Below are 72,089 nucleotides of genomic sequence, written 5' to 3'. Positions count from 1 at the left end.
GCTCGAGCTGCTGAAACTTGAAGGCAGAGCGACGTGTTTTTTTGGTGTTATGTTTTTCTTTTTTATAAGGAATAATTGTGTTTTTTTATTGTTTGTTTGTGTCTTTTTTTTGTATTGAGATAATCTTTCGATTAATTATGACAAGATAATTTAGCCTTCCGCATTTAAAGTGAAAAGTCTTGTTTTTTCCCCAAGAGAATAAGGAGAATTACCGAACTAACAGACAAACCACAACTAGGTTTTTGAGTTACATGACAGGACAGCCAGTCCATTATTACTCGTATAATTATTTGGAAACAAAAGAAAGTTGAAAATAAACATACAAACATGTAATGTCCTCACACCAAATGAAACACACAAGTTACACACTTACACTTGGTGATTGTATGTGATTGTTTCAAACACGTTCTTTGTAGCAATGACAGTGTTTGTCTGGTCCCTCAACAACTCCTTTACAGACTGCCTTCCTCCCGTATTTGGCTACGCAACAGTGACAGCAATCGTTATTTGAACCTCTGAACGGCTCCGGCCCGCACTCTTCGGAGAATGTAGCATTTTTGCATCCCTTTGGAAGGCATCTAGCATTGATGTTCATAGCCTCAATTTTGAGGATTTCTACATGTTGACATATTCATCAAGATCATCACTCATCAGCACAAGATATTTAAAAGACAACTGCATAGCATAATAGAGAACTTCATTAAATTAATACCCGTTGAAGCCATCAATAGGACAAGCAAGAGAACGGTGAACGTAACGGAGCTGAGGTTCTTCGCCATTTCTTTTGGTTTTGCTTCGCTTTTTCTTAAACTTGTTTTTGTTTTTCTCGTTAAACTTAGCTTTTGTGAGGCATATCCATATGTGTGGTGATCTATTTATAGTCAACATCTCGTAGCTTTGTTATAATTGTTTAATCTCTCTGTTTTTATGTCCGGTTCACCCAAGTTCATAATGTCGACACAATTGTGCATTGCCGTATGTTCTATTTAGTTTTTATTTTCGAAGTCGATTGTTTTTTTTTTTATCATAGTCGTACTTTAGATAAATAACTAAAATTGTGGCTGAATAAAAAAAATGTTAACCAAAGGAAAGTCGTCGTTGTATTTGTTGTCTAAATTTATTTTTTATAACGAGAATTGGTGAAATAACCAAAAACTAAAATTAAATTTTTATAGAGAAGGCAAAAAGAAATATGAAGAGAAAGGAAGAGAGAGAAAGAATTTTGGTTTCTTTCTTAATTTAGGTTTTTTAAAGGGAAATTCTCATAAATAGACAATTTTCAAGTTTTGTTCACAAAAATAGACCACAATGAGGAAAATGACCAAAATATTTCATTTAAAAGGTAAAATGATACTAATATTCTAGCTATATAAAAAAATAAAAAAAATAATATACAAATTTTTTTATAGTTTTAGATTATATTTTTTTCAAATTCGAACTTTTTTATATAAAAAAAAAAATTTGAAATTTTTTTAATTTTTTTATTTTTTTTCAAATTTTCTTTTTGTAATTCGAAAATACTTTTTGAAACTATTTTTAAAATTTTTATTTTCAAATTTTTAATATTTATTTTTTATTTTATAAAATTTTAAATCTCAATCTCAAATCTCCACCACTTAACTCTAAAACCTAAAGTTTGGATTAGTTAGCCCTATGGGTATAAGTGTATATTTATCTTTTTAATGAAACATTTATGTCATTTTGATCCTTAGAGTCTATATTTGTGACATAAACTGTTTTAGTGTTATCCTAGGACATTTCTCTTAAAATTTTATAAAATAAAAAATAAATATTAAAAATTTGAAAATAAAAATTTTAAAAATAGTTTCAAAAATTATTTTCGAATTACAAAAAGAAAATTTGAAAAAAAATAAAAAAAAATTTCGGAACAAAAAATTTCAAAAAAAAATATTTTTGTAAAAAAGTTCGAATTTGAAAACATATAATCTAAAACTATAAAAAATTATTATTATTTTAATGTTTTTATTTAATTTTTTTATATATTTAGGGTATTAGGGTCTTTTTACCTATTAAATGAAACATTTTGATCATTTTCCTCTTTGTGGTCTATTTTTGTGACCAAAACTTGAAAATGGTTTATTTAAAAGAATTGCCCAAATTTTAAACCTCAATCACAAATCCTCACCCATTAACTCTAAACCCTAAAGTTTGGATTAGTTAACCCTAAAGATATAAATGTATATTTACCTTTTTAATGAAACATTTTGGTCATTTTGATCTTCAGAGTCTACATTTGGGACAAAAAAAATTAGTGATATCCTAGAGTATTTCTCTTTTTTTAAATCCATAATTTCTTAAGTTTAAAATAGCCATTGGTGTCCAAAAAAAATAGCCATGGGTTAATCTATCGAAATGATGTAATATTGCGTAATCAACAATCCCTTAATTATCTGGATCATGGGCTCAACATCTATTATCGTGGAATGTCTCCATCCGAATGTAATTAGACGCAGTACATGATGCTTCATGTTTATCTTCCCGGTGGCCGCGAGTTAACTATTTTTTTTTATCATCTTTCCCCTAGTTGCTGGACAATCTGGTCCAAAGAGTCCACGAAATATGTATCCAAACTTGTCCACTTGTCTTGGCCCTATCGACCAAAAATTTAACGCTCTCCCATGTGTCCATGGGGCTTTCTTTAGGTATGTGGATGGATCCATCGTGCCCTTTCCTTCCGCTTATCAAGGTATGAGTAGTTCGGACATTTAATTTACATTTTAATTTAACTTATAAAACAAAATCAATTAAATTAATTCAGAACCCCTTTTTGAGGAACTAACTGATAAGATTGGCCTAAGATCACCTTTATCGGGTGAGTATTTTTTTTTTTTTTTTGGCAACAAACGTTTATTCTATTACTCAAACTTGAGGTGGTCTGGGTAAGAAGATCGGAATATAACAACCAATAAACCAAAGAGATCTATGAAAAGAATCGGGTGAATATCTTAAAAAGGGGTTTTACCCAAATAATATTAGTATTTAAATATAACTGAATTATTATTATTTTTTAATAATTGTTAAAAAGTTGAACCAGTTACAATCGTACACATGGCATAATTTTTTTTGTGGGATTCTAAAAGCATGTTGTTTAAGATTCTATTGTGTCTATTTCCTAATTTCTGTAATTTTTTTTTTTTTATAGTTAAAAGAATATACTCACTTAGTCTTTTAACTATATAAGCATGTTGTTTAAGATATGACAGATTTCACAATTGCAAGAGTAATCTGAGACGACTTTCACCGACAATGAGAAGACTTCTAAGAAAGTCAAACTGACACAATTCGGTCAATTGCACAACTAACCTGTTTATCCGAGAAGACTTACTTCTCTAGTATTTTCGAGACTTTTTTGTTAACAAAAAAAAGCTAGAAGATTTCCAGAAAAGTCGTCTCTAAAAAACACACATAAAGTCAATTACAAAACTAACCTCTGCATTGGCCATAACACTTCCGTATAAGTCTTCTACGACCAGAAGTCTTATACAGAAGTCTTCTTGGCGAACATATCTGGAAAAAAAATTGATTTCATGCTTTCAACCAGTGAGATAACTTGCTTAGTTTCTCCAAGCTCACAAAAGTTCATCACGAAAGCGACTCACTTGTTAATGACCAAGAATCATGAAATTGAATGGTTCTATGAACCTTAAAAAGTTTAGAATCAGAATCTTGAGTTTATTGGATGAATTTAAGAGAAATTGAAAGAGACGTTGTTTTAGTGCATAAGAAATGAGATAGGAGGAAGTGAAAATCAAATTTTAGGTGTATTAAGAACTTCAAATTGGTTGTTCATGGTGGTTGGTGTATTTATGGCAATGACAATATTGTAAATACTTGATGAAGATGAAGTTGAAAAAAAATTGCTTGATGAAGATGAAGTTGAAAAAAAATTGCATTTTCGTGAATAATCCGAATTTTTTGGGGTGAATAAAACAAATGAAAGTTCCAAAAAAATTATGGATTAGTTTTGTGTTTGACTTTGAATATTGAGTCATTTTTGTAAAAAACCTTTTTATTTTATAATTTTTATAAATATAAAGATATCTATCAAAAAAAATTGTTCTTTTTCATTTTGTTCTCAGTCTTATATTTTTTTGTAAAACTACATGTTCACTTTGACATATATACTTTTGTTGTATTATATTCTGTTTAAGAAACATAGATTATAAATATAAATTTACAATCTCTCTCCACTCCCCCCCCCCCCCCCCCCCCCCCCCCTCCTTCTCCCTCTCTCTCTCCTCCTCTTCTTACTTTTCTTTCTCCATTTTGTGGTGGGACACTTGTCTAAAACCTACAATGAATAATACTAAGAATACAAATTTTTTCCTAGTTACTTTTTTATGTTCTATATAAACATTCGAAATATGATAGTATCTGGGCGTGTTGTTTGTTATACACAAGCTCACGTATAGAAGGGGGAACATTTCTATTTTGATAAGAAATTGACACAATTTTTAAGATATGCCTCTCTTTTTTTAGCAATTTTAAGATATGCCTATAATGTTAATTTTGTCTTAATTGACCCAAGACTTTCATGTTATAAGTGAAAACACTTTCCGATCATTTAATTGTATAGGGAATCATCATCTAAGCAAAACAAGAATTAATTATTGTACAAAAGGACTTGACCAATTTTTCAATTGTAAAATAACCTTGTTGTGGCGAGCCAAAAATAACTGGCAGGGGTGGAGCCATTCACAGCTTATTAATGTCAGCTGACCCTACCAAATTTGCAAAATCGCCTTGTATTTATTCATATATCATGACTTGACCCTTCTAAATCTTACTTTCTGACCTCTTTTGTTTTCAATTTAAATCCTCAACCTTTTGTCTTCTTTCCTTTTCAGCTTCATTTCAGTTTTCTGACTGAAATCTTCTTTTTACAAATATTATGTTTTAAATCCATTGTAAATTGATTTATGACTCTGATAAGATAAGTTTCTAGCTCTGCCACTGATAACCGGTGTCCAGTGTCGACTCTCTTGTTAGGCATGCTCTAATCAGATGGTTTTAGTGTTAGAAATTTAAAAATTATGACTAGTCTTTGCTTCTGTTTTAGTTTATTGATTAATCAGGTTCACATTCTTGAAAAACTGCCAAAGTTATGTTGCTCACAATGTTTTTCAAGGGTTAGGAAGAAAGTCCCTAAATGCACTATTATCGTATACAAATACAATATGATATGATAAATTATTGAAACATGGCTGAGAAGTTAAGAAGTATGCGCGTGCCCTTGACGTTACTTAAAGATCTTCCACCACAATCGTTGGGTTTGCAGAACGTAGGAATCCAGAAGAAAAGAAACATAATTGAGACAAAAGAGTAGAGGAAGAGAGGAAAAGGTATATTGATTCTATAAAAGCTATAACAGGATGGAAGCATGTTCAAGACTAAGGTTTCATGACATTCTCCCACAGGCTTTGGGATTTGATTTAGTGATTCCCGTTAATCAAGCTTATGCTTAAGTACATGTGTCCCATAAAATTTATCAATTTGCGATAATATTTTAACAATTAATTCAAAAAGGTCAACTGGTATGAGAACAGGTTGGTCCATGTCATCCAATAGAGATGGAGTCTTAATCAGTTTGATCATCGGGACGCCATCTCCATGAATTTGAATCATGAACTCCTACCTCCCACCAATTGACAATCTTTTATAAGATGCAACTGTTTATAAACCCTTGATCAACACGATAACCAACCGATGTGGGAATGTAGTGTCGGATATTCTACGGTTCAAATAATCCTTTTTCATTAGATTATACGTGTCAAATTATCCTTTTTAATTAAGTTTTGCCATCCCAAGTCACGTCACGTGCAAACATTCTAAAATCGGAAACCCTAATGTTCGTCACTACTCTTTCCTCCAAAACCCAGTGTCGAGTACTTCTACATTTTTTTTGTTTTTGGTAACTTATCGACTTCTACATTTTACGTAGCATCTCTCTCTGATCTCACGTTCAGGGTGTTTACTTCTTGCGCACCGAACTATCTCTAAGGTTAGGGTTTTGACATGGGAAAATTCGAAAATCCTTAAAGTAGTAGACCACATTCGTGGTAAATATTCGATCCTCGATCGTCCAAAACTATTTTTCTTTAAAGATTAACATTTCACAAATTCGAAATATAACTAAATATGAATCATTATTGTCAAAAATACCACGTACCACTTTTCTTGTTTACACTAACCACTTTTACCCTCATTTTAAAAAAAAATAAATAAATGGAAAATTGCCACAAATACCACATTACCATTTTTCATGTTTACACTAACCACTTTTACTCTCACTTTTAATGAAGGGTAAAATACACTTATAGGTTAACTAATCTGGACTTAGGGTTTAGAGTTGAGGGGTGGGGTAGGGTTTTTGGAATGTGAAATTTAGGATTCTAATAAATATAAATAAATAATTAAAAATATAAAAAATTTTAAAAAATAGTTTCAAACATAATTTTTGATTTTCAAAAAGAAATTTTGGAAAAAAAAAATTTAAAAATCGAAAAAAAAATTCAAAAGTTTATTTTTATAAAAAAATTCGAATTTGAAAAAGTATAATTCAAAAACATAAAAAAAATTTATTTTTATTTTTTATTTATTTAAATAATGATCTATTATATATATAGATAATAATGTTATAAGAGACTTTTGCCACTTAATGAAGAAGATATTTTTGAAAATATCTCTTTAGTGGTGGTAAAGATGAAAAGTGGTATCATGAAAGTGCTAAACATAAAATTTTTCCCTCCTAAAACCCTACCCCATCCATCAACTCTAAACTGTAAGTATATATTAGTTAATCCTAGGGATATAAGTGTTTTTACCCTTCATTAAAAGTGAGGATAAAGTGGTTAGTGCAAATATGAAAAGTTGGATTGAAACGTGGTATTCATGAGAATTTCCCTATTGTATAGCGCAATCTTGCGCGTCTTAATTCAAAAACCTCAACCGGTAAGAGAATAGGTTGGTCCATATCATCCAATAGAAATGGTGTGCCTTTATCTTTCAAGCTTCGGGGTACCATCTCCACGAATCTGAATCATGAACTCCCACCTCCCACCAATTGAAAATATTTTATTGTGTGCAACTGTTTATAAACCCTTGATAGACATGATAACCAACCGATGTGGGAATATAGCGAATTCCACGGTTCAAATCATCCTTTTCCATAAGACTATACGTGTCAACTTATCCTTTTTAATTATATTACCCATGCCCAAGTCACGTGCATACATTCTATAATTGCAAGTTTAGAACTTCAATGGCTAAAACCCCCGTTGGAACTCACTGGAGGTGCTCTAATATTTTATCAGATCTTCTCATCCTCTTCACGATCACAACCGTTGACATCACTCTTCTTTCCTCCAAAAGCCAGTTCGACTTCTACTTCCTGTGAAGCATCTCTTTCTGCTATCACGTTGTAGCTGCAGCACTCAACAGAAGCATAAGAGACGATATAGGGTGTTTACTTCTCGCGCACGGAACCATTCTTAGGTTAGGGTTTTGACATATGGAAAAATTCGGACTTCCTCTTAGTAGTACATTCCATTCATGGTAAACTAGGAGTTTTCCTGAGCCATGCGCAGATATAAAATATTTAAAAATGTTATATATAAATAAAATTTTCTATTTTTATATTTTAGTTTTATTAGTTTAAAAAATAAAACCATAATGTAATTTTTTTTAGTTTGATTTATTCAAGTTTACTTTGACCTTTTAATTTTGCATTATCTAATTTTTGATAAAAATAATTGAAATTTATAAAGTTACTTTATTATATTATTATTTATTTAATTACCATTTTTAAATATGTCTATTTGTAAATATATAAATTATTTCTAATAATATATACATTAAATAAAAATAACTTATATATGTTGATAAAATATATTTTAAACTACACTTATTTTAATAATAAAAATATGATTCATATATTGATGTAAAATTTTAATATTCGTAATTATTATTTATATATAAAAACATATTATTTTAATTGATATAGAAAAGTTATTAGGTATCATAAAATCTTATTAAAATGAATATTTACTGAAAAAAAATATTTTTGATATAAAATTTATTAGTTATTACTATATTATGAAAATTTTCCAAAAATATAAATCCGTATATAGAAAATCATCATTATTATATTTAAGAAATCTTACCAAAAACATAAATCTAAATATAGTAAATTTTACACGTCACAATTAGATTTATACCATGTCATATTTCTTTTAATCCATGACCTTTTAATTTTGCATTATCTAATTTTTGATAAAAATAATTGAAATTTATAAAGTTACTTTATTATATTATTATTTATTAAATTACCATTTTTAAATATGTCTATTTGTAAATATATAAATTATTTCTAATAATATATAAATTAAATAAAAATAACTTATATACGTTGATAAAATATATTTTAAACTACACTTATTTTAATAATAAAAATATGATTCATATATTGATGTAAAATTTTAATATTCGTAATTATTATTTATATATAAAAACATATTATTTTAATTGATATAGAAAAGTTATTAGGTATCATAAAATCTTACCAAAATGAATATTTACTGAGAAAAAATATTTTTGATATAAAATTTATTAGTTATTACTATATTATGAAAATTTTCCAAAAATATAAATCCGTATATAGAAAATCATCATTATTATATTTAAGAAATCTTACCAAAAACATAAATCTAAATATAGTAAATTTTACATATCACAATTAGATTTATGCCATGTCATATTTCTTTTAAGCCATGTCATTATTTTTTTGTGAAAGTTAATGTAGTGATAACACATATACAAATCAATTCTCAAATATAGTCTAGGAGATATTCAAACTTGTGTAGTTTTACTTTTTTACGGAATGTCCAAGAAAGGAATAATCAGTCCATTTAAAAGGAAGACTTTTGCGTATTTACATAAGTAGTAAAAATGGTAATTCAGAAGATAACCCATTATGGAAAACTTCTAAATAAAGAATCGAATCAATACTAATAGACTAGTATAAGGAGAGGAAGATGCATGCAAACAATCTATCTCTGTCTGCATAATTCGTTTTCTTTGTCACAACATCAAATATGGGAGGCACAAAACGTAAAATAAAGATTGAGGAGATCGAAAAGAAGACAGTGAAATCGGTGGCTTTCACGAAACGACGTAACGGTCTCTTCCGCAAAGCTGCTGAGCTCTGTCTTCTCTCTTCCTCTGCTCAAATCGCAATCTTAGCGACTCCTCCTTCTACCAATTCTCACGCTGCTTTCTATTCCTTTGGACATTCCTCTGTCGACCACGTTGTTTCCTCTCTGCTCAACGATACGTGTCCTCTTCCGACAGAACAAGAGAACAAGTCAGGATTAGGGTTTTGGTGGGAAGACGAAGGCTTTGAAAGATCGGAGAACATAGATGAACTGAAAGAAGCTACTGATGCGGTTTCTAGGATGTTGAACAATTTGAGGCTACGATTAGATGCTTTGAAGAGTAATCAAAGTGGTGGTGCTTTAGTGATCCATCAAGAGGAGGTTCTTCAGATTTGTGACACCGAGACAAACAACAACGAAGAGATGACGAATCAAATTACTAGACTTGAAGGAGCTTCTGGAAGTTTGGTAGAGAATGTGGAGGATAGTCTGCCTAATGATGGGTTTTTTGGTGATGTCAAGATTGATACACTTTAATTAGATATTGCTATTTTATTCAACATGTCTCGTTTAGGTTTATACACTGCAAGAAATATCGGCACTAGTAGCGTCGAAAATACGCCGTGACAGCCGCAGCTATAATAGACCCCCTCCCTATCATAGCGTTTTTTCGTGTGCTATCTTAAATAGAGATGTTATAGCGTTAATCATGAGTTATACGATAGTCATTTATAGCATTTGATTTGTGATATTATGTAGTTTTCTATGGCTTTTTATTAGTGTTGTAAAATATTTTATAATAACATAAATATAATGCTATAATTTAAAATAAAATACTTAAATTTAATTAATTAATACTGATTAATTAATTAAATTTTATTACTTTTAAAAAATAATTTAAAATTAAATGCAAAAATTAATTCTTAATTAAAAAAAAAATATTTATTAATTAAAATTAAATTACAAAAAAAATGTAACACTAAACCAGAATTAAAAAATTAAATACACCAGAACACATTAAACCAAAACTAATTAAAACACATTAAACCAAACCTAATTAACCAAAACCTAACTAACAAAACCTAAACCTAAGCCCCACATATCAGCTGCGCCTTAGTCTCCGTCGCCACAGCGCTTCAACGTCACCATCATTCAGTCACATACCACTTCTTCTAAACCGACGCCTCAACCGGCTCTGGATGCTATGGCTGAAGAAAGGATTCAATATGGTGTTGGAGCCACCGTTCGATCTGCTTGTCGCGCCTCCTTTTCCTCTGCCAAATCTTCTGTCTCCTCCATAAAATCTCATGTCCTCCGCATTCTAAAAAAACAAAGCAGTATGTAAACACATACAAAATGAATTTCATCAACAGATCTAAGGATAGAATCAACAGATGGAGGTGGTGGCGCCTCCTTCTCCTCTGCCAAATCTTCTGTCTCCACCGTAAAATCTCATGTCTCCTCCACATTCCAAATCAGTATGTAGACAAATAGAAAATGAATCTTATCAACAAATATAAGGAGAGTCCAAACGGAAACAACTTACACAAATTCGGAAATAAAGGAGAGATTTCGTTTGAGCTGCCAACGAGGTGAGAAATGGAGTCCTTCGTAAAAGATGGAGAATTTTTCTGGGTTTTCTTAGGGTTTATTCCAGAGAAGAAGAAAAGATGGAGCTTTCATTTTTTTTCAGGTTTACGACGGTAGAAGAGGAGAGGAGCAGAGATTGTTGATCAAAAAAAAAAGCAGAGATCGAGAAGGAGAGAAAATCATTAAAAAAAGAAGCAAATATTTATGTCCCTTAGATTAAATTCATCAACGGTTAAGGTTAAAAAGGAAGTTATCCCCACTTTCTTGTATTAGCCAATAGAAAAGAATCACTAGGATTGCTATTAAAAAAAGAAGAATAACGTAAAAGGAGGTGAGATAGAGATTATACCACACAATTCTTTCTTTTTTATTTTATTTTATTTAATCTTATTAAGTTTGACATATCATTTTATATGTTTACAAAAACTAATGTTTGAAGATTAAGTGATGTTTAATTTCAGTAATTACAAGTAGTAATTGCAGAAATATCAATTATGATATATAATTATGATTTTCTTTAAAAAGAATTAAGAATTATTATAAAATGATTAAGAGTTTGAGTATAAGTTTGAAGAATAGGGTTTGATGTAGGGTTTGGTGTTTGGCATTTATAGTGTATGTGTTTGATTAAATTTAAAATTTAGATTTTGTATTTAGAGTTCACAGTTATAGTGTATATGTTAGAAATTAGAGTACAATTTAAATTTTTGAAAATTTTAAATTAGGATTTATGATGTAGGTTAATATGAAGTATGTGGTTTAGGGTTTAGGGTTAAGATTTATAATTAAGTGTATGATTTGAGTTTTAGAATATATTTGGAATATAAGTTTAAAGTTTATATTATAAATTAAAAAATAGATTTACGACTTTGTATGTAAGATTTAATTTTGGGATTTAGGGTATTATATTTAGGGTATAGATTTAAGATTTAATGTTTGAGGTTTAGAATTTAAATTTGGGATTCTATTTTTAAAATTATTAAATTTTAAATTTAAGATTGAAATTATATTATGAAAATATTGAAATTTTAATGTTTATGTTTAGGGTAAGGGTTTAAACCCCAAATTAATCATACCCAAAGCTAACTAAAAATCTTAAAACTCTATTGTTCGTTATTTAATTTCAAATATTAAATTTAATCTAAAAGTTTAATTATCATTTATACATTGCAATTTAATCATATACCCCAAATTAGATATTTTTTCTTTTTCTTTTTGTCACCATTTGAGATACATTGCAATTGAGTACCAGAGACATCAAAGGTACCACCACCAAGATCAAAGACAAGAATTATTTAATTGCTTTTCCTTTCAAAAGCATAAACCACAGAAGTAGCAGTAGGCTCATTGATAGATAATACGAATAACATCAAGCCTAGCAATGCGATCAGCATCTTTAGTAGCTGTCATCCGTGAGTCAATGTGAAATCTCCCAGCTGCAAACTGTTGTTTACTAATGGCGGGACACTCAAGTTTGACGTTTCCGTTCTCATCTTCTCGTGTGATGACCTGCAAAAAGGGTAAACGATACTTGTAACAAGGCGTCTTTGAATAAGACTGTTTCACTAAACAATAGTTCTCAGAACCTCACAGAGAGAAACAGAGCAATGTCTAATTCATCATAATCTGAGACAAAATAGAATATGTACACGAGTTATGTAATAGAATTTTTACAGCTAAGCCTCAACTCTCAGCTGATAATGTCACATAAACTAGAATATGTACACGAGTTATGAGTTTGGAGACTACTTAGAGGGATTAATAAGCAACCAAGACTCAAACTTTAAACTTATATATTCATAACAAACAAACTTCAACCTACTTTCAAACCTTCAAGGAAGAACAATGCATAGATCCCGCCAAGAGGACAGATTAGCCTGACTCGTTTTGCTGCAAGTTTCTGTAGTTGTTGTGATCAGTTCCGGTACCTGAAGGAGAAACTGAGCCGAGCCGACCCTTATGACACAACTTACGGTGTAGGGGTCCATCCCTGAACTGGTACAACTCCTTGAGGCATCATTAAAATAGTAAAACTTTTCACAGAAAATTCATATAAGAACTCAGTTCCTAGTTGCATAAATCAATAAAAGAGAAACAATCAGAATCACACACCAAAAAGACAAACCTTTTTCTGCTAATCCAACATAAACAATCCAGTTCTGGTCATACCGTAAACAAATACAAAAGTAAGTGAACAAAATCAAGGTGGAGTTTTGTCAAGAGGAAACAACAGAAAGGAGAGATTTTTAATAGAAATGAACATAAACAGTAATGCCGAAATCGATTGAACAAAAGCAAGGGGGTTTTGTCAGCGAAATCGAACAAAAGAAACTCGTGAAAACTGAACAAGTGTGACTAAACAACAAAAAAGGGAGATTTTTATAGACCCAATTGAAACTAGAGCTTTGGAGTAGAAGAAAACCTGGAATCTAGTGGCTATCTAGGTCATAAACGTCTTCACGCTGAGCCATACCTTGTCCAAGGATATAGGTCGATGACCTCTAGAGTTTTGACTTCTGTGCAATTGAGATTGATAAAACAAAGAGAATATGAAGAAGAAGCGGCAAATGTGATGGTGGTGAAAAGCAGCGGAGGAAGGTGAAGGAGCCAATTCGCCGTGTATGGAGGAGTTTGGGTATGACGAAGAAGAAGAGTCCAGCGGCTTGAGAGATTAGGGTTCCTGAGTTCGACTTTGAACAAGACCAATCCATATGTTTTTCTTCGATCGGAATGGACAGATTGATTCAAATAAACAATGAAGACGATGATAGAGAAAATGAATTTGGTTTTTTTTTTCTTTGTAAAATGAAAATGACTTGGGCAAAAAAATAACAATTTCTACGAAAACATAAATTTTTGGTGGGAATGTGAAATTTCGTTAAATGTTTTTCCCTCCAAAATAACATTTCAGCTACAAAACTGATTTTTTTTTTTTAACTTAATAAAAATTTTCATGGCGCGAATTTAAGGCTACGGTTGAGTTGTGATCCGATTTTGGTATTTTTTGTAGCAGTTCGTGAATTCGTTCTACCACGAACTGCTACCAATACCCATATTTTTTGTAGTGATATCTAATTAACTAGGTATTTTTCGTGCACATGCGGGCATAATCTTTTGAACAAAACTTAGGTTCACCTCCTAGGGTGAACCTTTAAATTCACCACACCCTTTAGGACCAATCAAATTGACACATAGATTATTAATTAAAAATATTAAATTAAATAAAAAATAGCTACAAAAAATAAAAACGCTAATTTTAACGACGTTAACGCTTCCAGGGAAACCCTAAACCTTAAATCTTAAATTCTAAACCCTATACCCTAAATACTAAACCCAAATTCAAACCCCTAAACCCAAACCCTATACCCTATACCCTAAACCCTACTCCTAGACTCTAAACCCAAATTATATGCCTTAAACCCAAAAAATAGACTATAAACCTAAATCCTATACCCTAAACCCAAGTCTTAGACCATAAACCCAAACCGTAAACCTTAACCCAAACCCTATAGCATCTAAGTTTGGGGTTTGGGTTTAGGATTTACCGTTTAGGTTTTAGATCTAGGATTTGGGTTTATGGTATAGGTTTTGGGTTTAGGATTTACGGTTTGGGTTTAGGATTTACCGTTTGGACTTATGGTTAAGGTTTTGGGTTTAGGGTATATAATTTGGGTTTAAGATTTACGGTTTGGGTTTAGGGTCTACGACTTGGGTTTAGGTTTATAGTCTAGTTTTTTTGGTTTAGGGTATATAATTTGGGTTTAGGGTATAGGATTTGGGTTTAGGGGTTTGGATTTGGATTTAGAATTTAGGGTATAGGATTTAGAATTTAAGATTTAGGGTTTAGCTGGAAGCGTTGGCGTCGTTAAAATTAGCGTTTTTATTTTTTGTAGCTATTTTTTATTTTATTTAATGTTTTTTAATTAATAATCTATGTGTCATTTTGATTGGTCCTAAAGGGTGGGGTGAATTTAAAGGTTCACCCTAGGGGGTGAACCTAAGTTCTGCCCTAATCCTTTTATGATTACTTATTAGTTTATGTCTTATTAATCTAAAATCAGCATAATAAATTATTATTTATGTTTTCAAATTTTTAAATCAAACATCAAAGTATTTATATATGTCAAATATTTTTCATCAAAATATATACTTATTATTGTGCTAATTTTCTTAAAAAAACTCATCTCTTAGAGATAGTTTAGAAAAAATATTTATATAAATGTATTTGCTTGACTAATACTTAATTATGAATTGTTTTGTATCTTAATTTTTTTAACTTTTATAATAAAATATTGTTTTCAGATAGCAACACAAGATATATAAAAATTATCTTATTTTTTAAATATGTTTTTGATAATTTTATTATATTATTTTATAATCAATTATTAAATATTTAATTTAACATATAAATTTAAAATTATTAAAATAAAATTCGTTTTTAATTATATATAAGATTTATTAAGGATATTGTTTAAATTAATAAATTAGTGAATCAGTTAGAAACTAATAATAAATCAATAACCTAGCTAAAAGTCTAAAACGTAATAAAAATATGACAAATAAGAAAAAATAACTAAATATTTAATATAATATATAAATTTAATATTATTAAAATAAAATTTGTTTTTAATTATATATAAGATTCATTAAAGGTATGTTTTAAATTAATAAATTAGTGACTCAACTGAAAACTAATAATAAATCAATGATTTAACTAAAACCTAATAAAAAATGACGAATAAAAAAATTACCTAAAATTATGGAAAATATGACAAATCAGAAAATTCACTTCTCAAAAATAGTATAGATCTAGCATTGTATTTTTTTTATTACTAATTTATTTTGGGTTCGGACGGAATTCTGACCAAACATAGATTTTGGTCAGAATTAATAATGTTGTGTGTCCTGATCTTTGTCCCCAAAAAAAGGTCTCCTGATCTATGTTGATCAGCTTTGGGTTTGGAATTCTGACCAAGATCTATTAACTATTAATGGACCGGTATATAAAGATTTCTATAAATTAATAATGTTGGAATTATAGTATTTTATTAAATTGTATAGTTATTAATTCATCAAAATTTTATTTTTTAGATTTCAATAATTTAGAAACTAATTTATGTAAAATACAAACATAGCAGATTTCACTGTTTATATATTCATTAAATTTTGTAATTTGATTTTTATATCGTTTTTATTATATTATTTGATTTATGTATGATACACTAAAAATGAATCCTTGCTACTATTAAGTTTAACAGTTGTAATTGTAATATTTGAGATTCAATCCAGAGAACTAGTTTACACTTTACTCTTATGACTTTGATATTAAGCTAAGAAACAAGTGGGGTTTTGATTTGCAATAGTGATGCAAGGAACAAGTAGACGCCGGCCTAGGGTATTTCATCGGGTGTCAATGTTGAGCGAAACATTTATTCAAGTGCGTTGAAATGCAGTCTAGAACTCGGATCACTCAGCTGGAACAACCCACTGTCGTGGTATTGCTCCCTTTGCAGATCGATCATGTTTCCTAAGCTCTCGCTTGGAACAAGACACGATAACAAGCCTTGCGAGATCAGGTTCGATCTGTTCACTTAAAACCCTAATATCTACTCTCGCTGATTAGGGATATGAAGCTCATTCAATATATATCAAGCTATCTCCTACGCGGTTAGCTAGGTGATTAATCTTAAAATCTAACATTAAGTGATCAGTTTAATGCAAGCAGTAAGAACAATATCAATGAAGAATAAATGAGATCGCTTATTTATGTTTAGCTCACACGAATGACACCCTAAAACCCTAAGCAAGCTTAGCCGACTACTCGATCATTATGCAAGGTAACACATACATGATTTATGAATAATACTGCATAGAAAATAGAGTAGAAAGACAGGGGTTCAGGATGGTCTTCTCGTGATGAGAGATGATGCCTTCTCCCTTACAAGTTGCTAAATCGCCAAAATAGAGTTCTAGTTCTCTTCTAAAACGTAGCGTAAGAAAAATAGAAATGATAGCATAGGCTTTTTATATGGAGGCGCCGGTGGTAAAGAGAGAGGAGAGAAAATCTAGGGCAAACTCCTGAAATCTTGGAGGTTTCCTTAATAGTCGGGAACAGTCAGTCGCTTGCTCTCTTTGGGAACAACCTTCGGATTGATCCGACTGGCTGTTCTGCGTTAGATATTCCAAAATGGCATCTTCCTTCATGGCACTCTCTTCTTTACTCTTTCACCTGCTCCAGACCTGGAATGATACCAAATAAGTACAAATTAGGACTGAGAATTAACTTAAAGCACGCATAATATGGTGTTAGAAACACCATATATCAATGTAAGATATGTATTATACAATTTAAATGTGCTTTTAGATATCCTTTGACTAAATATCATAAAAATATTCTAAAATCTTCTTTTTAAAAATTTATTGTGAATACAAAACAAACAATGCAATGGTATTATTCGTACTTAAATAAACTGTATATATAAAATTATTATTGTATGATTTTAATGGATATGTATAGTTACACAAGATCTTTTTAAAATTTATTATTTTATTATCTTATCGATTTGTATCATATCTTGAATCAATCCAATTCGAAACTAACGAATTTATTAATGTACCGTGTTTATTAATTTATCATGAATTAATTTGTATAATTTCTACTGTATAAAAGATTATGGTCAATTACTTGTTGCCATTTAGATTTACATTGAGGAAAAATTGCCAAATATGACTCACAACTTGATTTCAAACACAAAGGTAAACCCAAACTTGAATCAAATGCAAAAGTAACCTAAAAGGCTATTGAAATTACAACCAGCCCTTTGTGAACAAACAAAAAAAATGAATTTTTTTTACGTTTCTAACCCCCGGAAGTCGTCTGGTCTAGTTCTACTTAGAAATAATTTAAAATTTTTGTAAAAAATATTTTGATAAGTGAAAAATTAAAATCATGTAATTAACATATGTTTTAAGAGATATAAATTAAGATCTAACAAACTTTAGTTGTTTTCAACATAGATGAGTGAAAGTAGTGAGTCATGATATTCTTTGGTTTAGGTTTTGCCAACATATGCTGTAGTATTGTATGTGTTCTTAGGGTTAGATTTTGGAATGCATAATTTTTTTTTGAAAACTTTAAAATTTACCTAACTGTGTTTATTTCTGTGTATAGTAAACACTATTTAAGTATAACTACGGCTTTATAACGTGGTTAGTTAGTTAATTTAGTCAATTTAGTTTAGGGGTTAAATTTTGGATCTGGGACGACTTACTAGTAAGTCGTCTGATGTACAGTATGACCGAACCTTTAATTTTACAATGTACTTTTAAACCTAACTGGATTATTTATCGGCCATATATAAGGTGTTTTTTTTATTCACTGTTTCGCGAAAATCAGAAAACCCTAACGCCGTTTCTCTCAAAGGCGATTTCGAAGGCGATTTCCGTCGATTCTCTCTAATTTATCGTTCTCACCGCCGGTTATCTCTCCGCCGTTATCACTGTCGTTCTCACCACCGTTCTCACAGCCGCTTTCTCTATTTAAGATCCGAGAGGAAACCCTAGCGCACATTCTCTCAGAGGCGTCTCGTTGAACTCCGCCGCCGGTAAGTTATATCTCTTACTGTCGAGTGATTGATTGAGGAAAATATGAACATAAAACTGGAAGTCTTGGAAGACTTATAATTAAGTCGTCTGGAAGGTCTTTCATCTTAATTATAAGTCTTTCAGCTGGAAAACTTGCCCGACGACTTAATTATAAGTCTTTGATTGTTTGAGATGGTTGTCTTTGATTGTTTTGCAGGCAAAAAAATGGAGATGCCAGAACTCCCCCGTAGGATATATACATTAGGGGAAGAGCCCCCCGCAGTGCATAGAATTTCGTATCATACTTGTTGGATGTATCATACAGTGTCTCCGCTGAGCGAGTCGGTCTCCCACTGAGCATGTATGTTTTTCCACATACTTTGTTACCCAAAACGTGTTTGTCCCATGTTTCACACTCGCTCTGACCTTCCATTGACAACCATTAACCGGACATATTGTCACAAGGAGAGTTTTCGTTGACTTGTATATTCTGAAGGAGAACCTAAACCTCACTGCTGTCAACCGCAGCTCTGAAAGCAGTGCATCCTTGCTAACAAAACTCTGGTTGACATAGATATTGTTACCATTCGATCTTCCTCCTTCATTCTTTTTGATATCTTCAAAACACATATCATCGTCTTCCTCATCCTCATCTTCAACCATTCCATAAACACTGTAATCCTCACCATTCTCGTCCGCTTCAGCAACAATAGAGATACCAGCATCCTCCTCCCCATCGTCCTCCTCCCCATCATGATTTTCATCTTCAACCAAATCATCATCATCATCTTCGAAACATTCATCAGCTTCATCATCTTCTTCCCTGAACTCTGAAACCGTTTCCACCTTGCTACGGCTTGATACACAAAGCCGTACTCCATGCATTTTGGTTATCTCGAGCAAGTTTCGAACTTGTCTATCACTTGTAACATGAATAGGAGGGGTGCCTGGAGCCTGCATCATTTCTGCTGGTAATGAGTAGGTTATCTCCACAGATTATGTGCTCATGTACAGGTTATAATCTTCTTGAGCCATTGCAAGAAGTTCAGCATGTGTCGAACCTTTCTCCAAAAAAATGATTCTCGCTCCTTTGACATTATCAACCACAAAATCCCAACGGCAATCTTTCAACAACCATTCTCTATACACTGCATGTAACTGACGCATCATCTACAAAAATTCAAAATAAAACACATTAGTAAACATAGAGAAAATGAAAGTTTACTTAACATTGACGCAGACGACATACCAGTAAGTCGTCTGGAAGACTTACCAGTAAGTCGTCCAAACAAGTCATTTTTGCAATTGAATTTTAAATAGGACGACTTACAAGTAAGTCGCCCAACTTTGTTTGTTAAAAAAAAACCCTAGACGACTTACCAGTAAGTCGTCTAGGATAAACGGGTTAGTTTTGCATTTGACCGAATTGTGTCAGATATTTGACTTTTTCTGGACGACTTACCAGTAAGTCGTCTCCGGAAAAACAAAAATTTCAATATTTTATTAAAGCTGGACGACTTATTTGTAAGTCGTCTCAGGTTACTTTTGCAATTCGAAAATAAAACTTAAATATTTAACTTTACCCAGACGACTTACGCGGAAGTCGTCAAGTAAGACGACGTACGAGAAAGTCGTCCGAGATAAGCAAAGTCGTACAGATTTATTTCTCTAGATTTTTTTTTAACAAATAAAGATGACGACTTAAAAGTAAGCCGTCCGTTTGACCAGAAGACTTACCCGTAAGTCTTCTACAGCCAGACTACTTACGGGTAAGTCTTCTACACGAACAGATCTGGAAAAAATTTCAATTGCATACCTTAAACTAGTGAGATGACTTCCTTAGCACACAGAGTCTTCTCCAACCATCCAGAATCTCAAACGAAAGTAACCCACCAAGAATAGTATGCTTGAATGGCTCTATCAACCATTAAAAAAAATTGAATCAAAAGCTTGAGTTTTTTGGATGAATATGGAGGCAAAGTGAAAAATATGTTGTTTTTAGTTCATAACAAGTGAGAAAGAGAGAGTGTAAATTGATTTTAGCTGCATTAAGAGCTTCAAATTGGTTGTTCATGGTGGTTGGGGTATTGATGACAATAGCAATCTTGTAATTACTTGAAGATGATGAGAGAGAGAGTAAAAATGTCATTTTCGGAAAGAAAAAAAAATTTGATGGCATTTTCGTGAATTATATGAACTTGTGGGGTGAATAGAATAAAAGAAAAATCCAAAAAAAGCATGGATTAGTTTTGGGTTTGACTTTGAGTTTTGAGTGAATCTTGCAAAAAGTCAAGTCTAATATAAACCCCAATTTAATATGTTACCAGAACCACCCGTAGTTGGATCATTTCTGTGAAATTTTGTTCTCATACACCGATTGAGTCCACATGCACTTAAATTTGGAGTGTTTCACGCCGTGCATTTAATTTTACATTATTTTATTTTACTTATAAAAGGCTAGTATAATATATCAATTTATTTAGTATCTATTGTATTTTTCTATAATTATCTTTAAAACTGTTTATAGATCTCTTTAACATTTTTTTTAAATAATAAATTTTAAAATTGATGTGTTAGTTAATATTAAAACTATAAATATTAAAATATTGCCAAAAATAATGATAATTTTAAATCATCCTAATTAGACATATATTTAATTTTAAAACTCAAAAATAATTGTATATATATATATATATGTTTAGATTAATTTTTATTATATTTTGAATAATTTTAATTATATTTATAAATTATTTGTTAAAAGAACTACTTTTAATTTTGAAAGATAAATAGTAATATAAATTTATATAAATTATTTTAAATGTATACAGTATTTTGGTCTGTTTTTTATCCACTTTCACCGTTTAAATATATGTTTTGGACTGTTAGATTCATTTGATCCACACTTGTACTGTTAGATCCACTCTTAATCTGCTCGATCCCCTACGCTTGATCCGCTTTTCCATTCAAATTTTTAGACACAGCCTTCACTTGTGTGTGAGAAGAAGTACTAACAAAATAAAGTCTCATATCAGTAGTTTGAAGTTTGAAGAATGAATAAATAGAATCAACGTTAGTTCACTTATTATTAATTGGTTTTAACTTAGTAACTCATGATAAATCTGAATTTAACATTTTACCAAAAAAAATCCGAATTTAACAGGTTTTTACTTTTCTAGAAATAATTTAAACATTACATTGTGCGCTTTCTTCTTGCATTGCTGGTTAAGTTTGAGTTAAGCCGCTGGTGGTTTCCAAACGACTTCCAAGAGCAAACTGATGAATCTCCGATTCAGCTAATGTTTGCGGACTACATCACTCTCTTGGTAACATAGTTTTACCTAAATCCACGACCTCTTTGGTGTTATCAATCTTATTGATCACCCATATGTATTAAATTTGGACTTATTATAGGTTTCCAATTTAAACCTTTAAGAAAAGCTTTTAGGAGTCCAGAAGAACATGAAGAACCAAGCCTAGTACCTGATTCAGTGAAAAGATCCATCTCGTTTATTAAAGGGGTCAAACCCGTTCGACTTGCTTAAGTTAGAAGCTGGCAGATTTAATTGTCTACAAACGCGTCCATGAGTGTTTTTCATACATTTTTTTTTAACGTCCGATTAATTATGCTATTACAACGATGAGAAATATTACATATACGATTCTACCGCCGACAATTCTACCATCATATGAGAATGCACATCTGATTGCATCACTCCAAGCCGTCCTATGAGATTCATGTTTGATGATACGCCATGCAACATGCTGAATACCTCTTGTAACATTTTTTTTCAATAATTTGCGTTTTTCGGGATTTGAACCTCAAATCTCTTGGTGTAAAAGCATTAATGAAATTTTAGTCAAACTACTGGATTAACTGGCTTCCACTTTTTCGTACATTTAAAGAATCTTTAAAAAAAATTCTCATATGCGCCGGAAAACAGAGGATCAGGCGTATCTTTGGTTAGTCATGCTTTCCTTTCTCGGAAATGTTCATCATTCGAGTTCAAATGAGTCATTCCTTTTCTTCTCTTGCTAACACACGGCTTAGAAAGATCTCAGGGGATAAGAAGACATTTATTACATGGATTTATGCAGAAAATATCAAGATAGATCAGAGGAGAATTACATTAAAGGAGCATTCACACTTGGTCAAAGATGCGCTTGTTTCAGTTTCTGGCAAAATATCATTCAATTTCTAGTATTACTAAGAATTTTTCTATACCAATGAACAAAAATAACAATTTTAAATATAATAATTTTTATTTAAAAAATATAATTTATATTTAAACATTATTATTTTTATATTTTAATTTCAACGGTTTGAAAAAAAATCATAAACGTATTTTCTTGTAATCTTATTTCTTTTGATTTGGTTTATCTATTTCAATTTGATTTAATTTGAATTTTAATAAAGTTAAATTACATTTTATAAAAATATTTTTAATTATATTATATTATATTTAATGATTATTTATTTTTAAATATACATCTTATCATCTAGTTTTAAATATATACATATAAATAAATATAAATTCTAATAATTTTGATATTTTGTTTGTCTTAATTAAAATATGTTAAACTTAGAAATTAATTTGTTAATTAACCTGATAAGCAGTGAAAATTAAATAAACTTTTAATCATTTAACTATAAAAATTTTTGATTCGTGCTACTTTAGTTTTGTATTTGTTGATGCCCATTTACAATTAATTTTGGTATATATATATATATATATATATATATTAATATTATATATAAGTTAATGTAAAAATTATATTTTTAATCTTAACTTTGTTTTCATTATATGATATATGTATATATATTACTTTAATTGTGATATATGAGTTATTAATATTTTTTAATAGTTTTATCATAAATAAATATTTATATGGAAAATTTATATGAATGATGATATATGAGTTATTAGTCACTACTATATATAAAAATTCTTGCCAAAAAAATATAAATCTTTATAAGAAAATGATACATGTCACAAATAGTCTCATGCCATGTCATTTTTTTTCTAAGAGTCATGTCATCTATTTCTAGTGTTATATATGAATGTGGTTATGACATGTGTACAATTCACTTCTCAAATAATCCCCTATATACTAATTGAGGAACATTTGAAAAGATGTAACCTCAATTTTGTATTAATTAAAATAGGCCCCAATGCATAGGTGGCACTCAAAAGTCAATTACATTCAATTGAAAAATAAGTAGGTCCACATTCGATTTTTATATGTTGTTAGATACATAAGTTGGTCAAACTATATGATATAATGATATGATATGTTATTTTCTTTCCTTAAATCAAACCTACGGAATTACCATAAATGACTAATATATATATGACAATTAATGATTTTAATGATAAAGATTTGATAACAATTTATATCTTCTCCATCATTTTTTGTTTAATTTTATATTATTAAAATAAATTAAACAATCAAATTAGCTATAAAAGTAAAATTTAGATTTTTTCGTATATGTTATATTTTGAATTTTAAAAAATGACAATAAATGACTAAAACTATTAAAATTAATATGTTAAAAATTAATGATCAATGGTTTAACATTTTTATTATAAGAAGATACACATGATTTTAAAACCATATGAGTAAAAAATATCATTTAATAATAAAATAAATATATATATATATATATAGATTAAACACTATATACCATAGGATTACATAAATATTTTAATATTAAAAGTTTCAATGAATTTTCAAGAACATTTATAAATTATAAACTTATTAAAGATTTCAGACTGAAAATTTTCTTATCGATGATTTAAATATTTTGTTATAAAATGATATGAATGATCATAGAACAATATGATTATAAATTCTTATTTAATAAATAACTATATAAAATATACTATTCTTAGAAAAATAGGTTGGTCTATCTTAACTTATATTACACTTTTTATTAAACTAACTATCGAATTGATAAATAACGTACCAAAAAATGTTTTACACTTTCCTTAAATAAAAGCTACGAAATTACCTAATATGATTAACATATATGTGAAAATTAATTATTATGAATAATAAATATTTGATAACAATTTTTGTATCTTAGTTCTTTTTAAAAAATTTATATTATTAAAAGATATTAAAAATCACATTAAATATATAATAAAAAACATTTATATTTTTTTTATGTTATATTTTGAATTTTTCAAAACGTCTATAAATTATTAGAAATTTGAAGATCACCACTCTTAAAATTTTGTGATCAATAGATTATTTTTTTTTTCATAATAAGTTACAAATGATCATAAAATTGTATTAATATGAACTTTTATTTAATATTATAAGAAGATACACATGATTTTAAAACCATATGAGTAAAAAATATCATTTAATAATAAAACATATATATATATATGGATTAAACTATATACCATAAGAATACATAAATATTTTAATATTAAAACTTTCAATGAATTTTCAAAAACATTTATAAATTATAAACTTATTAAAGATTTCACATTGAAAATTTTGTTATCGATGATTTAAATATTCAGTTATAAAACGATATGAATGATCATAGAAGTGTGTGATTATAAATTCTCATTTAATAAATGACTATATAAAATATACTATTCTTAAAAAAATAGGTTGGTCCATCTTAACTTACATTATATTTTTTATTAAACTAACTATCGAATATTCGAATTGATAAATAATCTACCAAATATTGGTTTTGCACTTTCCTTAATTAGAAGCTACGAAATTACCTAATATGATTAACGTATATATGAAAATTAATTATTATGAATAATAAATATTTGATAACAATTTTGGTATCTTAGTTCTTTTTTTAATTTTATATTATTAAAAGATATTAAAAAAATCACATTAAATATATAATAAAAACATTTATATTTTTTCTTATATGTTATATTTTGAATTTTTCAAAACGTCTATATATTATTAGAAATTTGAAGATTCTCACTCTGAAAATTTTGTGATCAATAGATTATTTTTTTGTTATAATAAGTTACAAATGATCATAAAATATAACGCATATGAATTTTTATTTAATAAATATTCAAACTAAATAATATATATATATTTATATATATATATATATACTAATGATTTAAAGCAACAAGATTGGCTGATCAATTTAGTTGTCCAATTGAAATCTTTCAAAAGTATGTGAAAGACTAAAGTTAAAGTAAATATGGATTTAGAATAGTAGTTATATTTTACTAACCAAAATACCGAAAAAAACCTAACCGAATCGAAACCAACACGATATCTGGATTGAACACCCCTAATCCAAATGAAGCCAAACTATTGTTTTATTCTCCAAAATATAATAAAAATAATAACTTAATTCCGCGCAAGGCGCGGGTATTATCCTAGTGTTTAAGGGATTCTGAATAATCTAGCTTCCTTATTTGTTCATGACCGTTGTTAGGTCTCTTCTACACGAGCCTATAAAGCTCATCTCATTTCTACATTGTAAAGGCACCCTTTTTATCAATCAAAAACATAACTTTCACTTTTACTTCATTTCTTTTGTTTCTTTACTTAGATGGATTCCTAGGCTTGAAAGCAAGTTGTAACTCTATCTCCTGTGCAGATTCAATGAGGCTTTGGTTCGTAATCTTATTTTAAAGGTTTTCCGCACATCAGTGACGATCTTTTTATACCACCTAAGCTTGTAAACTCTTGACAGCCTTATGATCCAAACATTCGTGGATTTCTTGTCTGCATCAAAAAGGTGGTAAGTTTCTTGGTGGAGAAAGGTGGTAAGCTTCATGGTGGACTAAACAAATAAAGTGGCAGAGAGAATTGCCACTTTATTATTTTCGTCCAAGACGAAGCTGACCACACTCATCTTCCATTGTTTGCTTGTTAATTTGGATGCTTAAATACAGTAACATAGAGCATTCCCATTTAAAGAAACTAAAAGTTAGAAAGGATTTTTTACTCAATACTAGAAAATTTGTTTTAAGGTATAAGATCCTAAATGTTGGTGTACATAAAAGACGAAATAACATTATACGAGCCAAATCCCGGCTCATCAACAGAAAGAAAGAATATCGACCGGGTCAAATCATGAAACCATTTGATCTCTCTCTATGCTGTTTCTGGGAAAACCTTGAGGAGAAAATCAGTGAACCGTTTAGCGTAAAGTGTAGGCTCGATGGCTGAAATTGACATTGGATCATACTGAATTGATTTGCAAGTATGTTCCATTCTCTTTTTCATGTTGTACTCTTGCAGGATGTCGATCATGCCCATGTAAACAACCACATCATATACTTCAAAGAGCTCTACCGTTCCTGATTCCTCCTGGTCCTGATGGAGTTTATGGTGTGCTTGAGCTGGCATGTTTACTCCTAACTGTACCCGGAGCCTGAAATTCAATTCCAAATGGTTCGGTTGTTACATTTAGTGAACAAAAGATTAACTTGCAGTCCGAGTTAGAGGGAAGTGACTAACCTTGCAGTTCCAGGTAGAATGAGATCAACTTCTTTCTCCCCAGCAGCGAATGCTCGTAGTGTACTTCCTCTGATGTGAGGTCCCGGGGCAGTATTAACGGAATTAGGTTCGTGAGTAACCAATAACAGCCCTTTTGGAGGAATGGATGGTTCACGAGGCAAACCGACTGAAGAAACACAACAGTGAGATTGTTTATCTACTCTGGACAGAAGATAAACCTTTTTTTTAAAAAAAAACCATTGAGGCCAAACTACCTTCAACAGAAGCAACACTGTCACTTTCTTGATCTGACATTTCATTGGGAGGCTCTAGGATATCATTGAGTTGATCTGGAGCTCTAAAATGTAATCCCAACAGAAGACTGTAATCAATGATTTGCAGAGATTCCAAGAACGAGCAGTCTAACAAAATTTGCCTGCCATTTTGGAAACAAAGAGGTTCCACAAAAGATTAGACAACACACAAATGCAAAACTAGAGCGATCTCATTGTGCTTAGCCTTACAATCAAGATAATCAAGTCTGCATGAGAATGTAAGACAATGAAAGTTCAAGGAACATTACCACTAATGGAAGTATGGAAACCAGGAAAAGCATCAAAACAAAAAAAAAAACATTACCAGAACTTAAAACTAGGCAGAGAATAACAAACATCTTATTTCTAAAGTATAGGTGGAGACAGCACTGAAGGAAGGGCATTTAGTATACCTCTTCTCTGCAACTAAGTTTGCGTTATTTAAAACATTTACAAAATCGTTGGAAATAACTGCTTTACCCCATTTCGAGGTACAGGAAAACTATTCAGTGCTTAGTTCTCTAAATATCAGCCAGGTCCTGCAGAAATGGACTCAACAAGTTTGAGCAACAGTGAGACTTACTCTCCTGCAAAACATCTACTATTCTTATATAGATATTAGATAAGACTTCCATAGGGAGTAAAATATAAATTTCAACACTGCAACCCTCACAAATCCAACAGAAAAACAGGACAAGTGCTAGAAAATAGCTACAGGTCAGATGTGATCATAAGATGTTCTCAGAAACAGTAAGCAGTTGCAGCAAGAAGACTTATATGAAAAATTCACTTAGCACATAAATCTAAAGGTTTTGTAGCAAAATGACTATTATATTATCATTCAGGTAATCAGGTGATATGTAAAGGCTACCTTTCATGCAGATGAAGCTATTATTAAAAGAATTGAGAAGAGAACTCACTTGAAGAGAGCCTCTCGCAGCAGCTTGTCCATATGAAACTCATAAGCAAGATCAAGATCTTTCATGGTAGTCTTTTCTCTGATTTTATTCTTTTCTGTAAATCTCCCTTGAGTAGAGCCCTTAAGGTCATAGCGGCGATGAATCTTCAACTCTGTGCAAAACATATTTCCCATGACCACAAAGCGTACCTATCAGAGCAGCACAACGATTCATGCTTAAAAGAAATGGAATATAATGTCTCTTAAGATATAAAAGAGAACAAACAAGTTCGTACCTTTTTACCCCACTTGAGTTTTAATCTATGAACTCCAAAAAATTTCGTTATGAGCGTGTTTTCATGCTCCCCTACGTGTTCATAGTACCTAGGCAACATCCTGAGTAGAACCTACAAGAAAAAAAAAACAAGATGCTTTCAGTCATAAATTAAATAAGATCCTAAAGAAAAACATATACAAGTAAAGACAAAGACTAGACTCCATCGTCTAAAAGACTAAAAGGGAACAAGAATTAAAAAAAAAAACAAAAGGACCAAGAATCAGCTCCCACAACCAAAAAGAAAGATAAATTGGTTTTAAGCTAATATCAAACCTTCAACTCCGATCTTTTTAATGTCTTGATCACAAATCTGTCGTCGTGAGAAAGGTAGAAGATACTGCCACTTTTCCCAGGGGAGGAAATTTCCCTCAGACCATCATCACCACAGATAGACATCATGTAGTCTGCAGCATCTAGTTTGAACATCTCCCTCAAATTCCTATTGACAAGCCATTTTAAAAACATGGACAGTAAGATAATCTGAGGAACAAGTAAATCTTGAATACAGTAGACGTATTGATAGAAACTATTAAAGCAACAGTTTCTGTTGATTCTAAAGATTTTTTTGGTATATGGAGGAAGAAAACATGTTTAACCTGAAAACCATAGGGCAATAGTCTTTCCAATCGAAATCAATGGACTTATGTGAAGGCGTATACTGGGAACCATTTCTAGGGAAGAACATGGTGATCCTGGCTCTTTCTCCAAAGTCAGAAGCACGAACTTCCCGCCGAGGCACCGGCGTTATTTTTCCAACAGTGTACCTGTGAACTTTCAAAAGTTATGTTGTGTAAGAGGAACAAACTAGTACAAGCATTGATAATACCTGATACCGAGTTGGAGATTAAGCATGAGATAATAGTTCCATTTCCCCCCAAGGAAGGACACACAAGCGCTAATGCTGACCTCTTTAGGCCCATCCAGAGGTCTAGCCTTGCGTGACATGTCAATAGAACTCATAATCCTTTCTTTAATCAAAACTCCTTGCATGTATTCCCTTTCAAAGACAATAGGGTTCTTGCCGCGTCCCTCGTTTTCACCAGAGCCAGCAGACCGCCCAGACTTGGATAAAGGCCCATGACCCATATAATCTCTTGGAGGATCAGTGGTACTCCAGTTTTCATCAAGAAACCTCTCAGACATTCTCCCCGAGTTTCTCGCCAGCCCACTCGTCGTTGTTATCTCCGAAAGAGTTCTTGACACCGCTTTTGAGTTCCGCAGCTCCTCCAAGTTTATCGACGAATCATGAGAGAGGATGAAGTTTCCAGTGTCGTTGTATCCAAAATGACGATGCCACTTCTTGAGAGACGGGTGTTTACTCCCAACGGGATAGTACACTCCAGTCCCATCTTTCAAACCACGCGACCATGTTCCGAAATAAAAACCGCCATCAGCGTACTTATAAACCCCAGAGCCATGTCTAAGACCGTTCAACCAAAACCCGTTAAAAAGATCACCGTTCCCCCAGCTCATAACCCCTCTCCCAGACATTTTACCCTTCTTCCAGTTCCCAATGAACCTGTTTCCGTTAGTCCAAGTGTAACTACCACTCCCGTCTTGTAACCCTTCCCTCCAAGACCCATCGTACGAATCCGAGTTGCAATACTCTTTCCTTCCTAGACCGTGGCGCACATTCATCCTCCAGGATCCGCTGTATACGGATCCGTCAGGGGAAGTCATGGTGCCAAAGCCATGAAGGTATCCTCCAGAGAAGTCACCTTCGTACTTGGCTCCGGATAGCCACGTGATCTTTCCTTTCCCTGAGATTTTCCCTTCTTCCCAGTCGCCTTCGTAGATGATCCCGTCGGACCACGCGTACTTCCCCTTCCCGTGAGGAAGAGTTCCTCTGAGTTGACCGGAATAAACATCACCGTTTGAGAACTCTCTCTCTTCCAGCCTGAGGGAAAAGACGAAAATCATAGTTCAGATCTGACCAAGAATAAAAGTTAAAAGGCAGGAAAAAAAAAAAAGCACTAACCTGATTTCCATGTTGACAAGAACTCAGGTGATGTTTTACAGAGCACATGATATAACCCTCAATAATTGTGGATCATTCATAACTTATAATCAAAGATGCAAATCACAAACCGATCATTAAATTTTTCCACCGTTAGTGACAGATACTCCCTGGAGCTGGCATTCACCAATCACCCCTGTCAAATTCACAGATTTAACCAAAAAAACACAAGGTTTAAACAATGAAGCTAGTCAGATGGTTTCAAAATATATAAAAAAAATCTAATCTTTTATGAGCGGATTGCAACAAACCCATCACTCAAAAAACAAAGATTAATCAAATAGCTCATGCATAGTCTCAATCCGATTTAAGTAATTATTATAGAAGTAAATAAGTGAAATTAAGTAAGAATCGCGGGTTCGAATCGCGGCAAATGACTTCACGAGCTGGTAACACGATGGATTTAGAGAAACAAAAAGAGACAGATTCGAAAGGAAAGCAATCCGATTCGGGGAATACGCACGCACCAGTCCCTGGAAGCTGAGGAAGAAGGCGAAGAAAGGATGATTAGTCTTCGTTGTTGTTGCTTCAATCGGAGAATCTCTTCTCTTCTTCTATAAATGCTTTGTTGCCCATGCACGAAGCTCCTCCTCTTCTCTCTCTCTCAGTCTCGGAGTCTTCTTCTTCTTCTTTTTTTTTAGTTGAACTTTTCGATCTGTTTTATTTATTTTATTTCATTTTACAATGTTTTGTTAAAAGTTTTATTTTTTTACTGTTTTGGGGCCTACAAGCTCTGTTTTTCGTTTTGTTGCGATTGTATGATTCAAACTGAAAACCTAAAAAATATAAAAAACTATAGGCTGGTAACATCTGATCTGATAAAGCCTGGTACAGTGGAGTATGTTTTTTTTTTTAACTTTTGGTACTTCCCTCCGACTTCGATGAGTGGAGTTAAATTTTCAGAAAACGTGATTTCTGCACAGAATAATTTTAAAAAGTCAATATAATGTAGTAGATAAATTTTGATTATCTTGAGTTCATATGAACCGGATAAATTTGTGCTTTAAAATTATTTAAAAGTTATTCTTAAAATTAATTTTAAAGTTGTTCTTAAAAATGCTAATACATTATAATATTTCAGACAACAAAATAAAAACTAGTATATCTCTAAGTAAATAGTCACATAGTTTATTCATATTATTCTATACGATTTTTTTTTTTGATAAAAGGGTTTTTTTGTGTATGGTTTCTTTTAACAATATACTAGATCTCGATTCCCGCAACCGCGCAAGTTTTTTTTTTCATTTAATTTTATATAAATATTTTGTTTTCAATTCTAAATTGGTATATATTATAATATATATGTGTCTATCAATTTTTAAAACATAATAAGTTTACTGTATGTCTTTTCATTAAATAGATTGTTTCAAACTTTCACATATATCTGTATCTTCTTCTATATATATATTTTCGGATTATTATTTCATTATTAAAATCGTAAATATATATATAAAGATTAGTAAAATATTGTTTTATTGTCATATTCAAAGATATTGTAACATTTCACAAATTTAGAAAGTTTTTAAAAAATTAAAATTTTCGCTTCATAGATTTATATTATCGAGTAAATAATTAAACATTTAGTTTTTGTTTAATTTTTAAAATAAACTATATAGTTTAAATTTTTTTTTCATTGGTTTACAATAGTAAAGATTAATCATTGTTAGATAATATGATTTTTTTTATTTAAAAAAAAAATCTTTATAATTTGAAAAGTTAGCATCGACAAATATTTAAATATTTACCTTATAGAGGTATAGTATTACAACATTAAATTATATTTATTTAATTTATATTATCTATAATTCAATGGATTATCTATTGTTTAAATCCAATTATTAATAGCCCAATAAAAATTTATGGTAGGTCCAAAATTTAAATGATAAGATTAGATATTAAATGTAACATGACTTTTTAGGAATATATCTATTTTAAAAAAAAATCACACATGAATCAAGATTATAACTTCTGTTTTAATATACAAGATGTCTTGTTCAAATCTAGATGATTCTAGATGGTAATGAATGATATCAATGCACAGACAACATGGCCCTATTACGGTTTAAATCCTCGTTTTATAAACAAAATGTTTTTAGCTAATAAGTAATAACTCACTTAAATCTTGTGTTACCCTATGTGAAAAAGTTTGTGTTTAACTTCTGAAGCCTTTTTTTTTATCAAAAAAAAAAACCTTCTGGAGCCTTTAAATGGTTATTTATATTTCTCTGTGCATTCGTCTTCATATATTAGAAGGGATGTAAATTTTAAACATGATTCTATTATCTCAAAAGAAAATCATTGATTATAAAGCTAGGTGAAAAGTGTATTGTAAATCCCCATCATAAATTTAGTTACGATGAAATTATCAACTATTTTATTCTTCGTAATACTATTTGTGAAAACACCAATCTTATATATTAAAGCTCACCAAATTTTGAATATAAAATGTACATTTTTAGATTATATATATATGGGATGTATATATAGTTCGATAAGATTGTTTATCTTCTATATTTTTATTTACAAATATATTTTATAAATTTATAAGGGGTGATCGGTAGTTGCTGTATTAGCTGTGCACAACCCTATTTATTTCTACAGCATCAAATTCAGAGCAATCAAACTTTAAATTTTTTTTTGAAATCACAGCTATTGAAAGAACCTACAGCTGTGCAAGTGCTCTGCAGAGTCAAATATTCAAAGCAATTGTTTAGTGCTTTCCATAAATTTTTACAGCAATAAAATTTAAAGCCACAGCAAAAGTCTATAGATTTTTTTCTACAGCAAAAAATTTAAAGCTACAGTCATTACCAATCGGACCCTAATACCATAAGTAGTATGAATTCGTGTATCTGCACGAATTTATCTTTTTAATTTTATTATCATTTTAAAAAGTAATAATTAATATATTTTAAATGATTGATGCCATAAATAATTAGTATATTCGTAACTAAGATTGTTAGAAAATAAATATATTCATAATGAAGATTAACAGACCATTAATACTATATTTCTCATTCTATCATCCGACTGTTAGTAAAATAGATATACTAGTAATGAATATTTCAATTGAAAATATGAAGATTGCAATTAAAAATTTGAGATAGAAGTTCGAATATTATTAAAGTGATGTTAATCCAATGTGGTGATATATTGTTTTACTATATTATATATTAAGTAAAAACTGACCAAATTCTGATTAATGAAGACACCACATGTATTTGTTTTTCCGTGATAAGACAAGAAACATGTATAAAATATAAGTTAGTGATTTACAAATAAAATTGGTTATTATATTCTGGTGGGTTATATTCTTTTTAGATTTTTTTTGTATTTGATAATTATTGTCTTTGGCTGGTTAGAAAAATAACCGAGTTTTTAGCAAAACCAGGTTCGAAAATATTTTAGTGGAGATTTTAAGACATAATTATATATCAAAAAGGAAAAAAATAGTTGTTTTAAATAGTTTCAATTCATAATGTAGCCTTCCAACCATATTTATAATACATATTTACTATTGGTTTACTATATTTAAAAGTTTAGATTAATGGACTGTATATGAACTTCGTCTAGTAGTTTTAATAAACTTGTCATATTATATATATATATATATATCTCGTAAATAGAAAACACCAGTGAAAATAAAATGGTTTCATAGCTACACCAATGTTGAATATGAACTATATTATTCATGATTGAATAGAGTTTATAACGGTGTCATAATCATAAAGAGGTTGCATTTGATATAATACAGTTTCATATATAATAAAATAACTGAAAGTTATAGGATTTTAAATATATAAAACCGGAAAGTTGCATATGGAATGGAGAACGTTATAAAGATTATAGTAATAGGTTATATTTTGGTCGAATATAGTAGATAGTTTATTCATGAGGCTTTTTAAGTTTTATTGTAGAATAAATGTAGATCTATTTAAAATCATGATCTTTCAAGGGATGATCCCATTAAAAGATTACAAAATGAAATAAGTCACGGTTTTTATTTTCATAAGATAGATGAAAATTTGTGTTTCAAGTTAGAAAACCATGCATGATTCTAATTTTTCCACTGATATTTCAGTTATGTTTGGCCATTATAAATGCTTAATTAACTTTAAAGATTAACAAAATATTTTGTTTAATACATTCCAGAATTTTATTGAATTTCGAATAAGAATATCTTGTTATAAAATAAAAGAAAACTTTTTCATTCAAACAAGGTCCGAAAGATGATGAACTTTTTATGCTTTTTTATAACCAAGAGAAATGATGGACTTTTTTGTGCACCAAAGATGATGAACAATAGTCAATCACTGTTTTGTTTGTCCCAATATATCACTTATTTAGCTCAAAAAATCAATAATTAGATGCAAAGATTTTTACGACTTTTCTACTATTTTGGTCAATTAGCGCAAATATTTATGTTGATTTACTACGTAGCTTAATTCCACACTCAGGTTCATCACATATAAGCAGAATACCATTCCACTCATACCCGATTGTTATAAGCACGTAAAGTATGAGGTTGGGCCGGTAGCTTTATTAAATATGTTGGGAGTTGGGACCAATTGATCTGATTCATGGTAGCTCAATTATTTTAAACCATTTCTAATGTTTTTTTTTGTTTTTTTTTAAACAAAGGTGAATGTTACTCTAATATAAAATTTCATTTTTCTTATATTTTACCATTTGAAAAAATAAAAGATAATTTTTAATTTAATATAAAGATAAATTTTACTCTTATTCAAAATTTTAAAATAGAGAAATACTATTTATTTTTGTAATATAGAGAAATAATTTTTTCTTTTAAATATAGAAGATAAATAACAATCTATATTTAAAGAAGTGATTTGGAGTAGAATATATAAATGGTTTAGAGATGTTATTAATTAGTTTGTTGAGATAGACTACATATATATAGTGTCTTAAGTTCAAACATCTATGGCATAGAATTTTTCTTATTTTAATGGGTTCCATTGAAATACTCACTCCGTTTCGTTTTATTTCTCGTTTTAGGTTTGTGCACACAGATTAAAAAAATATTTAATTTTGTATATTTTCAATAGAAAAACATCATTACCTATATACCTAACCAATTACAACCAATAGAAAAATTAATAGGGGATTAAGGTTAATAAATTCGACCCTGAAACTTTAAATTGACATTTATTTTGTAATATTTTTTTTCTAGAACGACAAACAATTTGAAACGGAAAGAATATTTTTTTAAATGCAGCTATATGCATATATCTTTGTAACTATGATGATTTTTCCTTTTCTTTTAGTCAACAACTATATTGAAAAAAAATAATTAAATATGTACGAAAGCTAATTTCTCGCGCATATATATATGCAAGGAGGCTATTTCGTGTTTCTAGGAGTCTGAATGGTAACATGCAGGACAACTGTAGAATAACTGCAGTGCGGTTTAAATAGTAACAAAAACGTATAGATATATAGATATATGTAAAGATTTTTGTTACTATTACGGTGCGGTGCGGCTACTATTCGATTCCTATATTCATAAAGCTCAAGCAATTGGATGTTGTAATAATTTTTTGTCGTCTAGTAGAATCGGCCTAATATTATTATATTACCAGAAAACAATTATTGCAGGATACAAATTGATCGTATGTATTTTGTCCACCACCTAGTATGTTGCATGCATATGTAGACATTAGGTACATTTTCCTCTTTTTTTCTGTCAACAGATGTTACCTATTATCTTTTTTTTTGTAACTGATGTTACCTATTATCAGACTTAGTTCTTTTTCACTAATCTAAAGGTATTAGACCAATGGTTGAACAAAAAAGGAAAGGTACTAGACCTAGGAAGAGTACATACTAATTTTTAATGAGAAATATAATTCATGGATAAACCATATTTTTAGGTATACAAATAGACTAAAAGTAAGAATTCATATTTGTGTAGGTGTTTTTAAACTATGGTGGTGATTGGTTAATTAATGTTGTAGAAACTACTGCACGCAGCATTATTAATATACCTACATCACTAATTTGACAGCATTCAGACCTTATTAACTTTTTTGTTTCTATAGCATTGGTTAAAACTTACGGCCGTACAACAGCTCAAGAGAACAATATATCTACAGGTTAGTTTCCAATATTAATTTGTAAACACTAAAACCCTAGTTTTTGGTATCATCCATCTGTTTTTTTTTTTTGCTTTTAAGTTTGATTTGACAATTCATATTTTATTGTTATTCTTATGGTTATGTATCTGTGTACTATTTCAAATTAATTTTTTTATTAAAATTTTAAATTAGTCTATTTTATGGAAAAAATTAAAATTAATATTTTATTAATTATTAGAATTAGGAATTATATAAATCTTATGATGTATTTATTAATAAAATTTTTATGCTTGTATATAATACAATCTACAACTAAGTTATACCAATCGTACTTTAAAAAAGACTATAGCTAAAATGTTACATTAAAAATTCTGCCGCCAAGAAATCTATAGCTAAAAATTGACAACAATGATTCTAAGGTAAACAAAAAAATAAAGCTATAGCTTCTACCAATAAACCCTTATGCAACTAAGTTTTACACAACAGATGGATCAAATATAAAACATGTTGACATCTCAAATCCGTCTTTTCCCACTCAACCATAAGATCTCAGACAATAGATGTGAAAACGTATTAAAATTATTTGCTAAAGCTATTGTTTTTCTCAAAGAAAAAGAAGACTTTGGCATTTTATTAAATCTATATGTTATAGTGAATTATCATCGAATATAAACAACAAATAAGTTAAAAAAATTGGGGAGCATTAATTGATGTGGAACTTTTGTGATCCACTAATGTTCAAATCAACATTTTACCACGAGGATTGATCGTATCGGAAGGTAGAGAAAAACACTCAAAGAGCGTGATTGGTAAACTTCAGAATAAAAGAGAGCAAATTAAATGGTGGAAGTGAGAGGAAAATAAAAAAAAATGGAAAGAGGAAAAAGAAAAAAAACTCAGAATAAAATCATGTTACTCTTATAGAATTTTAAAATTTATTGTACATTTTTCTGTTTATAGACAGTAAGTAGAATAAATAATAAAAGTCTATATATTCGACCAATCACAACTGTTTGACTCAACTAAGAGTAAGTATATATCTAGAATAAAAGTTTTCTCCGTAAATACTAAACTGTCACACCTAGAGTTTTATATATTTTACATCAAATATATGTACATATCAGCTTAACACAATGTATTGATGAGAAACATCCCACCTCATAAATATAAGAATTAATCTACTACTATATAAAGGGTTAGAGCTAATCCACTCATTACCAATTGGTTTTAAGTTGGAAGCCATAATAAACCCACATCTAACACAATGTTTCAAAACTTTTTTACGATAACAACATGGTTTTTCTATTTAGCAAAAACAAAACATGATTTTTCTTAAGGTTCTCTAATGAAGGATTATTTTCTTAAGAAACTATGTAGATATTCATGGTTGACGAATTCCCCAAACTTATGAACGTATCATTATTATTCTAAACAGAAAACACATTGTATTAAACCCCATATCGAGCATAAAGTTTTGATTCCTAACATTTTAAGAGTTAATATGCATAAGTTATGTTTCCAAATTATCAAAAACAAAATTATATTTTAGATTTTATTAATTTTATAGCTATTAAATCTAAAAATTGATCCTGCGCATATCTATATATACCTCGTACGTATTACATCGTATCTCTTCTCTTGCATAGTAATCAGACCCGTGCTTATGGTGTTATCAAAAGGCAATTGCCTTATTACTTTTAGGGCTCCTAAACACAACAAGCAATTCATTGTGTAGTGGTTACAGTGTTTTTCTAGATAGGTTTATAAATGCGATAGTTCGAACCTCATAATTGCTATCACAAAGAATTTGCTATTTTGACATATAATTTACAGCTTCTTTCAGTTTTTGTTTTCCTGCCACAATTTTTTCCTTCTTTCTATGATTTAGATTTTTTTTTTTAAATTTGTAAGCAAATTGGTGTTATGTATAAATTAGCATTTATATAAGAGATTTTGTCTTTATTTTTATAAAGTATGTATTATAAAACTTTATATTATGATTGTATTAAAAATTATAATTTAAAAAGAAATTATAGGTGTTTAAATTGGAAGTAAGATAAAGGTGTTTAATGAATTCGGATTTTTGATTATTGCTTTTTTCGTTTAACATGAGTAAGATCCAAAATGTTCGAGCATTACTAAAATAGTACATGAACGTGTTATTTACGTGTTTGTGACATTTTCAGCTTGAAATTAGTGCGATCGTTTTAATATGAACGTGGAGTCAATATCTGTCGCCGCAGATATTTTGAAGCGAATGTATTAAAATATAGACGTGGATAGTACGCATATGTATATTAAATATCTGAACGCAACCGAACATGGCCAAACACAAGAAGACAACATCGGTCGACGTTTACGAATATATATTTAGTTTCTTTATTATTATTCGTTTTAGTTCAACGTTCGAAGCATGAAGAGTTGATTATGGTACCCTTTTTTGAATTTCTATTACATCTAGATACATTTCTTACATGTGACACACTTTGTTGTGGGCCAGCAACAGAATGTAGACAATTTTGCCTTTAATGGAAAGGACAGTTGTGGATGAGTGATTTGTGGACGAGTGATGTGTGGTTGGGTGATTTGTGGAGGGTGATGTGTGGATGAGTGATGAATAATGTGTGGATATGTGATGTTAATGTGTTTATACCAGGGGCGGACCTAGGTAAGCACTAGAAAGTGCCACATACAACTTTTTTAATTTCCATTAGTTTTACTGAAAATGAAGAACTCAAATGGCTTAATTGTACAATGACCCATGCTCTTGGTTTCAAAATTTTGTTATTTATAATGGTGTGCCCCATATTGTAATGCTTGCTAGATCCGCCCCTGGTTTATACACTACAAGAAAACATCGGTATTCTGACGGACATTCCGACGGAAAATGAAATCCTCGGAATTTCCCGAGGAATTTCCGAGGATATTCCGAAGAAACCCAAAATTTGGTTTCCTCGGAATTTCCTCGGAATATACCGACGGAATTCCGAGGAAATATCAATCCGTTGGAATATTCTTATGAAATACCGAGGAAAAATGTATTCCTCGGAAAAAACCGATGAATTACGAGGATATATTATAGCCGTTGGAGAGCCGTTGGGGGATTTTAAAAATTCCGAGGAAATTCCGACGAACTAGCCGTTGGCGTCGGAATTCCGTCGGAATTCCGTCGGAATTTCCTCGGTCTGTCGGCAGGATTTCAACTATAAATACAAGCACCCCTCTTCCTCTTCATTCTTTCCATATCTTCATCATCCCTCTTACTCTCTTTACACACGAATTTCATTCATAAAAAACATGTCTTCTTCAAATTATTTTCGTTCTTGGATCGATCGACCTCATTTGGATCCGAACACGAGATTGCTTACGAAAGAATACCAACGAGGTATAACCGAATTCATGGGGTTAGTTCACCGACAACCGGAAGCAAAAACAGATATGTTAAGATGTCCTTGCTCTAATTGTAAAAATAGAAAGGTTATTAAAGAGTGGGATGTTTGGACTCATCTATATTTGAGTGGGTTTACACAAAGTTACAAAATTTGGTATCATCATGGGGAAAATGATTATGAACATGGTAGTACTAGCGAACCTCAGCCAGCGGTTAGATTAGAAGAACCAATTAGAACAGATGTAGATTATGGTGTAGGTACTGAGGAGATGGTAAATGATCATTTTAGAGGGGAAGATTTACCCAATGCACAAGCTAGGAGATTTTATGATATGTTGGATGCTGGAAAGCAACCATTGTACGAAGGTTGCAGAGATGGTCATTCAGCTTTATCATCTGCTACAAGATTGATGGGCATTAAAACATATTATAATTTGGCTGAAGACTGTGTGGATGCGATTGCTGATTTTGTAAAAGGTATTCTACCCGAGGATAATGTAGCTCCTGGTTCATACTACGAGGTTCATAAACTCGTAGCTGGTCTTGGTTTATCGTATCAGGTAATAGATGTATGCAGCGACAACTGCATGATTTATTGAAGGGCGGATGAACAGCGGGTTACATGCAAATTTTGTGGAAAGCCTCGTTATAAAGATACGAGTGGAAGAGTTCCAGTGCCATATAAAAGGATGTGGTATTTGCCTTTGACGGAAAGGTTGCAGAGGTTGTATCTGTCTGAACGCACAGCGCAACCAATGAGATGGCATGCGGAGCACTCAACAGATGGTGAGATCAGACATCCTTCAGATGCAAAAGCTTGGAAGCATTTCCAATCAAAGTATCCCGGGTTTGCGTATGAGAGAATAAATGTCTACCTTGGATTATGTACTGATGGTTTCAGCCCGTTTGGCAAGAGTGGATGACAGTATTCTCTATGGCCAGTCATTCTTACACCATACAACCTACCCCCAAACTTGTGCTTGCGACGAGAGTTTTTGTTTCTCTCGATTCTCGTTCCCGGACCAGAGCATCCTAAGAGATCACTTGATGTGTTTCTTCAGCCACTAATATATGAGTTGCAACAACTATGGGCTCAAGGTGCTGAAACATACGATGTTTCGTGTAAAGAAAACTTTCAAATGTGGGCAGTACTAATGTGGACAATAAGTGATTTTCCAGCATATGGTATGTTATCTGGATGGACAACGCATGGAGGCTATCATGTCCATATTGTCAAGATAACACTGATGCTTTCCAACTAAAACACGGAAGGAAAACGTGTTGGTTTGACTGTCACATGAGATTCCTACCACCTGATCATCCATATCGTAGGAGTAGGAATTTGTTTACGAAGAACAAGAGGGTGTTTGACAGTCCACCTCCGGAAATTTGTGGGAAAGATTTGAAGACACAACTAAGAGCTTTTGGTGCAGAAAGGACGCCAGACGTCGGTGGACATGAGCGTTTTCCGGTAGATGCTGTTGGAGACCTACATAACTGACACAAAAAAGTATTTTCTGGGATCTGCCATACTAGGAGGATCATCTGCTAAGGCATAATTTAGATGTCATGCATATTGAGAAGAACTTTTTTGACAATCTCATGAACACGATCCTTAATGTTCAAGGTAAAACAAAGGATAATTTGAAGTCAAGACTAGATTTAGTCGATATATGTGCTCGTTCAGAACTTCATGTTGATGAGAATGGTATGGCTCCTTTTCCCATATACCGACTTGATGCAGAGGGAAAAGATGCGTTTTTTGATTGGATTTCAAACGATGTGGAATTTCCAGACGGTTACGCATCTAATTTGCGTAACTGTATCGACAGAAAGGAAGGAAAGTTTACTGGCTTGAAAAGCCATGATTGTCATGTAATGATGCAGCGCCTCCTTCCGTTTGCCTTCAAGGAACTATTACCACGAAATGTTCATGAAGCAATTGCAGGGATAAGTGGTTTCTTCCGCGATTTATGCACGAGATCAGTGACTCTTGAAGGTATTGAAAATTTGAAGACTAACATAGCCGTGATTCAGTGCAACCTTGAGAAGATATTGCCTCCCTCATTTTTTGATGTTATGGAGCATCTTGTTATTCACCTGGCAAGAGAATTGGAACTTGGTGGTCCTGTACAGTATAGATGGATGTATCTGTATGAGCGGTATATGTTCCATTTGAAGAAGATGGTGAAAAATTTAAGTAGGGTGGAAGGTTCTATAGTCGCACAGATGATCAATGAAGAAACTTCAAACTTTGCCGAGTACTACTTTCCAGCAGAAGTTCAGAACAAAAACAGAAGACCTGCTCGGCATGATGATAGACGCGAACGGGCAACATATCATGTTACGGTTCCAGACATTTTCACAGACGTTGGAAATCAACTATTTGGGCATGGTTGGATTGCGCTGTACTGTTTTCTATTGTGATTGGCACGACAACACTCTAGATCGAGGTGTGAGAACAGATGCATTTGGTGTTATATCAGTAAATTCGAGGCGAAAGCTGTAATATTATGATCCTTTCATTCTTGCTTCTCATGCCGATCAGGTAATTAAATGTTAATTATTTAGAATGATTTATCATCATGTGTATTAATTTATAATTTTACTAATAATTTTTTAAATGTTACAGGTTTGTTATATCAAGTACCCCCGGGTAAGGAACAGAGATGATCCATGGGTTACTGTTACAAGACTCAACCCGAGAGGCCGAGTTCAGGGAAGTTCTGAGCTGGAAGACCCACTACAACCAAGCACATCCGGAAACTTAAGTGCAACAGAAGATTTAGCTGGAGTTGGCCTTGTAGTCGATTTAACCGACTTCGGAGAGGAAGCCGTCGTTCACGTAGAGGATGAACCAGTGATTGGAGAGTTTCACCAAGATCCAGATTCAGATTCATCTGGTGATGATGACTCGGAAACAGACTACCATCGACTTTTTTTTTTTGGAATATTCCGACGGAATTCCGAGGAAGATAAGGGTTTCCTCGGAATTTCCTCGGAATTCCGAGGAAATTCCGAGGAAATTCCGAGGAAATAGGGTTTTTAAACCGAAAACAACGTTTTGCGGTTTGAATAACACTTATTTAACCCTTATTAAGTGTCTTAGACTGATTATGAAGTGAAACATTTGTTCCTTACCCTATAATAAACACTTTTCCGATTGTATGAACGAAATCCCCACAACGTAAGAGAAACACTTATACACTTTAATGAACGGTAAAAGGAATACTTTCAATTCGTTTTGAAATTTGTTATTTCATGGTTTATGATCATCTATACAAAGAATCCTCAATGGTATGCATTACAATTGTATAAGAAATGAAATACGGCAAAAAAAATTGATGTTTTGAAACCCCAAACACTAGTTCCTCGGAATTCCCTCGAAATATTCCGACGGAATTCCGAGGGATATTTAAGTATCCGTCGGAATTTACTCGGAATATTTTTATTTAACCGGGCAAATATTTCGCGAAAATTGAGATTGGAATTCCGACGGAATTCCGACGGATACTATCCGTCGGACCCTAGGTTTTATAACCACGAGCCGCTTCTTCTTCCCCATTTCTCTCTCTTCTTCCTCTGCGCCTCCTCTCCCTCCTCTCCGGCGATTTACCCCTTCTCTCCGACGATATATTCGGCGATCTCCCCTTTCTCTTACACAAATCATGTAAGGACCCTAACCCACTCTCTTACGTTCTATTTGTTAGGTTTTTGTGTAGATTTGATAGATTTTTATTAGAGTGATTGGTTAGGATTGTGATTTGGTTGTATAATAGGTTTAGAATTGTGATTTGGTTGAATAATTTGTTTTGTTGAATTGATTTAGAATTTTTTTTATAAATTTTGATTTTTTTTGTATTTATAAAATCGATTTTTGTATATAAATTCGATTTTTGTGTATAAATTCGATTTTTGTATTTTACAAAACGATTTTTGTATATAAATTTGTTTTTTTGGATTTTACAAAACGTTTTTTGTATATAAATTCGATTTTTTAGATTTTACAAAACATTTTTAATATCTATAAAACTTTTTTGTGATTAAAAACTATTATTTGGGATTTTGAAAAAAAAATATTTTTTTATATTTATATTATATAAATTTCTATATTTATTAAACATTTTTAATACTATTAAAACTATTTTTTGTAATTATTAAACTATTTTTTATTTATTAAAACTATTTTTTGTTTATTAGAACTATTTTTATATATTTATTAAACATTTTTAATGTCTATAAAACTTTTTTGTGATTAAAAAATATTATTTGGGATTTTGAAAAAAAAATAATTTTTTATATTTATATTATATAAATTTCTATATTTATTAAATATTTTTAATATTATTAAAACTATTTTTTGTAATTATTAAATTATTTTTTTATTTAGTAAAACTATTTTTGTTTATTAGAACTATTTTTATATATTTATTAAACATTTTTAATGTCTATAAAACTTTTTTGTGATTAAAAACTATTATTTGGGATTTATAAAAAAATAATTTTTTATATTTATATTATATAAATTTCTATATTTATTAAATATTTTAAATATTATTAAAACTATTTTTTGTAATTATTAAACTATTTTTTATTTATTAAAACTATTTTTTGTTTATTAGAACTATTTTTATATATTTATTAAACATTTCTAATGTCTATAAAACCTTTTTTGTGATTAAAAACTATTATTTGAGATTTTTTTTAAAAAAAAAAATAATTTCTATATTTCTATATTTATTTATTATTTTTTTTTTATTTTACAGGTCGCATGATGATCAGATTCGGCCTCGACAGCGTCGTGGTCGTGGTAGTACGGGGAGTCAGTCTTGGAATTCCAGCCATTTCCAGGATTCTCCTTCGCCCCACAGCTCCTACCATACATCTCCCTCTGCTGTACCCGCTCCTGCTCCTCTCGCTCCCGCTGCTGCACCCGCTCCTGCTCCTCCGGGTCCTCCGGGCGTAAGAGTGTTGCGGAGTTGGTTCGACAGCCCGGTCGTGACCATCTTCTCTATCTCACTTCGTATCCACATGGACGGGGTCAAACATGGTAATTAAACATATTTTTTTTCATTAAAATTTGATTCATTATTAAGCGTTTGTTCTTTTTATTAGGTTCAACCGATCCGGGAACGAGATCAGCGCATGGATCAACAGTATGATGTACTCGGCCCTCGACAAGGGACATCCGACTTTCACTGACTTTCACTGACTTCCCTACCGACAAGCAGCATCTGTGGTTTCGTCAGTTTGCAGTAAGTATTCTAATTTTTTACTTATATTTTTAATCTTTAATATAAATTTTCTACTAATTGTGTTATTTTTTCCAGCAAGAATTCACCTGAAATTCCGATGAGACGCTCTTTATCTATCATCACTTCATCCATAAAGTTGTGGACAACTACGGGAAGCAGATCCACGAGTGGAAGAAGAAGTGGAAAATCAATAAGGTTCGATTTAATTTATTAAACTATTTTTTAATTTATTAAACTATTTTCTTTTCTTTTTATTAAAAGGTCTCAAAGTCGATAAACAACACGGTCTGGACGGAGTTGTGTGCGCATTGGGATAAGGAAGAGATGAAAGAAACTTCTTCCACCAACTCCACCAACCGCATGAGCGACCGTAAAGGGAAGGGCGTCTTCAAGCATAACTTGGGTGCTCAATCTATTGCCTTTCTGGGAGATCGCATGGTAAGTTCAGCCGCTTTTCTTCAATTATTTAAGTTTTGAAATTTTATTTTTTGTCAATTTCTTCTAATTTCTAATGTTTCTTTAATTTATTTTTTTTCTCAAGGCGGAAGAAAATGATGGCGAGCCGGTTGATGATCTCGCCCTAATGAAGAGGGCGTATACCAACAAGAAGACCGGCCAGATTGATGACGGTCTTGTGAGGGAAGTGGTCAGTCTGGTCCAAACTCAGGTGCAAGACGAAGTGTCTCAGCTTCAAACCGAGGATGATGCTTCGACGGCTTCGACCAACTTATCCCGGTTTCGAATCAACGAAATCGTTGAATCCGTAAGTTCTTTTTTTTTTAAAGTTCAATTCATTTATTTCTTGATTTAAATTTGTAAATTTGGCTATTTTCTATTTCAGCCGGTTCCAAAGAAGAAGGGACGTTGGTCGGTTTGGGTCGTCGCACCCGGTCGGTTCCTCCTTCTTCTGCACCACCGCCCTTTGTTGATCCAGAAGTACTTACGACTCAGTTGAAGGACAAGGATGATCGCATATCTTTGTTGGAGACCCAGATGGCGGCTCAACAGGCGGGCTATGAGGCACAAAGGAGGCTGAACCAGCAAATGATGGAGATGATGCAGAGGATGTACCCGAACGAGGTGTTCCCGGACGTGCCAGACCCGTAGTTTTTTTTTTCCAAAAACTCGGAATGTTTTATTTTTATTTGTGAAACTTTGAATATTAATTAATCTGATTTCAATTTTAATTTTAATTTTATATTTTCGAATTTAAATTTCAAAAATTTTATTTTAAAAAAAAAAATTAATATTTTTTACATTCCGAGGAAATGAACCCTCAAAATATACCGAGGGACATCTTCCTCGGAATATACCGAGGGACATCTTCCTCGGAATATACCGAGGGACCCCGTTCCTCAGAATATACCGAGGGACATGTTCCTCGGAATATTCCGAGGGATCCCGTTCCTCGGAATTTTCCGAGGGACCCGTTCCTTGGAATTTTCCGAGGAATATTTCGTCGGAACTTCCGAGGCTTGGACCATTGGAAAGTCCATCGAAATATCCCGACGAAGTTCTCCCTCGGTATATTCCGAAGAGCTTTCCGACGAACTGGTGGTCCTCGGAATTTCCGAAGAGTTATTTCCGAGGACTTGTTTCGTCGGTATGTCGTCGGAATAACGTTATTCCGACGACATACCGACGATTTTTTCCCTCAGTATGTCGCTGTTTTTTTGTAGTGATAGTAGATAAGTGGACAAACTCTTTGTCTTGATTCCATAAAACTATACAACAATATGTGGACATGGACTCATGTTACTAAAATTATACCATAAAACGTGGACACGGACTCTGTTATCTCCAATTCAAACACTTGGCTTCTTCAGCTCAATTGATAAATTATCTGCAGTTAAACTTTCAATCAAGATGAGAAAGAAATGATATTGTGAGTATGAGCGGAGAGAAAAATCGAAGAAGCGTTTACCTTTTGCGCTTTGTCATGATGTGGATGGATGTAATTTTGATTAGAATTGAATTTAGATCCCGAGATGATGAATGAAATCGAATGAATATTGTCCATGTCCACAACTAGTTTATAATTTTGTTAAGATGTTCATGTCCACAACTAATTTATAATTCTGTTATCCACGCTTTCGTGTCCACGTCCACATTTTGTTTACACATTAATATATATAATATATATAAACATGGATCTTAAAAGATAGAGAATTTTATATATAGTTTATTATGACAATTATTTTTGTTTAATATATTTTAGAACTTGAGATAAAAGTAAATAAATACATAAAGTTGAATAAGAAAAATAATAAAATGAAATAAGAAGAGGAGAGTGATTCTCTTTAGTTTAGGGTCATAAGAGTCTTTTTGACAAAAGATAGTGTGATTCAAGTGATAAGTGTCTTGTGGTGTAATTTGAATGTGAGAAAGTGCCGATCTAAAAAATTCTCCAATGAAAACGTTATTTCAAACTATAACCGTAATTTGTATAAATCACAAAACGTGAGTCATCTTCGCGTATGGGAAACTATACTACAGTAGTAAAGTAACCGAAATTCAGCGTTGTTGTCGATCATCATCATCGTGTATATATAGCTAAAAGCACACCAAGTTTGACATAAAAATCCAAATATACATTTCAAAATTACAAGATGTAGCTGTCAAAAGAATACATGAAATATGACATTTCGAATTAATATTAGACTTCTACTTGTACAAGATTTAAATATTTATATTTTTTAATATACAAATAATTATTTATATAGCACGTTACTGTATTGATTTTGTAATGTCACTGAGAACATTTTATAAGTCTGCAACCTCAATAAAATACTCTTCATTATTTAACTTTTTCTTTATTATTTAATTTAAATAAAACCTATCTAGTTTTTTTTTTAATTTGGTTTAAAACCTATCTATATTTGGTTACGAAAACGTACAAAAAGTTTAAATCACTTCAATATGAATTCACTAGATTCGATCGTTGTTTCTGAATGAATTGCTAATGAGGACATTTCGGTTCGGTTTTGAAATGTTTGCGTTTGTTGACTCAGACCCTAAAGAAGAAAACAAATTAAGATTCATAAAAAAATTAAGAAAACAAAATCCAAAAAAAAAAATCATATTGCTATTCAATATCTTGACCAAAATTAAAGTGTTTACCAAATTTGTCTTTTAAAAAATAACTTTTAAAAATATCTTTGAAGAGACGTAAGAAGTAATATCATAATTAAAAAAAGTGTTTTAGCAAAAAAAAAAATGATTAAAAAAGTGTTTTCAAAATTAATATATTTACTACCTTTTACGTCATTCATAAAATCTATGAGCATTTTTTTCAAAGTTTTCAGTGGGTACGAAAGTAACGAAACTATTTACATTATGTTTTTTTATTCGCAATTTCGCATCAATGAACAAGACGAAAACTCCAAAAGTAAACGGTAAACAGTAAATGCATATCGATATTTCTGTCTTTTCTTCTAAAACAAACAATCCTTTAACAACTTCAGTTGCTTTAAAAAAAGTCTAATAATGGTAAAAAAAAAAAAGAACAGGAAGAGTTGTTAGAAATAAAAGGACGATACAATGAAATGAAATAGAAGAGTTGCGTAGTTTAAAAAATATATATAGAAGAGCTGCATGTGATTGCGAAGAAAGTATATAAAAGTAAAATAAAATAAAAAAGATGATGTTGTTGTCACGTAACGCATCGAGACAAAAGAAAAGAGTGGCCCTCTTCTGTCTCTGTCTTTAATTTGTCCCTCTCCTTGCCGTACTCCTTGATGCTAAGTATCAAGATATTACCTTCTTTAAGTATCTTATTATAATATGATTAGCACTAATTTAATTTTCATAGATTATATAGGTAACTCTCTAATGCGAATCTGATTCGTTCCCCACCCACCAGACGGAACGATCCTATCTACGATGACCGTTTTCTTATATAAACCATTATATATATAGTTAGCACCTTACATCTAACCATTATCTTTCTAGGGATTGTATACGCAGTTTGATATATTAATATGACTATGATTAGCACGTCTAACAAATAAACTAGAGTTTTTACAATGCTAATGATAAGTATGCTATGTCAGCTTCAGTTCTTCAATGAAGATTATAGTTTGCAAGTTCTTCTAATTATGATGGTGACAATTGATACACCTTAAAAAATATCTGAGGCATCACATGTGTAATTAACATATAATAAAGGGGGAATTAGAATATTGGACAACTTTTAAGTTTGAATTAGAAATTTGTTCAAGTCCAAGTTTTAATTAGGTTGTTGGGCAACCTAGTAGGAGAAAGAAGAAAAAGTGGACAATTTTAACCTTTTTGCCCAACAATCTTGAGCTGAAAATCGTGGGACCAGGCTGTCTTTTGCCCACGAAAACTTGCCTCAGGAAGACCGACACACGCGCGCCGGATGTGCGTGTAATAAACGAATTGAATATTATATTATTTTAATTTCAGAACGAAACATGCTTTTGGGCTTCGTTTTTGGGCTATTTGACCCCAAAACTTGAAGGCCTTATTGGTTCTGATTCTTGCGGGAAACAACGGCTCCAAGGTGGACGAATGGCCATTAATGACTGGTGACTTTGGAAAAATGTGTTTTACTTTAATTTATTAATTAAAAACAGGGCAAAAATTAATTATTTAATACAAAAACGTACGAACCCTATCTCTTTGCCTGTCTCCTTGTTGAGGAGTAAAATAGGCTACCGAACAAGGGAACTTGAGGCAGCGATTTTTACACACAGAGGCATGAGCTACATCCGATATGATGAGGGAGGAAAGGGTATGGCGCATGGTGGGTATTCTGTATCTAGCATCGAAGGTAAATCATATATAAGCCGTACACCATTCCATTTATGACATTATAGTTATGGCTGAAATCATTTATTACAGATTTGTGGGTGTTCGGAATTCAGGTGTTTGTTTGTACGAAACTATATTTATTGCTTCTGATTAGCACATTGATTTTTTAAAAAAATTTAAATTATATTTTTCGTAGGTGTTCACGATTCATTCATCGTTGTAAACTCTGGACGGTAGATTATGTACGACACTGGTGACTGGGATTTTAAACTTGATAGCGACCGTATGGGGAGGGCTGTCTATGCGAAGTTGATAACTTCTGTTGAAGACTTGAAGCGGGCCATTATTGAGTCATACGGTCTAGTTGGAATGTCTGTTGCCGTTGAGATGTCATATTGGCTTGGTGAACACGGATCTGGTGTTGTTGGTGAAAGAGAAGCTCCTGTTCAAATTTCCAACGACAAGGATTTCGACTTGTTTACTTCGGCACGTAAGGTGGACAAGTACATCAACGTATTTGTCACATTCAAAGAGGAAATAGATGGGAAAATCAATTTTCTGAGGCCAATGGGGAATCTTTTGAAGTCCAAAGAAGTTGCCAGCAGCAGCGAAATGCAAGTTGGGAGTACGTCTGCTGATGTGCACACTCGGAATGAAGTTAATTACGGTGAGACTGATTTGACCGAAGATGAAATAATTCTGATCCGAGTTGCGGAAATTGAAGCAGTTTATGCCTCAAATGGTTTTGGGATGCGTGAAGTGGATGGAACTGCATGTGAAGTTCAGAATAAAGTGGACACGACTGAAGATGCTGCGTTAGGGGAAGGCGAAGATGACGACGATGAGGATTATGATTATAATTTATGGCATGATTTTGTTGGACGAAATTGAGAATGGGACGATGATAAGGATGAGGATGGAGGGGTAGGTGGTGGTGGTCGAACGAACGTAACATATGGAGGTGTACGTGGTGAGGTGGTGACTAAAGCGAGGAGTGGACGAACTAATCCTTCTTCAAACAAAGGCAGTGGTTCATCCACAAACAAACAGCGTACCGCAAACCCACCATCATCTATTGAAGATTACGTAGATGAGGGTAGAGATTACATAGGCTCATCTAGGATTTCGATGGAGAATACAGAAGAAGCAAGTAACAATTCAGGTGTCAAGTCAAGTGCCCGACACTAAGAATCATTCAGATCCAAATCAAGAAGAGGACCCAAGTGTGGACAACAGCTCCCAAATTTTGGTTCTCCTGAATCCTCCAAAGCCGTTCAACATGCATACTTGGGAAGTTGACGACAGTGATGATTTTGTTGGGCAGGTCCCTCAATGTGTTTCGTCTAGGCCGACACATGATACATCTGATGGAGAAGGCGAGGGAGACGATTTCGAGGAACCGGTACCTATGTGTGTTTCGGTTGGTCAGACACATGAAACTCCGGATGGAGAAGACGAGGATGACGACTTTGTCGAACCGGTACCTCAGTGTGTTTCGGTTGGTCAGACACATGAAAGTCCGGATGGAGAAGACGAGGATGACGACTTTGTCGAACCGGTACCTCAGTGTGTTTCGGGTGGTCAGACACATGAAACCCTGGTTGGAGAAGACAAGGATGACGACTTTATCGAACCGGTACCTCAGTCTCGAAGCCGTGAGGAAGACGCAAGAAGACGTCGTGAAAAGGATAAGGCTGATGACGAATCACTCATGAAATCCGTTAGAGCCGTTGAGCTATATGGATTTGAAGATGTAGAACCTGCGTCTAACAACGAAGCAGTTAACGATTATACTGTCGATGATATTGACTTCACTCTAGCAGATGTTGATATGTACACTGGGAAGCTATTCAGTAGCAAGCAAGAATTCAAGATCAGTTTGCACATTTATGCCTTAAAACAGGTGTTCAGGTTCAAGTTCCACAAACATGCGTTTAACTACATCGCAGCGAAATGCATTGATAAAAACTGCAAATTTAATGTTATGGATAAGCAATTGTGGGAATCTTCGACATATCAGGTGAGGAAGGCGCAACTGAAGCATGTCTGCACATCTAATGTTAAAGCGCAATATAAGAAACATGCGACGTCGAAAGTAATAGTTGCACTAATGAGATCGAAGTATGAAAGGCTCCAAGCTGGACCGCGAGCATCTGAATTACCGGAGATGCTCCGGACTGAGTTCTTGTTTACGGCCACATATTGGAAATGTTGGAAAGCCAAAGAGTTAGCAACTGTTGCTGCACAAGGAACAGAAGAGAGCTCTTACAAGCTCCTGCCGAAATATTTTTATGTTCTAAAGTATGCAAATCCTAGGTCCATTACTGATATCAAAACTGAAAAAGATGATAAGGGAAATACAAGGTTTAAGTACGCGTTCATGGCGCTGAAAGCTTGCATTGACGGGTGGAAGCATCTACGGAAGGTTATTGTGGTGGATGGTACTCATATGTTTGGGAAGTACAAAGGGTGTTTACTAACTGCAAGTGGGCAAGATGCCAATTTTCAGGTATTCCCTATAGCGTTTGTTGTTGTAGACAATGAAACAAATGAGTCTTGGAGTTGGTTTTTTGAAAGGCTGATAGAGATCGTAGAAGATGGCTCTGATTTATCTATTGTGTCTGATAGAGCAAATCAAATATGTGTTGCTAAAGATCAATGGTATCCTCTTTCACACCATGGGTGCTGTCTCATACACCTACAGAGAAACGTCGACGCAAAATTCAAGAAAAGGAATCAAAAGCAAATGGTTGGCAGGGCAGCCGAGGTATTCAAGGTATCCCACTTTAAGAGACTTTACGCGGAGATCAAACTTACAGATAAGCGCTGTTGGGATTATCTTGAGAAGATCGATCCTAGACATTGGACAAGGTCACACTTTGAGGGCGAGCGGCACAATCTAATGAGCTCGAATATAACTGAGTCTCTCAACAAAGCACTAGTTCCTGCGCGCGATTCCCTGATAATGGCGCTATTTGAGTTCATCAGACGCATGATTAGTCATTGGTTTGTGAGTAGACAGCGAAAGATATCGAAAATGAGTGGTGAGATCCCCCCGGCTGTTGACGAGTGGATGGAGAACAATCTAGAAGACGCAAGAGCGTACGCTGTGATGCCTCTGTCTGCTTTTGAAACCAGGTCTTGCACATGTCTTGAATTCTAGAAAGTTGGAATACCATGTCGACATGCCATTGCTGCGGCTATGTTTCGGGACTTGCAGCACTCAGAGTTCGTTGCAGACGCCTATCTAAAAAAGACATGGAATGAAACAACAAAGGGTGTTACACTCCCGGTTCCAGATCCGCAAGATCTTTTCATACCTTTGGAGGTTAGTGACCTTATCATGTTACCACCAAAGATGAAGAGACCACCAGGACGTCCACCGAGCAAGCGTAAACGTTCTGCAGGAGATATACCGGTATGACCTAATCTCATCTGAGTGTAGTCATGGATATTTTCTGAATAAAGGCTGTTATGTTTTTTTCAGGAGGGGCCGAAGAAGAAGAAACTAAACACATGTAGTCGATGTCATACCTCAGGCCACAACAAAAAGTCTTGTAAAGAACCGCTACCCTGATGGGTTATGGATGGAGGAGTTCTTGTTTTTTGAAAATTTAAGTGTTTAGGTGTTTCCTAATAACACATCTATAATGCTATTTTGTGAACTGATGAGATATGGATTACGCAGTGGTTCTTCTTGAATTTATTAGATATGTATGGTTTTATTGTCATTCCTTAATATGGTGTTTATATTATGATTTGATGTAACTTGTTTATAACTTGAGGTGTACGATATCTGTGTAGCCAATCTAGCCGTTAGAAAGACATTTAAATACAATGTAGCCGTTGTATTGTGGTCCAATAATAATATAGCCGTTACAATCTCAGTCTATTTAAATATGAGTGTTTGTGTCGTCTATATTTCAGACTTTTTGTGATTCTCTCTTTACTCTCATTTTTATACTAAAGATGAGACTTGATTATAGCTACAGCCAGCCTTCGGAATCAGAGGACTATGGTGGGAATGACTCCAACGACGCAGAAGACCGTGAGGTTGAAGATCTTATTCGTCGGGACCAAGCTGAGCAAAATTACAATTATGCTGCGAGGGATGGGTACCCTCCGCAACCCGAGGTCGAATTTGGATTCCCGCAAACATGCTACTGTGGTGGTCGGCCTAAGCTAGCAACATCTCGCACTGTAAATGATCCAGGTAGAAGATACTACACGTGTGATAATGTTAATGATGGAGACTGTCATGTTCATAAATGGTGGGATGAGGCGGTTATGGAGGAGATGAGAGCCAGGGATACTCACACACTTCAATTGTCTGAAAAGGTAGATTATCTGACCTTTTTGAATGACTATGACCCACAACTTGACCAGTTTAAGGATCTCCATAACGAGACTGAGCAGAAGCTGGTTAGGCTAGAGAAGATAGTGTCTGAGTTAGCTGAAAAGAGAACAAGGTTAACCAATGGCTTCAAATACTTTGTTGGTGGAATGGTTATTATATTAGTTTTATTTGGTTTGGTGATCATATTCAAGTAACTCTTTATTTTGTAATGTAATAAATCGGATGAGTAATGAACTCTTGATGTGGTTTTTTGTAATGTGTCATTTTTTTATGATTATACTAAAATTCTATGAACCAATAAACACGTTTGTAATTAAAAATGGTGAATACATCCCTCTCAAAACAACAAAACTCAATATGACCGTTAGAAATGCTTTTGAAGTAAAATATAGCCGTTACTATCTTACACTATTTAAGTAGAATTCAGAACACTCAACAATCTCTCTTCACAACACTCACCAGTACCACAAAATGACGGATCCTTACTACAAAGAGATGAAGCATCATAAAAGGGAGTATGACTGGGTGAGCAATTGTGTCTATGCCAATTAAAAAATTCCCACGAAGTGTATCTGCGGTGGAGCTATCACCGTGGAAGCTGATGACAGAGGAAGAAACTATTACGTATGCAAAGATTTTAAGGTAATATTGTAGTTCACAATAGGAAAATTTGCCTCCATTGTTAACGGAAATGGTATTGTTTTTAGCGAACAAATCTAATATATTTTCTTGTAGAACGATGGTTTGCACATCCGTCATGACTGCCTTACCGCTCTCGAGGAAGAGCTGGATTGCTTGAGAAGTCAGTATGCTGAGGAGGTGTCGCTCCGCCGTGAGCTGCAATTTGAACTTGCGCAAATGCGTGAGGAGATCAAAGAGCTTAAGCAATTAATTATGGTGGATCGCTGATCTTAGGGTTAAGGTTAATTTGTACTCTTTATGTTAAGGTTAATTTGTACTCTTCTATCAAATTTGAACTGTTTATCTCATAATGGGCCTATCCATTTCCAATTAAAAAGCAAACCCATTTGAAATAATAAATGCAACACATAATATTTACTCATTCCTCGTTTAAGGTGTACGAAAGTCATCATTATACCCCTTCAATTACGTAAGCTTCATAATGTAGTTTGAAATTTGGGCGGCCTTCTGACACGGACAATACATCTTCTTTATACATATTTGTACTTATTAATGTATGAACTTATGGTATTCTCATCTCTCTCTTTATTGGTGTACGAACACGCGTACACTTATGGATTTATATACGAAAATAAATTTAAGTAAACTCTGCCTACGACAAGAAAGTTTCCTACTTTATTTTGCATGGTTTCAACCGAGGAGTAGCAATGGAACGCCGCGTCTGTAACCAAAAAATTAATTATTTTGGTAATATATATACTACTCTGTTGTCATTTAATATCTTTCTAAACACATTCTCTGCAAACTCTTTCTCTGCAAACCTCTTTCTTTCCAAAAATGGTGTCAGATATCAGCCAGGGAAACATGACGGTGAAAAAATACAAGCGATTCTTTTACAGTTTTCCTATGGTTTATGAACGCACCGAGCAGGAGTTGATCCAGTTGGCGAAGGCCGGGTTGAAAAAAGAGATCAGTCAAGGTCTGGAAACTGAGGAGTTCGCCACACTCGAGGCCCTTTTCGAGGAGGCAGAGGAAGTCAAGGAAACACCTCCATCCAGCCCTCGCAAACGCCGCCGCATCAGCCCCGATCACCGCAGTAGCAAACGTGCTCGCAAGGCGGTGAAAAAAGGTGACCCGGAGGATGAGGGTTATGGATATGACGGCGAAGGAGCGACGGAGCAGAAAGACGATGAAGAAGGTGCCTACTGGGAGTGGATGCAGATGGAGACGGACGTGGATGACGACGCTTCCGACAGGAGCGACGACACATTGGGTTCTGGGCAGTTCAGGATGGACGACTACCCAGATAGCTCCGGCACCGACTCCAGCACCTCCGACTCCGACTAGGAACCTCCTCCTCTTTTAATATTATTAAATATTTTGAATTTTATTGTTTTTCTTAATTATGTTGAACTCTTTTTTTTTTTGAACTCTTAATTATATTTTATAATATAGTTTATGATTTCTGTTTATTATGGCTGTTTTTTATGCATGTTTAATATTGCTAAAATTAGGAATTGCTAATTATATGAATACTGACGGTATTCGAATACTGACGGTATACGAATACTGACGGTGTACGAATACTGACAGTATATCATTACTCACTTTTCATTGATTTATTACTCAACATTCATAATTCCATTAATATTTATCTTTACTCACTTTTCATTGATTAAACGATATACGAATACTGAAGGTATACGTATACTTACGGTATACGAGAGAAAACATATAACATTGACAAATACTTAAGGTCTACGAGAGAAAACAGATAACATTGACGAATACATAAAGTATATGAATAGAAAACAGATAACATCGAGGATAACCTAAATAAAGTCCTAGAGGATGTGAGAAATGTTGCAGCATATCCAAAATAGCCTGTTGTTTTTACAAGAACCTTCAAAATCGACCGTGTAATCATGGCCATAAAGGGAGCTTGGTGACTTGATTACCTCATCATCCGGGAATTTGAAAGATGCACCATATCTGTTCATGTATGGCGCTCCAAATGATGTCAATCGCCACTCTAGATCAGCTCCCAGTCCAACTATCGCATCCGAGCGAATGTCATAGTGATTAGCTGCGAACTGCTGAAATAGTTTACTGGCTTCCTTGTCATTGCCAATACACACGTTGAAAATGCCGACTGCTAAGGTTGATAAATCATGATTTGGGACATTTGGTTGCAATATTCTAATACATTTCTCAGGACCTACGATTAGTGCTGCATAGAGCCCTTCATAGTATATAGCGTTTGTGTTGCCAGATGTTACGCACTTGATGAAAAACTCCCGAAACTGACCACCAGTGCAGATTTGACATGTTGCAAAGGTGACCATTGGCTGAACATTACACTTCCTTAAGACGGAGGGTTCGTGGACAAGTGCATAACCGCGTTTCCCAGCCCGCAAAATACCACCAAGATAGTTGAATGAATCCACTCCCACCATCTCTATTACTTTACACAAAATTTCGTCTGGAAGATTGGGGATGTTTAGAGATGCCATACTATTGAGTTTTGTTGGAGATGTTTATCAGAAGCACTGAATATGTATATATAGAATAAAGAAATAAACGAAGGAGTCTTATGAGTTAATAGAAAAGTTATTGTCCCCTCCCACATTTTGTACCTAACACACTCAGAGAAATAGTTATTGCAATCAATTTTTAAATTTTACACTAATACTTATTAAATGAAACAGTTTAAACACCAACTACTTCTGAAATTGTTTTCCTTTGAAACAAATAACTAACACACTATGGTGAGATCTTGCATGGATATTATACTCCAAATAACCCTAAACCCTAGAACCCTAAACCCTAAACCCTAAAGATATAAGAAAGACGATGTTTTACCTTCAAAGAAACACTTCTCATTGAAGTGATCGTACAGTTCAGTCAAGTCTAGATAGCAAAAGATTTGCTAGAGATTAAACTGATCTGTTTGAATTATAGTGTCTGGATGAATGAAAAGATAAATAACCCGTACAATTCAATTTAACAAACGAAATGAAGCAGTCAGTATACACGTCTTCAACCATCGTTTTGAACTTTTGCGTTTCCAATAAATTCTTCATAGGTATCCATCTCGTATTTCTGACGGAATATGTCCACCTTTTTGTCATCGATCTGCCCCATATCTTCATAGGAGTATCCCGCTGCATGCATTTCCAGAAATTTGACCGCGCATGGTCCACAGTCGCCAGACCTTTCGTTGAAGTAAATATTGTCTGGACGCACCCATGAAAATGCTTGGTCTTCTTCAGGATGACTACTATCGGAAGGAGGCGAAAACGCAGCTAAGACATGAGGCAATGCGCGTAGAAGATAAGCCATGTGCTTGTTCACCTCATTATCGGACTCATTAAGGGGAATGTTGCAGTCCAAAATCTCCACTTGTCTGCATGTCAAGTTGATCACAAGACCAACCCAATGATCTTTTCCCCACATCATTGGGGTGTACACCCTGTCCACATCAACCAACAACACCTTCTTGTCATTCCGACGCGGCGTTTTTCCGGTGAAACTGAAACTGACAAGCCCTCCCCAGTTGAATCCCAATTTATCTGAGGCCTTCTCGAACTCAGCGAACTTTGTTATGATGCCCACAATACTGAAGTAGTCTATAAATCTGCTCCTCCCACTCAGATAATTGCGTCCATGTCGCCTTACTAGCATATTAATTAGCACAGAAATGTGCTGAAAAATATGTTCAAACCATTAGAACATTAAATTGGTGGAAATCAGTGTTGTAACTTGAATAAAACGGATTAAGTGCTGATGATTTGAATACCTCGGTAGTGACCCAATTTGTTGGCCTCGCCAACGACAGGAAGAACTTATTTGAGACATGGATCCCAATAACAATTTCGAATTCCCTGAAATTTGAAAACAAACAAAAAGTCAATATTAAACATTTGACAGTCCAAGAAATTTATACAGTATATCCAAACAACTTACTGTGCCGGATTCTCGCGGAGAATTGACTGAAACTCTTGAAACTGCGCTTTCTCCAAGTCTGCTAAGGGCGTATATTTGGGTTTCTTGCAGCTTTGGAAAAGCTTCTTCAATCTCTTGTCTGGGGTGTACACTCCTCCGATCTTTGTTGAACGTCTCGGAATACGCTTCGTCTGGAGGTCATATTTTTTGGTTGAGCTTATTGGAATACATTTCCCATCTAGCTCTGCTTTTTTTAATGACCTAGTCAGATATCGACTCAGCTTCGAATTCCCAACGTCTGGTGTGCGAGATTCAGTCATCGGATCATCCTCTGGCGGTGTCTTGTAATCTTCAGAATTTGTCGGTGACGCTTTACCACCTTGTTCCTCCGGCGGAAGGACGTAAGATTCAGGATGAGACCAAACGGTAAGCATCCTACAAGTGTTCTCCTGTGGATCTTTATAGACATTGTCACTCCGTGTCCCCTTTTCAACCTCTTCTGCTAACAAATTTAGCCCTGATATTGGAGACTCATCTCCCCCCTCGCCCTGACAACGTTCAGATATAGCTCATTCAAATACTTAGAATCAGATGTAGGTTATATGTTCACCTAACAACTTGGGTGTATACCTGACAAACTAAACTGAACACTTGAGTATTTAATTTTCCGATTGAAAATACTTAAGGAATTAAAAACAACACTCTTTTTTTTTTATAGAAAATCATAATTTGCAATATTCTCAAGTTAGATATAACCAATATACGAGAGTTTTATCTATTAGACAATTATATGTTGTACATTGGATCTCTACTTTAGACGATCATATATAATTATATGTACTTTACACATTCATATATTGCATATCAGCAATACAATGCAAATGTAATTATCTTATGTTATTTTAAATGCTTTTATAAACTAAATAAATCTTTTTCTGGGATTAAATATCTTGTATATTATTTCAAATTATGAACCTTTCTAACAATGAATTATTTTAAAAATCATCTAAAGTGATTTAAACATGAAGTACATCAACAATACGATGTAACTGTAATTATTTTGTATTATTTTATATGTCATTGTAAAAAATCAACAATCTATTTCTAAAGGCAAATATCTCGTATAATGATTTTATTTAACTTGAAAAAAATTTTACTTATGTTTTTTTTAAAGGGATTGATGTTAGTGACTTTCAATCTTATACGAAATATAAAGAAAAAATGAGTTTTTAATTCCTCAAGTATTTTCAGTCGGAAAATTAAATATTCAAGTATTATATGCGCATATTTATTCCCCAATTAATCATTGACTGCATAAAATCATGATTAGAATATTCTACCGTTAAAAAGTTGACGGAAACCGTTATTTTCCGTTCATCAGTTAACCGTTGACTATTTTGTTCCCAATTTTGCGCAGTCAACTATTAGTTGAGGAATAAATATGAGTAAGCAATACTTGAGTATTAAAACTGCCGATTTCAAATAATTCGGGAATTAAATGCCCATTTTCCAGGATAATTCACCAATGGAAGAAGGCAAGAAGCTCATGGGTGCGTCTCAATTCAACTCTTAGACGACCTCAGTTTTTAATTATTGCTAATAGCCAAACTTTTGTATGAGTAAGATCCAAAATCTTCGACAATTACTAGACTAAAAACACTACATGAACGTGATGGTTTTATTATTTACGTGTTTATTACGACGAATCCAGCCTGACATTGATGCATTTGTGTTCATACGAACGTGATTCAAAATTTGCTACGACCTACGAATATCTTAATATATAGTATGCATATGTATATTAAATATCTCGATTCAACCTAACATGACCAAACGCAAGAAGACAAAATCGATCGACGCTTACGAATACGTAGTTTCTTAATTTTAGTTCAAAGTTCGAATCATCCAATAATTTTTTTCCAGAATATAATTTTAATTTGTACAATTTATAAGTGTGGGTCATCATTGCGTATGGGAAACTATACTACAGTTACAAAACCGAAATTCAGAGTTGTGCCAATACTCATATTTGGTGTCTCGGCTATCCGGTCAAATATTTAATCGATTAAAAATAAAAAAAAATAAATACAATTCAAAAATAATAGAAAATAATAATATTTTATTACAAAAAAAATTTATTTACTTTTTAAATTCTAATAACTAATAAAATAAATTTAGTAAATAAAAATACTGTAAAATTATATAAAATATAATATTTATATAACTTATATATATAATTCTTTAAATATATGTATATATATATGCATATAATGGATCATATTTGATATCCGTTCCTAAATATATTAGTATTTGTTTTGCTTCAAATAGTTACAGATATTTGAATTTTTCGGTTCGAATCAAAACGGATAACAAATCGAATCAAAATTTAAGGATATTTTGTCCCTATATATACAATGCACACCAAAATTGACATTAAAAGTCATATATATATATATATACATTAATGACAAAATGTAGCTATCATAAAAAGATGTAGCTGTCAATAAAATACCTGAAATATGACATTTTGAATTAAAATCAGAGTACTACTAATAAAGAATAAATACTTTCCTGGATTTACAAGTTAATATTTCTGTTATTATATACATTTTTTAATTTCAGATACCACATTTTTCATTGTATGTATATAACCACAATAAAACAAAATTATGTATTTAATTTAAATAAAACCCATCTAATTTTGGTTACACAAGAAAGTTTAAATATCGTTTTAACTTAGACCACTATATTTGACTACTGTTGATATCACTCAAATTACTCCAAGGAATGATTTTATTTTCTCAAATAAGAGGTTCAGTCGTAATACTTAAAGATCGAATCCACAAGGAGTTAAGACACACAATATATCCTAATCCTAACAAGTTTATGATTAAGCTAGGCAAACAATTATATAGTAAAAACCAGAGGTGAACAAGACAATTGTTTGCACTACAAGAAAAATCGGCATTAGTAGCACCCGAAAAACGCTATCATATCGTTTTCGTAGCGTTTCGAAGAACGCCGTGACAGCCGCAGCTATAATAGACCCCCATCTATCGTAACATTTTCCGTGTGCTATAAATAATAGAGATGTTGTAACGTTAATTTCTTCCTATAATAACATATTTTATAACACATTTTTCTTGCTATTACGTAGATTTCTATGGTATTTTGGTCATGTTGCAACATTATTTTTAATAACACATTTTCAGTGCCACTGAATATATATATTTATTTATAAAAAATTATCCAAAAATTATCCAGAATATATATATTTATTTATAATGCTATGATTAAAAATAAAATAATTAAAAATTGACTAAATTAATTAATTATAATTAAATTAATTAAATTTTAGTTAATTAGAAATTAAATAATTAAAATGAAATCGATAATAAATTCAGAACTAAAATTAAATTTTATTTATTAATTAGAATCCGTATACAAATAATTAAGGAAAACATTAAACCAAAAACTAATTAAAAACATTAAACCAAAAACTAATTTAAAAACAGTAAACCAAAAACTAATTAACCTAAGGTCCTAAAACCTAAAACCTAAGCCGCTCCCAGAGCCTCCGCCTTCAGCTTTGTAACCCTAATCCTCCGCCTCCAGCTTTGTAACCCTAATCCTCCGCCTCCAGACTCCAGCCTCCAGAGTATCCACCTCAAGCCTCTGTTCTCTTACTCCAGCCTCCAGAACCTCTATTCGCTTACTCCGGTCGCATTTGCATTGTCCACCTTCTCCATCAAGCTCTTATGCCTTGTCCACCTTGTACCAAGAACAAACAAAAATCAATTTCAAAATACAGAGGAGAGAGAGAGAGAGATAGAGATAGAGAGAGAGTGCGAGAGAGAGATGTGACCAGTGGTGGTGACGACGAGTGATGAGATGATGGTGGTGGTGACGAGCGGATGGGATAGATGGTGATGGTGGTGGTGGTGTGGTTAGGAGGTCAACGGAGACGAAGCTCACGGACAGACCCGACACAGCACTGGTCCTCTTCACTTTCTTGGAAAAAAAAAGAGGAGAGAAAAGATGAGCAAAGGATAAAAACAGAGATGAGATAGATGAGCAAATGAGAAAGAGAGATGAAATGAACAGATCGAAGAACGGAAGGAGTATAGGAAAAACAAAGAAGAAAGAGACAACAGAACTAAATTAATATGATCCCTTTGATCAATACTTATCAACGGTTGATATTAAAGAATGGTGATCCACGCCTTTGTGATAGATTGATGAGAGAGACACTTGTGACGAGAAGAAACAGAAACCGTTGGATAAGATTTGATCAATGGTAGAGATTAAAAGTTGGTTATCCTCACCACAATGTATCAACCAATGAGAAATAAAACCGATAAAATAAAAGAAAAAATATTGCTCCATCGGATTGGATTGGATCTGATCTAAAGGACGAAAATGAAAATAGGTAATCCCTTGTGTATAAAGATTAGCCAATGAGATGTTTTTTGTTTTTTGTTTTGTGTTTTTTATTTTCCTGTGTTATGCAACGTTTTCTTTTAATAATTTTAATTGATATGTTTAATATAGTTGACTGTTATAATTTCTTAATTACAATTTTAGGTGTATTTGGATTTATTATTTTATTTTATGATTTAGAGTTTATGTGTTTATGGTTTAGAGTTTGGTGATTAAGTTTTTCTCAATGTTTGAAAAAAACTATTTATGATTTAGGGTTTGGAGTTTTGAATGTATAAGGGTTTAGGGTTTATAATTTTATATTTTTAGATGGAAGCAAACTTTGATGTGGCAATTATGATTAATGACTATATGAAAATATTTATTTTAATAACCTTATAGTATTCAACTTGAAATAAATAATTTATCATAAAAGTTAAAAGTTAAGAGTATCAATTAAAGATTAAGGTTTGTACTGCGTAGGGTTTGAAGTGTTGAATGCGGTTTGAGGTTAAGTTTTAAGGTTTAGGGTTTAAAGTATGATATAAGGTTTGGAATTAAGTTTTGGGGTTTAGGGTAGTAAGTATATCAAACTCTGTATAATATTATCACACTAAACATATAAACCCCTGAACTATTATATATAAAATATTTTATAACAAAACTCTAATTATCATTTTTATCCTTTAGTTTTACATTCGAAAATATAAATTAAAATACAAATACATATTTAGTGTTTGAGATTTAAATTTTAAAAACATGATTAGGGTTTAGGGTTTTGTTTAAAAAAAAAACTAAGAACGACATCAATTGATCCTGTATTTTGTAATGCTATTTTATTTCATTTATTTGAATAATATTCTACATAATTTTGTACAGCATAACTTATCTTAAATACACATACCACGTCTAATAACTCAACCTACTACATAACTTTCAAAACTAGCAAAATCACTTTGCCACTAGTCTTCAGCAGCTCCATGTTTTGTTCCTCCAAGCACTTCCTCCATGTCGTGAAACAGCTACTCCCGAAGGTAAGCAATAGTCTTAGAAGAATGGATCAGTTTCACCTAAAACACATTCAGAGAACATCCACAATTAGCCAAAGACATTCAAGTGTTACTTTCTAGACTATCTTCATTACTACTCCACAAATCAACATATACGCCACAAGTTCCAGCCACTCAAGTACTAGAAACCAAGCTTAAACTAAACCAGCTGATAAAGTGATATACGGAAGCGACTTTGTATATCTGTTGACTAAGATAGGAAAGCATAAGCACCAACTAAATAACTTGATAAATCAACACATAAGTTTACGTTTTCAGAACTTAATCTCCAGCAAGAAGCAGATCCAAGTAGAAAACCCATCAGTAATCATCACCAGCGTGCTAACAATACACAACCAAAAACTACTTCACGAATCTCAGATTCCCTTCTTCTAAAGTCACGAGCTTTAAACCAAGAAAAATACTTAACCATAAGCCAATTGCTAAGCGAAGAACACAGAACAGAGCAACACAACAACAACAAAAACCTAAGATTCAACAGCAGCTAATCTCAAACCTAAACTCCTCGATCCAACATCTTGTGTTCCAAAACATTAACCACTTCATCTGCTTCAACTGGTTTCTGATTTGTGCTCTAAACAACTTCAGCACCAACTCCTCTAAACAAAAACGCAAGCTCCATTAACAGCAAAGGTCCACCTAAAACCACACAAACTAACTTCATCACTTGAAAAGACGAAAACTTGAGTTCGACCGGAGATTCAGATGTCAAGTAAACCATCACCTGAGAGGGATAGTCCGGAGACGCAGCGACGAAGCCGGAGACACAACGGAGACGCAGTGACAAAGCCGGAGATGCAGCGGCGGATGAGCCATCTGAATATGGAGTAGATCTGAGTCGTTGTCCATTGAAGCGTCTTCTCGTCCTCTGCTTATGAAGGACAGACGTCTTCCGACTTGCCACCGGCACTGCTCCGCCACCTCTATTTGTCACTCGCCATCTCTGATTGTGGCTCGAATCTGACTCGAGTCAAGCGTTGTAGACAAAGCTTTCATCACGGCCTAGAGAGAGAGAGAGAGAGGGTTGAATCGTGAGAGGTTGATTTGAGTCAAGCTCTGTGTGTAGATCTTGTGACTTTGTGATTTTAGGTTTATCACGATTCGAATACAGAGAGCTTTGGTGTGTTTCAAAAAAAAAAGAAAAAAAGGGAGAGCTTTGGTAGTCTTGTTTTTTCCGTGATGTATTCGGAGAAGTAAGGGAAATGAATTGGGCAAGTGTTTTGCGAAGTATTTTTTTTTTTTTTTGGCGGATAAAATTAAAATTTTAGCACAAAATTTTTACCTTAAACAAAATCCACGTCTTTTGTTTCTATTTTTAATAAAATTTGATCCTAGCACTAAGTTAGTGCTACGATAAAGTTGTTGTCCGAAATTGCTACTTTTAATAGCAGTTGGTGAATTAGTGCTACCGCGAACTGCTACCAATACTCATATTTCTTGTAGTGTTGATTGATTGATTGATTTGAGGTTGTAAACAATTATGAGAAATAACTAGATCTAGGGTTTCAGGTAATTGAGATTATAGTGATATAGATGCTAAGGTTTCGATCCTAGAATACAAATTCTAATTGCAATATATTCAAGCTTCCTCATGCGAATAAATCCTATTGATCTAAGTCTATATCTCAGCCGTCGCTTGTTGATATAGTTCGAACGTGAATCAACGCTATGTGACTAGCGTCGCTCGATGTTTAACTAGTCAAGCTTTACTGAGTTGTTCGATAGGTTCACTAGATTGACTAAATCAGTTGTTTGTTTCTAGCAATCCTAGCTCAAGGGAATTAATTCAGGTAAAAGATCATGCTTTCGCTTGCGCCTAATTATCCTAAGTTCAGGGTTCTAGTTTGCTACTCTAGAACACAAACATTAATAACAATTCATATGAAGGAAATCTATCACCTTAGCGTATCTATATTTTGGGTTAATCCTTCAACCTTACTTCTAACCCTAAATCTAACAAGAATAACTACTCAGACATAGTAAAGTAGAACATACCAAATATCTGAATAAATTGCATAGATAGAATAAGGTAGAAAAACTGGAGTTCCAATACAAATCTCTTAAAGAGTCTTGGATCTTCTCTCCAAACTACTAAAAACCCTAAATATGATTTGCTGTGTAGAGTAGAAGTATGAAAGTGTGTGTTGCCCAAAACAATGGCAGAACACACACATATTAGGTTAAAGTTGGCCATGGATAATCTTGTAAATGATGTGGAACTTGGGCCATAAGTCGGCTGGTAACCAAATTGGGCTTTGCGCGCTTCGTTGTCGATCAACGATTAAAGTTATCCGTCGATCGACGGTTGACTCTAAAGTCGACTCTAAACTGGTTCGATGAGCAGCTACGAGTTTTTTCTAGCTTTTTCTCCAAAATGCTCCAAAATCACCATATATCTTCAAAACACTCCTGAACCTGTAAACATTCTAAAAAGTCTCCAAAACATAACAAATAATTTCTAAAACACTTATATACGATGGGTAAAAATATGTAAAATCCATGGTATATCAACTGTTTTCGAAGGAATTGTAAATGTGGACATGTCTATTTGGTTGAATGTTTGGGATTGTTGATTCATAGACTAAGGTCATCTACAACACAAATGCAAAACACCATTTCAGTATGATTTTACACAAAAATCTTTATTAACTCAACATAAAAAATTACACTATTTTAATGTGATATTATAATTTCACACCAAATTTGATGTAATACGATTCAGCACACTAAAACAATATTCACTCCACTAAAATACTATTTACTTATTTTATTAATAAAATATACAATTAAAAATAAAAAATAAAAAAAGTTAAATATATATAATATTAAAAATAATTTTTAGTGTGAAATTTGGTGTCGTGGTTAGAAATTTTTTTTTTTTGTGCTGAAACGACACTAAAATAATGTGATTTTAACACTAAAATAGTTTTATAGGTTGGAAATGCCCTAAAAGCATCAACTACATTACATTTCATATGAAGTAAAAATATGCTCTAATTCTATTTCGTTTTAGAATAAAAATAGATTTAATCTATAAACAGAATAATACATTTAGTTTTTGTTCATTATTTATTTATTTTTATTTTAAATTGGATTATAATTAAAATAAACTCAATTATATTATGAGTTATTCAATTATAAAAGATAAATTGAAGCAATACATTGGAATAAAAAATAAAACAAAATGGTTATTTTACTAAATAAATTTTCTACAGCCATATATTTTTCTACAACAAAAAATATTAATTTATTATAAAGTATGATGATAATTTTAAAGTATGATATGCTCAAAGTAAAAACCTCGAAGAGAGCAGAAGAAACGTAAACTAATATCTTTACTATCTTTTACGTCATTCATAAAATCTATGTACAACTTTTCAAAGTTTGCAATGAGATGTGTACGAAATTCTTTGCATTGTGTTTTTATTGGAGGACGCATCTATGAACGAAACGAAAACTTCAAAAGTAAACGGTGAGCAGTAAATGAATATCACTATTTCTGTCTTTTTTTTTGAAAAAAAATAATATATATATATATATATATATATATATATATATATATATATATATATATTTCTGTCTTTTCTTCTGAAAAAAATATTATCATTTAGCTTCTGTCTGCTTTAATAAGTCTATTCAGGTTTTAAAAAGAATAGAAAGAGTTGTTTGAAATGAAAAGGACGAGATAATACCACGGATGTGGCAGCCCAGTTGGTTTAAACGCAGGCGTTGATGCTGTTGCGCTCCTGGATTTGACCCACCGTTGGAGGAGTGTCCAGAGCTTTAACAGGTACAGACACAGGCTGGCTCCGGGCCTAGGAGGAGGGATTAGAGCCGAAGGTCTGAACCCATCCCCTGGCTAATCAAAAAAAAAAAGACGAGATAATTAATTAAGAAGTGATGAAAACACAAGAGTTACATGTGATTGATTGCATAAAAACCATATGTAACACTAAATAAATAAAAAAATGATGTTGTTTTCACGTAACGCATCGAGACAAAGAAAAGGGAGTGGCACTCTTCGGTCTCTGCCTTTAATTTGTCCCTCTCCTTGCCGTACTCCTGGTTGCTAAGTACACATGTGAACAAAATATCTGTAAATTTCGATTTGATTCATTATTCATTTCGATTTGAACCGAAAAATTTAGATATCAGTAACTCTATAAAACAAAGCAAATACTAATATGTAATATCCGTAAAAAACGAAGCAAATCACAAATACTAATATTTTAGTAACGAATATTCGATCGGATCTGTTATTTGCTTATATATATATATATATATATATACATATATTTAAAAGAATTATATATATAAATTATATAAATATTATATTTTATATAAGTTTTGCAGTATGTTATTACTAAATTTATAATATTAGTTATTATAATATTAAAAAGTAAATAAACTTTATTTTTCTAATAAAATATTATTATTTTTGGATTTCTTAATTATTTTTAATTTTTAATTTATTTTTACGAATCAAATCGGATATTCGAGTCCGGATGGCGGCAGATCAAATCGGATCGGATAATTGATTATTCGAACAAAATAAATCAGATCACGAATACCTCTACAAATCCGAATATTCGATTTGTGCCCACCCATGTTGCTAAATATCAAGATCTTACCTTCTTTAAGTATCTTATTATAATATGATTAGCACTGATTTAATATCAGATTTCAAATCAGTAACACTCTAATGTGTATCTGATTCGTTCCCCACCCACCAAACGATGGATCGATCCTATCCACGATCAGGGCCGGAGCTAGGAGTTGGCTTGACATTGGTCCTAATTACTTTGGATAGGTAAAAAGATTATATTATCGAGTCTCAAACCCAAAACATGTGGATCAAAAAGAAAACATTGACCAATTCACCATAACAATAATTTTGTATCTATATCTATACAAAGCAGGATCCTATTGTCTTTTTTACCTTAGCATGCCATTTTTTTACTAACATTGCATGTTTAATTAAGGGCAATCAAAAAATATTAATGACACACCTATATTGGGCCATTTTTTCGGATCCAGCCTACTGTCCACATCATATCTCTCTTGGCCCATTTGGGCCGATTAAGAAATCAGATCTAATTCTCACATTTTTTTTTCCTTTGGGCCATTGAGTCCAAGTTCAAATAATTTTTTTCAATCATTCTTAATTATTTTTTTTTCTTTTCTTAATATAATTTAAGCATTCATAAAAAAAAATTGATTTCTTATTGAAAAGTATAAATCTTTATTACAAGTATATAATTATTTTTATTAAAAATATTAACCACATAATAAAATTAATTTATCAGAGTTATACCAACTTAATTCATTAAAAAAATAAAGTTTAAGTTTTTAAACATAAATAGTCATTTAAAATGAAACACAATAAAGAAAGATAAAAAATTTAAGTCTTTTATAAAATAAAACACAAATATATGAAATATGGCATTTACTAAATATTTGTCAATTGAAAAAAAAAGGAAAATGAACCCGCGCTTTGTTAAAGCAGGATCCTATTGTCTTTTTTACCTTAGCATGCCTTTTCTTTACTAACATTGCATGTTTCATTAAGGGCAATCAAGTAATATTAATAACACATCTATATTGGGCCATTTTTTCGGATCCAGCCCACTGTCCACATCATATCTCTCTTGGGCCATTTGGGCGGATTAAGAAATCAGATCCAATTCTCACATTTTTTTTTCCTTTGGGCCATTGAGTCCAAGTTCAAATAATTTATTTCAACCATTCTTAATTATTTTTTTTCTTTTCTTAATATAATTTAAGCATTCATAAAAAAAATTGATTTTTTCATTGAAAAGTATAAATCTTTATTAAAAGTATATAATTATTTTTATTAAAAATATTAACCACAAAATAAAATTAATTTATCAGAGTTATACCAACTTAATTCATTAACAAAATAAAGTTTAAGTTTTTAAACATAAATAGTCATTTAAAATGAAATACGATAACGAAAGATAAAAAGTTGAAGTCTTTTATAAAATAAAACACAAATATATGAAATATGGCATTTACTAAATATTTGTCAATTGAAAAAAAAAAGAAAATGAACCCGCGCTTTGAAAGCGCGGATCAAAATCTAGTCTATACTATTAAAGCAGGATCCTATTGTCCTTTTTACCTTAGCCTGCCATTTCTTTACTAACATTGCATGTTTCATTAAGGGCAATCAAGTAATATTAATAACACATCTATATTGAGTCATTTTTTTCGGATCCAGCCCACTGTCCACATCAGATCTCTCTTGGGCCATTTGAGCCGATTAAGAAATCAGATTCAGTTCTCACATTTTTCTTTTCTTTGGACCATTGAGTCCAAGTTCAAATAATAGTTTTTCAACCATTCTTAATTATTTTTTTCTTTCTTTTCTTAATATAATTTAAGCATTCATAAAAAAATTGATTTTTTTCATTGAAAAGTATAAATCTTTATTAAAAGTATATAATTATTTTTATTAAAAATATTAACCACATAATAAAATTAATTTATCAGAGTTATACCAACTTAATTCATTAAAAAAATAAAGTTTAATTTTTTAAACATAAATAATCATTTAAAATGAAACACGATAAAGAAAGATAAAAAGTTTAAGTCTTTTATAAAATAAAACACAAATATATGAAATATGACATTTACTAAATATTTTGACCATTGAAAAAAAAAATAATAAACTCGCGCTTTCTCTATACTATTAAAGCAGAATCCTATTGTCCTTTTTACCTTAGCCTGTCATTTCTTTACTAACATTGCATATTTCATTAAGGGCAATCAAGTAATATTAATAACACATCTATATTGAGCCAGTTTTTTCGGATCCAGCCCACTGTGCACATCAGATCTCTCTTGGGCCATTTGGGCCGATTAAGAAATCATATTCAGTTCTCACATTTTTTTTTCCTTTGGACCATTGAATCCAAGTTCAAATAATAGTTTTTCAATCATTCTTAATTATTTTTTCTTTCTTTTCTTAATATAATTTAAGCATTCTTAAAAAAAATTGATTTTTTCATTGAAAAGTATAAATATTTATTAAAAGTATATAATTATTTTTATTAAAAATATTAACCACATAATAAAAATAATTTATCAGAGTTATACCAACTTAATTCATTAAAAAAATAAAGTTTAATTTTTTAAACATAAATAGTCATTTAAAATGAAACACGATAAAGAAAGATAAAAAATTTAAGTTTTTTATAAAATAAAACACAAATATATGAAATATGACATTTACTAAATATTTTGACCTTTGAAAAAAATAAAATAATAAACCCGCGCTTTGAAAGCGCGGGTCAAAATCTAGTATATTATTAAAACTAAAGTACAAATATAAATTTACCCTTTAAACAATATTTTAATTACATACTAATGCCGATGAAATCTATGTAATCCTAACTTTAAACATTTATTGTTTTTTCTATGAATTAAAATAACCATAATCATACTTAAATCAGTTTTAAACTAATTAACTAGATCTTGACCCGCACAACCGTGCGGGTGATTATTTTTATTTGTACACACATAATTATTTATTTTACGTAACTAATTGCAATATTTACAATTATATTGTTTGATATAATATTTTAAAATACAACAATTTTATAGTACACATACAATAAACTTTTTAAAAAAAATTTCAGTGATAGCATATTTTATATTATGTGATACAAAATTCTGAATTGAAATATATTATTGGTAAAGGATCAAAATTTTAATTGAAAAGTATTATATTAAATTAATATCACAAATTTAATACAAAA

At 32.1% G+C, this 72,089-nt stretch overlaps 2 protein-coding genes and 3 long non-coding RNA genes across 7 annotated transcripts; 1 reads left to right on the top strand and 4 right to left on the bottom strand.

Annotated features, from left to right (window-relative positions):
- The first annotated feature begins 8,018 nt into the window (after window positions 1–8,018).
- On the top strand, window positions 8,019–10,461 carry LOC106436811 (agamous-like MADS-box protein AGL97). The gene has a single exon (XM_048770102.1). It carries the CDS (start codon window positions 9,114–9,116, stop codon window positions 9,708–9,710), a length of 597 nt encoding a protein of 198 aa, XP_048626059.1. The 5' UTR covers window positions 8,019–9,113; the 3' UTR covers window positions 9,711–10,461.
- A 1,465-nt stretch (window positions 10,462–11,926) lies between these two features.
- Window positions 11,927–13,581, bottom strand: LOC125593453. Its single transcript, XR_007329352.1, has 2 exons — window positions 12,586–13,581; window positions 11,927–12,272 (listed from the first exon to the last, which is right to left on the bottom strand). It is a non-coding gene; the product is annotated as an uncharacterized LOC125593453 (long non-coding RNA).
- A 12,697-nt stretch (window positions 13,582–26,278) lies between these two features.
- Window positions 26,279–31,032, bottom strand: LOC106436812 (phosphatidylinositol 4-phosphate 5-kinase 8). 2 transcript variants are annotated; one of them, XM_013877759.3, is made up of 10 exons: window positions 30,826–31,032; window positions 30,320–30,494; window positions 29,168–30,238; window positions 28,938–29,105; window positions 28,615–28,780; window positions 28,301–28,411; window positions 28,027–28,214; window positions 27,068–27,228; window positions 26,814–26,979; window positions 26,279–26,727 (listed from the first exon to the last, which is right to left on the bottom strand). In XM_013877759.3, exons 2-10 carry the CDS (start codon window positions 30,328–30,330, stop codon window positions 26,448–26,450), a joined length of 2,322 nt encoding a protein of 773 aa, XP_013733213.1. In that variant the 5' UTR covers window positions 30,331–30,494; window positions 30,826–31,032; the 3' UTR covers window positions 26,279–26,447. The 2 variants fall into 2 exon arrangements, with proteins under 2 accessions (XP_013733213.1, XP_022570093.1); XM_022714372.2 differs by having other exon boundaries at window positions 30,822–31,017.
- Window positions 31,033–62,218: 31,186 nt separating this feature from the next.
- Window positions 62,219–63,002, bottom strand: LOC111199257. The gene is made up of 2 exons (XR_002653170.2): window positions 62,685–63,002; window positions 62,219–62,590 (listed from the first exon to the last, which is right to left on the bottom strand). It is a non-coding gene; the product is annotated as an uncharacterized LOC111199257 (long non-coding RNA).
- A 1,055-nt stretch (window positions 63,003–64,057) lies between these two features.
- On the bottom strand, window positions 64,058–66,086 carry LOC106358503. Of its 2 annotated transcripts, XR_007329351.1 has the most exons (3): window positions 65,033–65,539; window positions 64,805–64,947; window positions 64,058–64,308 (listed from the first exon to the last, which is right to left on the bottom strand). It is a non-coding gene; the product is annotated as an uncharacterized LOC106358503 (long non-coding RNA). The 2 variants fall into 2 exon arrangements; XR_001272499.3 differs by having other exon boundaries at window positions 64,058–64,947; window positions 65,033–66,086.
- Between the last annotated feature and the right edge of the window lie 6,003 nt (window positions 66,087–72,089).

The sequence above is a fragment of the Brassica napus genome, chromosome C9, assembly GCF_020379485.1.
Source record: "Brassica napus cultivar Da-Ae chromosome C9, Da-Ae, whole genome shotgun sequence".
In the NCBI taxonomy this organism is placed as follows: Eukaryota; Viridiplantae; Streptophyta; class Magnoliopsida; order Brassicales; family Brassicaceae; genus Brassica; species Brassica napus.
The sequence above is the reverse complement of the archived record's forward strand: the minus strand, read 5'-3'. Positions and strand labels throughout refer to the sequence as shown.

What these genes read in the sequence shown, in the direction of transcription:
- LOC106436811 (XM_048770102.1), top strand. Translation starts at nt 9,114, where the DNA reads ATGGGAGGCACAAAACGTAAAATAAAGATTGAGGAGATCGAAAAGAAG.
- LOC106436812 (XM_013877759.3), bottom strand. An exon ending in TATTGCCCTATGGTTTTCAG is followed by an intron (nt 28,781 to 28,937) that starts GTTAAACATGTT and finishes GCTTGTCAATAG; the next exon opens with GAATTTGAGGGAGATGTTCA. An exon ending in CTGCGAGAGGCTCTCTTCAA is followed by an intron (nt 27,229 to 28,026) that starts GTGAGTTCTCTT and finishes CCAAAATGGCAG; the next exon opens with GCAAATTTTGTTAGACTGCT.